Source organism: Nelumbo nucifera, chromosome 4 (genome assembly GCF_055504915.1).
Source record: "Nelumbo nucifera cultivar China Antique chromosome 4, China Antique-T2T, whole genome shotgun sequence".
Lineage (NCBI taxonomy): Eukaryota > Viridiplantae > Streptophyta > Magnoliopsida > Proteales > Nelumbonaceae > Nelumbo > Nelumbo nucifera.
The window spans coordinates 41,265,257-41,337,345 of NC_142652.1; the positions used below are offsets into that span (position 1 = coordinate 41,265,257).

The 72,089-nt window shown below is 38.1% G+C and overlaps 2 protein-coding genes across 2 annotated transcripts in view; one reads left to right on the top strand and one right to left on the bottom strand.

The window, feature by feature from the left end:
* LOC104611061 (eukaryotic translation initiation factor 3 subunit B-like) overlaps positions 1-10,204 on the top strand; it is a 17,232-nt gene extending 7,028 nt beyond the window's left edge. Inside the window, exons 4-12 of the mRNA XM_010277975.2 lie at positions 930-1,076; positions 3,466-3,594; positions 6,488-6,616; positions 6,705-6,788; positions 6,870-6,994; positions 7,095-7,293; positions 7,378-7,910; positions 9,177-9,285; positions 9,625-10,204. Of these exons, the coding sequence (XP_010276277.1) occupies positions 930-1,076; positions 3,466-3,594; positions 6,488-6,616; positions 6,705-6,788; positions 6,870-6,994; positions 7,095-7,293; positions 7,378-7,910; positions 9,177-9,285; positions 9,625-9,975 (1,806 nt within the window). The 3' untranslated portion in view covers positions 9,976-10,204. The remainder of the gene's footprint in view (positions 1-929; positions 1,077-3,465; positions 3,595-6,487; positions 6,617-6,704; positions 6,789-6,869; positions 6,995-7,094; positions 7,294-7,377; positions 7,911-9,176; positions 9,286-9,624) is intronic.
* Positions 10,205-29,616: 19,412 nt separating this feature from the next.
* On the bottom strand, positions 29,617-58,343 carry LOC104611059 (26S rRNA (cytosine-C(5))-methyltransferase NOP2B). The gene is made up of 17 exons (XM_010277973.3): positions 57,957-58,343; positions 57,698-57,864; positions 57,497-57,560; positions 57,276-57,409; positions 57,099-57,182; positions 56,004-56,078; positions 55,855-55,926; positions 55,663-55,736; positions 54,838-54,890; positions 42,667-42,776; positions 42,211-42,279; positions 41,986-42,060; positions 41,369-41,461; positions 41,195-41,274; positions 41,014-41,113; positions 30,318-30,604; positions 29,617-30,159 (listed from the first exon to the last, which is right to left on the bottom strand). Exons 1-17 carry the CDS (start codon positions 58,192-58,194, stop codon positions 30,087-30,089), a joined length of 1,848 nt encoding a protein of 615 aa, XP_010276275.1. The 5' UTR covers positions 58,195-58,343; the 3' UTR covers positions 29,617-30,086.
* Positions 58,344-72,089: the final 13,746 nt, after the last annotated feature.

The following is a 72,089-nucleotide window of genomic DNA, read 5'->3' on the forward strand; positions in this document are numbered from 1 at the left end:
TTATTGATAAAAAAAAAAAGAAAAGAAGGGGTGGAGCGCCTGTTTCAGACACCAATGATGTGGTGTTTTACATCAAGACAACCTAGGGAGCAAACACTAAAATTAAAGAAGAAGATGAAGAAAAGTAGGGGTTGGAGCCTCTGTTCTAGACCAACAAAAGCTGGTGAAGAAATACTAAAATAAAAGAAGAATATGAAGAAGAAAAGAAGGGGTGGAGCCCCTGTTTCAGACACCAATGATGAGGTGTTTTACATCAAGAAAACCTAGGGAGCAAACACTAAAATAAAAGAAGAAGATGAAGAAGAAAAGTAGGGGTTGGAGCTCCTGTTCTAGACCAACAAAAGCTGGTGAAGAAATACTAAAGTAAAAGAAGAATATGAAGAAAAGAAGGGGTGGAACCCCTGTTTCAGACACCAATGATGAGATGGTTTACATCAAGAAAACCTAGGGAGCAAACACTAAAACAAAAGAAGAAGATAAAGAAGAAAAGTAGGGGGTGGAGCCCTTGTTCTAGACCAACAAAAGCTGGTGAAGAAATACTAAAATAAAATTCGTTTATTCATTTGAACAAAATGTGTGGTTAAATGTGTTTTGTTTGTTAAATATTTAAGAAATGCTTCTTTTTTTTGTATCGATAACTGATCAGGCAAGTTCATTAGATTCAACTCAATTTTTACTGTATTATGTTATTTATCTATTTTTTACTGCTATTTTTAGGAAGCTGAACTTGCAAAGGAGATGAAGAAATACTAAAATAAAATGCATTTCTTCATTTGAACAAAATGTGTGGTTAAATGTGTTTTGTTTGTTAAATATTTAAGAAATGCTTCTTTTTTTTTTGTATCGATAACTGATTAGGCAAGTTCATTAGATTCTACTTATTTTTTACTGTATTATGTTATTTATCTAGTTTTGACTGCTATTTTTAGGAAGCTGAGCTTGCAAAGGAGAAGACTCAGGGTTATAAGTTGGACAAGTCACACATATTTTCTGTAAATTTATTTGATGACTTCGACAAGTTCATGAAAGTACCAGATGAATGGGCTCCTCCAGAGACGAAGCCATACACACCTGGGGTAACCCTCTCTGCCTGTTAATGTTCTGTGTGACATAATTTATGCTGGAAATTATCTTAAGTTCCTTTGTGGAATTGAATGGTCTAGTGAGATTGATGCGTGTCTTCCAATTTTAGGATATTATTTCCACTAGATATGGAGATTTGTATTGTTTATTAAACACCAAAGAACCTAATGAGATTGATTTGGATAACACCTTGTGACTCACCTATTTTTGTGGGTGCTTACCTTCTACTGAATTAAATTGATGAAGGAAAGTTGGCAATTATATGTAATCATCCTCAAATCCAAATCACCAATATAGTGTGACAGGTTTTTCCTCTATCATATCTTCTATTTCTTTTATCTGTTTTTAATTCTTTTTGCAACTTGGGAAGTGAAGTGATCTTCATTCACTAGTTAATTATATTTTTAGGGTTTATGATTTTGCATCTGGGAGAAGATTTTGGTTTACAGATTATTTTGCTTTTGGTAACAAAATTCAACATATTATGATTTAGTGAATGCTATGATAGTAGAAACTAGTGATGTATCTGAATCTTATTGAATCCTTGATTGTGTTTGGTATGGATGCTTGATGCTTGAAATAACTGGTTAATAATGTATAAATTATTTAGTTGATTTCTTTTAGTGTTACAATATTCCTGGAGGTCTTTGATGTCATTTGTCTCCATTGTTCTCTCCCTAACATTGGGTGGTCATAATATTGAAAAATTGAAATAAAGAATAAACAAATAGATGTGGACCCATAGAGTGCTGATCATAGGAGTTGGACTTTTTCCCTATATGGCTCCTCTGTTGCTTCATTTTTCAAGGCCTTATCCCAATACCTTCCCATAGCAGGTCCATCTTTTCTGTCAAAGAGATGCCAAGCTATTCCTCCTAGAATAGGGGCTTTCTGTGGGGAGTTTATTTGGAGAAAATCAATATCAATGACTTAATTCAAAGAAAGAGGCAAAATCAGTGCCCGTCTCCTCAATGGTGTGTGTTATGCAAAGCCAATGGTGAGACTTGCCATCACTTATTAATCTCCTGTTCTTTCTCTCCTTGCATTTGGGTTTGGCTTTCTTCCTTGTTTGGGTGCAGGTGGATTCCCCTGGCTAATATGCAAGAGTGTTTTGCTTCTACCTTTGTCAGTTGCCAAATAAGAGGGGTAGGATGTTGTGGAGATGCATAACAGCTGCCACATGCTGGGTATTATTAGAAGAAAAGAATCTCAGTTTTCTTATTTTTTTTCAGAGGAAGAATGAAGCAAAACTGATATTATTGACAACAAAGAGCAATTTCTGTCAATGTTAAAAAGCTGATATTTGAGGGAGACTCAAAGCTGGTGAACTGGTTGCAAAATAAAAGATCCGAGTCATTGGATGTATAATAATGAGAAGGAAAAGTTTAGGAAGTAAACAGAAAACATGGATGTGAGAGTACAGTGGGTAAAGAGAAGTGCAAATTCATTTGCCGATGCTCTTGCTAGACAAGGGACGGGTAGAACTCGATTTGTTTGGGCTCAGTTGTAATTAAGGATTCTGAAAATACTTGTGATCGGAGAGAGATAAGAAGGGTTATCTCTCATTGTTTCACTTAATGTACACACCCTAATGTACCTTTTTGATGTCTTTTAATGAAAAGTTTCAGTATTGATCAAAAAAAGATAAACAAATAGATGATTTGGTGTGCATGTTCAACTATATATATTTCTTATTCTCTACTAACTGAACTGGTTTACTGTCTAAATATTGGACATATATTTTTGTAGTATTCTAGATATCTGAGTTCAGATATCTTGGTAATTGGCATATATTGACATGTAATTTTCAATTCAAACTAATTGTTTGGAGTAGTTTTCATGTGATATATTTGTAAACTAATGGGAGATTTTCATTGTTGGAGAAGCATTGGTCAAATTAAAGTTTTTAGGAGGTTTCATGTTTTTTTAATAAGTAAAAGAGGGGTTCTCATATTTTTTCTCTATATTTGGTTTATTAGAAATATTTGGGGGGGGGCAAGGGCGTACTGTATTTTGTTTCTTGGTGTTAATCTTGCAAATTTCTCATTTTTTTCTTCTTTTTGCAAATATAATCCCATTTTCATTGTTAAAAGTTTTGGGAATTATCCTGGACCATAAATTTATGGGAAGTAATTAAAAAATAATGTGTTAAAGCTTTGGTAATTCTGACTTTATCCACAGTTTGTCTCATTTTTGATGGATCCAAGGCAGAAGAAATTATTATTGTCTGTTTGCATGTCCTGATTGTGTTAGCAATAAGTTTTTTTCTTTTCATTATTTTCCTACTTCTATCCATTTGCACTTCTTTCGAAAGATATTGAATACTCAATGTCATGTTTGCTGGATATTTAATACATAATACAATTCTATATACTATTGCAGGAAAATCTACAGAAGTGGCTAACTGATGAAAAAGCACGTGATCAATTTGTTATTCGTGCTGGTAATGACACTGAGGTTTTATGGAATGATCCTAGACAACTGAAGCCTGAGCTTGTCTATCGCCGCACTGTAAGTGGATTCAGATTCTTCCTTTTCCAGCTTGTATGGCACAACGTTTCACTTGTCAAGATACATGCCTCTTCCCAAAGGAAATCCCTTTGGATTTTTTCTACTTCTTGGCAACAGTAGTTGGTATTTTCAGCAGTGAAAGGCAGTAAGTGGGGAGACTCGAGAGCATTTTTATGAGGGTAACTCTGCCCCCAAGAGAGAGATATCTTGCTTTCCATTTTTCCAACCTCAATTCCACCCTCTATAAGGGGTCTCCACGCGCTTGCTGACCCATATTTGGCCCCTACTGGGAGGCTAAATAGGAAAAGGGAAGCCTCCCTATCTGACATTCTAAAGCTGCTGCTAAAAGTGATATCTCTTCCTGGCTGATCTCTCCAACTCCAATCAGGGTACTTTTCTCCAGATTCACCTTCATACCTGTTAGCAGCTCAAAATTAACTAATAATGCTCCAAGTTCAGAACTTGATCCTCCTCTGCGTTTAGGAAAATGAGAGTATCATCTGCAAACTGTAAACGGGAAATGCTTGGCCCCTTTGACCCTACACTGAATCCTTCTAAGCAGCCCTGCTAAACTCCCCTCCTTAACAACAGATTTAGAATTTCCATTACCAGCACAAACAGTAAAGGGGACAAAGGATCCCCTAGTCTCAGCCCACTAGAAACTTGAAAGAACTTCGAAGAGACCCCATTAAGGATTAATGAAAGGGATACGGAAGAGATGCACCCATACATCCAGCTCCTCCATTTTTCTCCAAATCCCATCAGCCTTTGAATTTCTTCCAAGAATCCCCACTCCACATGATCATAAGCCTTCTCTATAATCTAATTTGCACTAGACCAGGCCTTCCACTTTTCAATCTTGAATATATGCACTCACTTGCCACCACAATGGCCATTTGAATTTCCCCTACTATTTCATGGAGCACTTTTCTCAGCCCATTTGATAAAACTTTGGCCAAGAGCTTATAAGGGCTGCATATTAAGCTTATTGGTCCAAAATCCTTCATGTTCGCAGCCCCGGGAATACCATAGCCAGTTTCATCTCTCATTCTCTCCAAACTCCTGCACAAACTTTGCTTTCTCCATTTCTCCTTGAACCCACCACTGAGATATAAGGCCTCAAGATTTTCTTTTCAAGTAAATAAGGTTGATCAAGAAGAAGCCATACCATTTACAATGTGATAGAGGGATGAAGGTTGAATCCTGCCTAGATGAATCACATGTCAACATGGAGTACCAACTACCAAAATCTTAGATTGTCTATATGTAGGAAGTAATTGTATTTAAATTATCATTTTGAATATGTTTTGCATGTTATGTTTATGTATTTTAGGTTGAGATAATATGTTTTATAAACATTTATTTTAAAATTCAAGTTAATATTTTTAATTGATATTTTGTTTATTTTTTATTTTTTATTTTGTTTTGCATTTTTGCACCTTGCCTTGTGCCTAGGGTATAAAATGCTCCTTGCACTTTTTTGCGCCTTGTACTTTTAAAACACTGATTCCAAGTGGCTAAGCGAAATCATGCATCTTGGACTAGCTTCGTTACATGCCCATGTCGAGAAGGATACGGGAACCCTTGACTATTTAACAACCACAATTGGGCATTGTTGTTGTGGGTCGTCGCTTTGGGGACTGTCCTACCCCCCATCCTTGCCCACTTGACATTACAATGGGGTTAAGTTATAGCCACCATTTCTGGAGAATGCCCTAGCATGATCACGAAAAGAGAAGTTAGGATCCATTATCATGAGAGTTCAGCAAAAAATTTTAGTGCTAGCTGCCAACTTGATGCAACTTTCCTTTATCCTAGTTTGGGACCGGCAGTATTAGACAAGCTCACATTAGCAGAGTTTGTTCTTGCATAAAATTGAAAAATGAAAATTTACATGCTTCACTATTTTACACAATGATGGAGACATGTAATGAAACATCTCCCAATTCAAATTGCTATGTTCATAATAAGTAGAACCAAACAAAGAAAATGCAATCTTGCCAAACACCACATCAATAAGAACCATGGACATTGATCATTTAATCTACTTTTAGTTGGGTTATTTTTATGGGTCATGGAATTTGAGTTGTGAATTGGAATTTGAGGGAACCATCAAATCGGGTAACGATGTGTTAGTATTATCCATCTTAAGTGGTAATGATCAGTGATTTAGTGTTTTTCAAAGGTCTCTCATGGGTTAATTACTATAAAAAAAGTGAGGGTTACAGCTTAAGGCTTATCCTGAAAGCAAGGATCTAGGAAATTGTCCAAGGCTCAATGTTGAAAGTCATGCCTACTGATTAAAAAGGTGGGAGTTCATTCCTTTAAAGTGAAAGTTCTTTCCTTAAAGGTGGAAATATTGTTCCTTACTATTCTTGATCATTTGTTCTATCTACTTGTTGGGATTGGACTGGAACCTGTAGGACTGCAACTTATATATCCTTAAGGTAAATTGCTGACTACTGTTTGGTTTTATACGTAAAATTGTAAATAACTAAATTTTAAATCTTAATTGAGGTACTTTTGTGTCACAAGACTCATAACTTGTTTATGTTATAAATCATTTACATAGTTTATCATCTACAGCAAGTGAGGTATCGTTTATCATTTTAATTTTTCATTTCTTCATTTAAGTTCATGTTTCTTTCTCCAAAAATTGAGGCTTCTCATGATGCTTGATCAGGTCATGCCTAGTGCATCTGAGGTTCTATTGTCTCCTTGCTTTTCTAAAAAACTTATTTTGATTTAATTTTTTGGTAATTTGAGCCAATACTTATCTATTTCTTCCTTTTTGTGTCTAAGTTGCCTTTTTCTCCTTTTTGCGTATTTAATTATTTACCTTTTACCCTTTAAGAAGTTATATAAATGATCAAACTTTTGCCCTGTTTGGCAGTTTTGGACTGAGAGTTTTGTTCAATGGTCCCCACTTGGCACTTACTTGGCCACAGTTCACAGGCAGGGAGCTGCTGTTTGGGGAGGTGCCACTACCTTCAACCGCCTAATGCGTTATGCCCATCCACAGGTTACTTACTGTTCATAATTTCACTTTTTTCTATTTGATTATCTTGCTTTCATTTTTGTTTGTAATTGCTTTAGTGAAATGAATACAGGTTAAACTCATTGATTTTTCTCCTGGGGAGAAATATTTGGTTACATATAGCAGCCACGAACCAAGCAATCCCCGCGACACACATGTGAGTACTTTTATGCCTTGGGAATATTTTTTTATTTTATCCAAATGCTCCATCTCTCGTGCTGACATACTCTTAATTTAGAGGGTTGTATTGAATATTTTTGATGCGAGGACTGGAAAAATTATGAGAGATTTCAAGGGAAGTGCAGATGAGTTTGCAACTGGTGGAGCTGGGGGTGTTTCTGGAGTGTCATGGCCTGTCTTCAGGTGACTTTTCTTGCACATATTTATTAAGGCACCCATTGTTGAGCAACATTGTTTGGTTTCTTTCATTTCATGGATGACTGTCATTTCCTTACATTTTCAGATGGGGTGGTGGAAAAGATGACAAATATTTTGCTAGAATAGGTAAAAATGTTGTATCTGTCTATGAAACTGAAACATTCACCCTCATTGACAAAAAGTCATTGAAGGTTGAGAATGTCTTAGACTTCAGCTGGTCACCTACCGATCCTATCCTTGCATTATTTGTTCCAGAGCTAGGTGGTGGGAACCAACCTGCCAGGGTGAGTAGTAGAAGCTTTCTAAATGAGGAGTCCATTTTAGAATGATAGTATCTATTTATTTTCTCAGTTTTACTCTGTTTACAGGTTAGTCTTGTTCAAATCCCTGGGAAAGAGGAGCTGAGGCAGAAGAATCTCTTCAGTGTAAGTGACTGCAAAATGTACTGGCAAAGCAATGGCGATTACCTTGCTGTTAAGGTTGATAGATACACGAAAACAAAGAAAAGCACATATACTGGCTTTGAGCTCTTCCGCATAAAAGAACGAGACATTCCCATTGAAGTTTTGGAGCTTGAGAATAAGAATGACAAGATTGTTGCTTTTGCTTGGGAGCCAAAAGGTCACCGATTTGCAGTTATCCATGGAGATAGCCCAAAGCCTGACATAAGCTTCTACTCAATGCGGACATCTCACAACACAGGCCGGGTCTCGAAGCTCATAACTCTGAAAGGCAAGCAGGCCAATGCACTTTACTGGTCACCTTCTGGGCGCTTCATTATCCTTGCTGGGTTGAAGAGTTTTAATGGACAATTGGAATTCTACAATGTTGATGAGCTTGAGACTATGGCAACAGGCGAGCATTTCATGGCAACTGACATTGAATGGGATCCTACTGGGAGGTATATTAAATATTTTGGAAACTTCTCTTATGCTTGTTTTTTTCTCTCATTATATATCATTTGTTATGGTATTTGGGATTTGAAAACAATTAAAGTTCAACAATCCTCTGTGATTATGGCATGGACCTTACTCTCGATCTGGGTGCCATAATTATCCATGTCAAAATTGGGTATATGCGTTAATACTCAATTAGGAATTTGTACAAGTCTATGAATTTAAAATTTGTAGGGTATAGATCATAGTTTTCAAGGTGCCAAGGCGAACCTAGGTGACAGGGGAGTGCTTAAAAAGGGGATGAACCCCTATTTTTGCCATTGAAATAGAAATAACAGAAGGGCAGAGCCCCCTATCTTTCTTCCAGAAAAAAGAAACAGACCCCTGTTTTTAGTTCCAGCAGAAGAATATGAAGAAGAAGAAGAGAGGAGGAAAGAAGGGGTGGAGCCCCTGTTTTTGTTCCAAAAAAAGAAAAAGGGGTGGGGCCCCTGTTTTTTGTTCCAGAAGAAAAAGAAGAACGGAAAGCATACCTTCTACATTATGTGATCGATTTCCCTCTCTTCTTCAAAGACATACAACTTGGAACCTTGATGAGGATATCTCTTGAACTTGTCTTCGAATATCATATCTCTTGAACTCATCTTCAAATATTTTATCTATTATAAACCTTAGAAAGATAAAAAAAGTTAATAAAAATTATTATAATATAAAAAAAATAAAAATAATGATTCGGTGCATCATGTCTATGTTTATATTATAGACTTAAAATATAAAAGCATATTAAATATGCAAAACTTACAACAGGTTATAGACTTATCCTATGGCGTTTGGGCAAGGCAAGACCCAAAAAGCGCCTACATGCCTAGGTTTCGCCTTGACCAACTATGGTATAGATGACTATTATCTTTGAAGAATTCTTGGTGTTTTGGCTTGCTCTTTTTATTTATATGATATCTGTTAAAGGTTTTCAAATGCAGTGTATTTATATAATTCTATTCCAAATGGTTGTGTTTTGAGGCGCCTGATAGTGTATGGCTGTGGACAATTTGGTTTTTTGGTTCTGGAAAACCCTATGTTAAAGGTCTGTTATGGGTATTTCTGGACCAGACAGATCCATGGACACCCCCAAATGCAACTTATCTCTTTTTATTGAAAATTGAGTAGGATTAATTTCTTTCAAGATAGATAATACTCCTATGCCTCCCCTTCCCCAGAAACAGTGAAGATTTAAGGATGAATATTTAATTTGTCTGCTTCCTTTGGATTTGTAGATATGTTGCAACTTCTGTTACTTCAGTTCATGAGATGGAAAATGGATTTAATATCTGGTCCTTCAATGGGAAGCTTCTATACAGGATACCGAGAGATCATTTCTGTCAGGTAAATATACAAATACCTTGATAGAAATTTTGTAAACATTTACCCCCTTGTACATTTGTCTCGTGTAATGGTGCACACTGATGATTGATATGTTGCGCATGAACAATTGATTCCTTTCTGTTGATCCTCTATTATTTCTTGTCATACTTTGGATGGCTGGGTCTGGTGACTGGAATCATGTGGTCATATTGATCCTATATGCGGATGTCATCAGGATTCTTTACTATCATTTAGTCATAAGTTGGCATAAGTTGTGTTTCTTGAAAATAGATTTATCAGAACCTCACTCACTATGTTCTAGTGACTTTCATTTTCTTATACTTCCTGTTGCTCTGCCAGTTCTTGTGGCGTCCAAGGCCACCATCTTTCTTGAGTGTGGAGAAAGAGGAAGAGATTGCAAAGAACCTGAAGAAGTATAGCAAAAAGTATGAGGCAGAGGATCAGGATGTATCATTACTCTTGAGTGAGCAGGATCGTGAGAAGAGGAGGATGTTACAGGAGGAATGGGACAGGTGGGTGATGCAATGGAAGCAGTATCATGAAGAAGAGAAGGCCTACAGGCAAATGTTGAGGGATGGGGAAGCAAGTGATGCAGAAGAGGAATACGAGGCCAAAGAAGTGGAGGTCGAGGAAGTATTGGAAGTCACAGAGGAAGTTGTTTCTTACGAATTTGAACAAAGTGAGGGTTAAAAAAGTGATCAGAAGTTGTATCAGTTTGATTTCTTAGCCTGAATTTCAATACAAGCAACCTGAGGGTTTTGACTGAGACTTTTAGGCCATATTGGTTAGATTTTTTTATCTGAATTGTAGTCACTCTGAAAGAAGCCCCAATTTTCTTTCTCAGGAACTAAGAGCTGGGTAATTTGATGTTTTGTCCATGTTCATTTATGTTGTTTAAGTTAAGAGCACATTTCTCAAAGTTCTCACAATTGTTTGAGCGGGCTAAGGTTTTCAGGGCGAATGCGGGATTTTTCTTGTCGACGCTTTCATGTTTGCTTTTTGTTGAATTGGATACCCCCCCCCCCCCCCATGTTTCTTTTTGTGCTAAATAAAAGGAAGCAGCTTTCTTTATTTAAAATCAAACTTTACATGCTATTCGCTGTGATTTGGTCCTTTTTTACATGTACCCAAAAGGTGGAACCAAAGCTGTTTTAGTCTAATACGGCCCACATGTTGCTGTTCAACTTCACAATCCAGTAATATGATTTGTCGCTTTAGTTAGTGACTGGTTCATAAGTTGAAGCGAACCCAGGGTCAGAATTTTTAGGCCCAAAGTACAGTTGGGGTGGGTGCCAGTTTAGAATTGATGCCAATTCACAGGCGGGCATTGGTGTGTAGAGTAGGATTTTTGACATTTTGAATGTTCCTGGTTCTGTAGTGGAAATCAGAAATCTGCATTGGGCCTGTCCGTACTTTCCTGTAAAACTTTTGATAGGTTACCAAGGCTGAAATTTCGGCGTTGTATCGTAGCTTCCTGTTACCCAACATGGTTTTTTCCTTGAGCGATAATGATGTTGCTGCCATTGGGACATTAGATAATGTTCATCCCGCTCGACCTGAAAAGGGATCATGAGAACCATAGATTTGGAATAGAGCATGATCTGTGATATTAATGTTAGGCCCTCTTCGTATTTTAGTTTATCCGGTAAATGCACTTACCCAGGTAATTGTTTTCCAGGAAAGGCTTATCTGAGTAAGTGCATTTATCCATGTTCTTTTATTTCCCATGTAAATAAGGTAATGACCATTTTATCTACAAAAATCCATTATTACAAGGGGCATTTTTGTCCCTTTCAAGTGTTGAAGACTTTCCCCTAATGTGGGAAAGTTATTTATCCACCTAGGAGAGAGACCCAGAAAAATAAACTTACCCATCTTAATATTCATTGTTTGTTGCACAATTTAGCTGTGACTGAGTCCTACTCAATTGTGGATATGGGTGTAACCTGGCCTCATCAAACAGTAATTTATTTCTTCCTTCCCCCATGAAGTAAAGGATGACGCAATCCTTTCCAGAGGAGAACTTGCAGTTCAGTGACGTTTGTTTTGAGGGTGTCTATTTAGAACTGTAGTCATGTGTGTGGTTGTAACTGGCACCAAATAGCCCGGGAAAAGGACAGGCAAAAAGGAGGTGATGAGGATCTTCATTTTGTTTACAGCACAAAATACGCATCTAAACCTTCAGGTTTAAGCCATTTGTCACATTCGTTTTTTTGTTAAGAGACCATCCCATAAAAATTTCCATAGGAATCTTAAGCCTCCAGATAAGATTAGGCTCCATTTCAAGTGAGTAGTGGAAGGGGCTGCTAGGCTGAGCGCAGTGTATATCCTAAGTGGGTTTTCTTCCATACCGTTTTGTCCACCTCCAATTCTGGGTTGGGCTGAATGGCCAATATATGTGGGACGACTGTTGGGTCGAAGGTCTCATTTAGAAGTGTTTAATTCCATATACCATCAGTATTTAGGAGGGAGACTTTGAGATGGGAGACGTGTAGTGTTGAATCGGTTCTCAATTTGGAGCTGAATTAAGTGGGTTCGCAGTTGCAGAGAGGTTACCAATACTGCTATTCCAGCAATATAAAACCTCCAGAGTGACCCCCTACCCCTAGGCCCTAGCTTCTTTTTAAGTTTATGAGAATTGGTTGACAACAACCGTGTTTTGGAGAGGAAGAGGAGGTACTTTCTTACAGAGGCTTTGGAAGTGTCTTATTACTTTGAGATTGTGGTCCACATTTATTGAGATTGTGGTCGAGACCCATTATGAATATTGCAGATATGGGACAATTTGTTCTTCTTGAATATTGGATGTGTTCTAAACAGAGCGCCCCACAGCCCATTGTAGGCTGTTGAGAATGTATCAGGATATTCTTTGGATATATATATGAATATGGACAAAAAATCAAGATATTTATTGAATAAATCATAAAAATTATATTAATGACTATATAAATATAAGTTTTATATGACTATAGTTCAGTTATTTAAACATAAAAATGGTTCATATACATTGTGACACATCGCAACACATTTGATAATCGATGAAAAATGATGGAAGAATTTTAATTTTAATGTATTAGTTTTCATAAAATCAATATAGTTTGTATTATTTTTTTATTATTATATAAATTTTAATAATCAATTTTAGCATTTATTACCAAACATTCTTTAGGAAGAGAAAATTTAAGAATTAAAGTGTGTATATTTATGACAAGCAATTATAATATGGTGCAATGGTAGACTTATGATCATTACAAACTAAGGACTAGGGTTCACATCCTCTTGTTTGCAATTTTTATGGTCAGTTTAAAGTGTGTTTAATGCATATGATAAATTCGAATTTGTAACATTAATTAAAGGAGTTAGTTTAAAGCATATGATAAATTACTCTCTATAACTATAGGGGTTATAGAGAGTAGTTAAAAGAGTTATTAGAGAGAGAGAGAGGGAATAGTGTTGCCATGATAAAAAAATCGAAATGTAGCTGATGGTCTGTATCGGGTCTGTATTGACTGATATGGAATGACTCAATATGGGCTTCTATTGGTCGCTACAGGCCAGTATGTTACAAAATTCAGCTAAGTTGCTCTCAATTGAGATCATTTGGTCATATGCATAGAGACCATCTACAATACTTGTTAAGACAAGTGATTTATTACAAGTCGAAGGGACTAAAGGAGTTATGAGAAAATCGAAAAAGACTTGGGTTGAGGAAATAAGAAATGATTTAAGCACTCATATTAATCATCAAAATGGCACCCATAGATTAACCATGAAAAAACGAGACTCATCTAGCCAACCCAATATGGTTGGGACAAGGCTTAGGTGTAAAATGATGATGATGATATTAATATATAAAGTTAAAGAAAAAAAAATAATATATATAGATAGATAGATAGATAGATAGAGAAAACTAATGTAAAAATATAGAAGAAACATTGGGTTTATTTGCTTCACGGTTAGGGTCAGAATTGGAACCAAAAATTGAAATCACCTAGAATCAGAATCGATTCAGATTTCAATTCCCATCTTGACCAATTTGAAAGAGTTTTGTTCACACCTGCTTGATATGAAAGAGAATTGGAATCGGAAGAGTATCATCACTACCACAAATTAAAACACGATCCTGAATGATTTATGTGGTCCCTACTTGGTAGGAAGAGAATTAAGGTAGGTGAAAAGTAGGGGTGCAAATGGATCGGGATTTGATCCGAGATTCGATCCTATTTGATCATCCTCCTATCTGATCCAAGAAGATCCAATCCGATATATTATATATCTATAAATAAATAAATATATATATATATAATACATATATATGTTATTTATTTATTTATAGATATTTTTATATTATATTTTATAAATTTATTATATAATTTATTTTTTATAAAAAACATGTATATGATGAAAATAATTAAAAAATACTTGTATTTTTTGTTTTTACTTTATTTAAATTAGTATATTTTATTTTTCTTTTATTAATTTATTAATTTTTAAAGAAAATAAGTCGGATAAGATCAGATCAGAACCAAAGATCTGACTTATCGATAGGATTCAAATTCAAATTGAGTCCTATCAGATCCGATCGGATCTTCGGATCATATTGGATCTAACATGAATAGTGTCAGATCAGATTCGGAAATACCCTGATTCAAATCCGACCCGATCTATTTGCATCCCTATATCAATGGACTAGGTTTGGGTCAAAACCGAATAAATTGCTTTAGTTATCTGAATTTTTTATTTTATTTCCTCAGTTTTGTTTGGTTTTTTGTATTTTTGATTTTTTATGTGCACCCTTAGTTTAAACCCTCCCTTTACTTCTTTTTTCTTCTTTCTCATCCAAAGTGGATGAAAAAAAGATAATGTGCTTTGCACTGCCCATTTTTATCATTTTGAAATGTCATCCTTTCACCCATATGAATCTTAAAGGGAATTTTAATAAATTAACTTTTCTATCAATCTAGTTAATGGAGAGGGGCCAAAGTTTTTGGAGTCTTAATTAAAGTTCAAGGGGATATTTGTCACAAGTGAAGTTCAGGGGCTATGTATCACTATTCCCAAAGTACAGGATGGTACTCTATCATTTACTTTTTTTAACATTACATAACACACATTATAAAAGAATTGGATCATTAGTTTGGAAAGATATAGGCATTGTTCTATAGTGTGGATGTGAAATTGGGTGATGTGAATAAGTCCGTTCCATACCAGTCTAGAGTTGTTCTATAGCATAGACAAATTGCAGACTGAACAACACCACACCTATAAAGGTGTTCCATAGGTTGTGGTGTGATTCAACCCACCTAGTGTTTTGATTCTATGCATCTCCCATATAATATTTGAGATGATCTACACCGTTGATCTAGTATAAAAATTATATTTTTCTATAAATAAGTTAAATAGTGGAAAAATAACACAATTAACCATGATTGGATAAATTACAAAGACCCCCTTATACTATGGGGTTAGTGACAAATACCCCTCGAACTTTCATTTGTGACAAAGACCCCTTAAACTTTCACTTTGTACAAATACCCCCTTCATTGGAGTTTCATTAGTTAACTTTGAAAAAGGTTCTCATTCAGATTTTTTTTTCAAATCCCCAAATTACTCTTATTTATTTGAACAATTTATCATTTGATTAGTTTTCTAAATATAACATTGAAGTCTTCTTGGTTGCTCCAATAGATCCTTGTAATTTTCTGGTTGGATTCAATATTCAAATGAAATCATAACGGTTTCTTTTTGATAGATATAAATTTATGATTTTGTTTGTTTTTTCTTGACTTATTGGAGAAAGGAGTAGATAATTTTTATATTTTAAGATGATGAGAGACATTCATGTCAATGAAACAGATGGAGAATTAAAGACTTTTTCTATGCCAATGAAATTATTCTTGTTATTTTAGTTGGTATCCGTTTGGAGAAAATAGAGATATTTTGATCAATTAGGGTTTAAGAGAAATGGGTGAGCAAAGGAAAATAAGGAAGTTCAGGTGGGCATTTTGGTAATTTAGCATATTTTGTCATCTAATTTAACTGTTAGGGGATATTTGTTGTAAAGTAAAAGTTTTGGGAGCCTTTGTTGCAAATGAAAGTTCATTGGGTATTTGTCACTAACTCCTAGGGGTGAGTAAATGGATAGATTCCTACCCGGAACCGAATGGAACCAACCTTACCCAATATGTTATAGGGTAGGGTCTGGTTCCAAGTTCTTGGAACCGATCCCCACCCAAGCAAGTTCTAGGGTGTAGGGGTACCCTACCTGAACTGACCTTGGTTGGCCTTGGTGGAACCTACCTTGGAACCAAACTTGCCTTTAAATAAACCCCAAAATACTTTTGAGGATATGAATATTTAAACCCAAGCACTCATGGTTACAAAGGCCATAGTCTCACATGACCACTGAGCTACTTAAGTTATTTGATCATTTGTTTTCGTTTAAATATTTGAATGCGTACAATAAGTAATGTAAAATGTAATGTTTACAAAATTCAAATTATAATTTTTGAGCCATGTAATGATAATCTACATATTAAGTTACTCAATTTAATCAATAAACATAATATAAGTTTTAAACTATATATTATATTTATTGAGAATTAAGTGTTTTTAAAGAACATTCTTCTTTTTTTTTATTTTGGGGGGGAGTAAAGAAAAAACAGGTTCTACGAGTAGACCTTGGAACCGACCATAGAACCACCAAGGCTAGAACCGACCCTGGAACTTACCTTCACAGGATAGATTTCAGTTCCAAAAACCTGGACTTGACCCCTAAAGGGTAGGTTCCAGGTTCTGCCATGGAACCAAACCGAACCGAACCAACCCATGCTCACCCCTACTAACCCCATGTTACAAGGGGGTCTTTGCAATTTACACTAACATAAAACATAAACATGTATTTACTAATAAATGTAAAAAATAAAAAACAATCTTAATTACAAAATTAATTAATAAAAATAGTGAAATATTAAATAAACTTATCTACCAAAATAACTAATAGAAATTAAAGTAATCAAATATCTAACATTGATAAAATTTAATAAAAAATAAAAGATAAATTAGTTTAAATACTTTTTTTTAAATGATACATTTGAAATTAATGTTTAATTTATAAATTATTTTAAAATAATAAAAATAAAACCATAACTTATAACGTGAGAGAGTGTAACACTGAATCATTTCTTTTTTTGTTATAAAAACCAATCGTCCACATTGCAATGTGGACCAAATCATGATAATATTGATGGAAGATATATTGCGATATGTTGTAATTTTAGGTTGTGTTTGGTACCATTGGGTATCATTGTTGTTTCTTCAGGAAACATCAAATCTAGTGTTTCTACTATAAATGCCAACATCTAATCCAATGCCAATATTTTTTAGTGGAATGTGAAAGTATTTATTTGATATGATGTGATAAGTTTGTTGGTTCGAGTGGTTAGGTGTTGGTGAGATTAGTTTATCTTTTATGTTTTAAGTTCTTTAGTCTGTTATGGACCTTTAGTTATTGGGCCTAAACCTGTTTTATTGTATTCATTATGTCTAGGTGTCCCATCCCTAATCAGGGGCATTTTAGTCTATTTCTGTAATTTCTTATTGTAAATATATATAATAGCTTCTAGGGCCGTCTGAGATAGTATTGCTGCCCATTCTCAAACTTCTTCTCTTCTCTCCTCTTCTCTTCTTATTCCTCTTCTATTACTGCACTTTAGCAAACAAAGACAATTTCTCAAAATTTTTTATTGACCAACACAAAATGTTGCAAGTAGAAGTGACAATGATGTTAAACAGTATATGCCCTTAGCTCCAATCAGAATGATGTACATTATGACATTTAATGTAAATGAATAAAGTACATATTTGATTCATGTTATTGTGGTGTGTTTCTGTGTAATACCCTTAAACTGGACACATATGAGACTCGTGTTAGTTTAGAATCTTCATAGCCGTTGGATAGATCTGGGGAGATATATCTTGCCAATGATGACACTGATGTGCTGCCAAGTTGGTTGGGGTGGCTTGTCTCAGCTGCCAGGGTGAGACCTAAGGTACATGCAGTGTGGGTTTTCTTGAAATCATGAACGGGACCAGAATTCCAGTATTGCCCTAGACCTTGGAGATAGATGGGCAAAACTGGAATGTTACACTTGACCCCTAAACTCGATTATGATACTACACTACGTGTCGGATTGGGCTGTCTTTGATATGCCAATCAATGAGATCCTTAGAGATGGTCAAAACCTGGGTATGTTGGGACAGTCCAAGAATTCATCTTAGTGAGTGATCATAGTAACAAGATCAGCCCCTTTGTTGGACAAAGTGAATGATCGAGAATGCACTCTCTCTGATGGAAACCAAAACTGACGGCAATCGATTTCAACCGTTGAAATTTGTTTGGCAAAATATATTTTTATATAAAGATATATATATATATATATATATATATATATATATATATTATGGTTTCAAAATATTTCCAAAAGGTTTTAATTCCCGGGATCCATGTGAGTAGAGAGTGCAACATTGTACCTTGCAGTCGAGGGAGATGTCCTCTCTTGTCGGGCAGTGTTTGATCATTATGGGCTAAGAGGTTAAGTGTAAGACCATTGAGGGTAATACCTGATGGACTAATCTTGCATCTGCCCACAGTCCTTGGGTTTTTATAAGGTGGCTTGACCCAATGACCATTTAGTGTAAATGTTGGGCCCATTAAGAGCCCATGGTGATGGACTCAGGGGTTCACTGTTTCCTACAATGAATTCAGTCAGGCCTTGTAACAGAGGTTGCGCTGAACTCATGTGGCTGATGTGTAGATCAATATTTGGGTCCCACGCCATACAAGGATAGCCAACTGGGTAGCAGTTTGGAGGTTAAGTGAGCACATAGACTTAATGGGCCTAAAACCCAATTCGAACTGGCTTAATAAGATTAATTAAATAAGGGCGGTTCTGGGATTTAGATCAGCAGATAGGATAAGGGATTATCCCTATCCACTCAGAGAGTCCAGATCCAAATAAAGATTTGGATCAGGAAACTCCTAATTTGATTAGGAAAACTAATCTTTATCTGCAGATAAGATAAGGGATTATCCGTATCTCTTAAAGAGAGTCCAGATTCAAATACAAGATTTGGATTAGAAAGCTCCTAATGGGATTAGGAGATGTTCTCTTTAAAGGCTATAAATAGAGGAGTAGGGCGAACCTCCAATATATAATTCTCAGTTCACAAATTACAAAGAGAGAAGAATCAGCAGTTTGACTGCTCCTATCTTCTGCTCTTTCCTGCTCTTGCCGCCCCTGCCAATTCGATCTCCACCTGTGGGAGTGATCAAGAAAGGTTCTTGATATTACCTTTTGGTAGTAAAGGTAATCTGAAGTCGTGCTCACTAGCCCTCCATCACATTCTTGTTGAAGAATTTGGTTCTTGTTGAAAAGTCATCCTGCTGATTTTGCTCCACCTCACACTGTGTCATCTTCAGTGGGAGCAGTCTCTGGTTTTCTCCTTGGGCATGAACATCTTCGTTGGGAGTTATTGTTACTCTGTATCAGGTATATCCCTCTCCTACCTTTTGGTTTCAGATCTGGTCCAGTTTGGTTTCAAGATTGATCCTTGAAAATGTAGTTTTCTAAAATTGGAAATGTGATTCCCACATTGGAGAGAGAGAAATTTTTTAAATTTTGCCCAACCTTCCTACAGGGTTCGGCCATCCATATGATGAATCTCTCATCCCTTCAAATAATACCAAACACAACCTTAGTCACAAAACACTTATGACATGTTAGTGAAGGAATGGACTAAGTAATCCAATGTAGGCTATATAATGGACAAAATTCAATTTTAATGGTCCCAAGATGAGGAAAACAGTGGTTGTGATATTATTGGGATTTTACAACATTGTTTTTTATTTTTTAGTTTTTATAAGCACTTGCCTTTTTTTTCTTTAAGAATGAACAATGAATTCATTGCACTTTAATCTCAATCACCAATACATCACATAGGAAACCTAGAGGTACATACCAAGTGACATACAAGAATTTTAAAAGAAAAATTGGTTATACAATGGGCGGCGTGATTACAGTTATACAATTGGTTACATCCGAGCTGAGATTAAAGGATTCCAAATCTAGCCTCAACAGCTCCATCCCAAAATCCTTCTCAATAGCTCGAAATGACACCATGTATATTTTAACACGAACAAGCATTATGAGCATGCATAAGTCCATGTCCATCCTGTTAGTTTCTACCCCATTCTTAATACCCAAAAGTCCAAAGCCCTTCCCATTGTGACTTGTTGCTTGAGGTTCATAGGCCAATTGAACTTAGATCGGCAAAACCCTTCTCATGTACATAGTTCTCCTACATGTTTTTCTTTTTATCTTATAATAGATGAGCTTGTCATTACATGTATATAGGAATACAAATCAGCTAAGGAAAATCATCTTGGCTTTTCTCTTATACCAAATTCATTCATGGTATTAGAGCATTTGACCAGCATTGTCTTCTCTGACCCATACCGTCTCATCATGTCGACAACTAGCAATGGTTCCTCCAACTCTTCATCCTTGACAAGTACCTACCTTTTGGGAATCTAGTTTGTTCAACTCATCTCGTTGAAGCTTAATGCTTCAAATTATATCATTTAGAATTTTCAAATAAAATATTCCATGCTTACTCACGATCTCTTCAGATAAATTGGTAATTCAACTCCTTGTCCATTTCTGTTCCCTTTGTCCTCCTTGACATACCCAACCATTGGAACCTAGGTCAAATACGTTCAGTTAGATGATTGCCTCCCTAATAGAGACTACATTGTTGGATGAGTTAGAATCCAGAATATGGACGGCTGAATCAGGTTTAATGGATGCTTGAATTTCAAAAATTTTCTAACCCAACTCGGGAACCAATTTCTTAGAGATTTTGAAATCTGAAATTTTCAGATCGATCTTGCATTGAACCGGACCAGATTTGAAAGAAAATTTAATACTAATTGTATCTAATACAAAGTCCACAAATCAAAGCTCCCAAAGTGGTAGTTCACGCTCAAAATCAATCCCAAAAATCGGCCTCCAACTAAAGATGGTGCAATGAATGAGAAATTAATTCAGCAACACTATTTTCTAGAAAACTGCTACCCAACTGCCTTGGATCATATGGGATTTTGTGAGCCTGATTTCCTCAATGTTTTTCTTGAAAAAACATAGTGGAAAATTGATAAAAATTAGTTCTTTCAATGCCTAGGTCGAACTAGGGTTTCTGGAGAGAAGATAAAAGATGAGAGAGCAAGAGAAGAGGAATACAAGTTCTATTCTCCCTCTTCCTCCTAACCCACTTATATGGAGCATTATCCTAACTAATTAGGAGATTATCCAAATCTAATTTAGATCTGAACTCTTTTAATAGATAAGCATTGTCCCCTTAAGATGATAAGTGCTTTATACCCAAAATCATACCTAGTTTCGACTCAAATCACATGACAACTTAAGTTGTCAAGTGACAGTTTAACTTATCTCATTAGTAATGGACCTTTGGCCCATTTTCTTTAATAGGTCACATCCCTAGGTGTTGCATGGCCACTTTGGGTCTGATATTGTATGTCGTAGTGATAGCTATAAATATATAACCCTAGTAAGTGTACTAGTTATCAAGTACTATAATAATATCATTCCCACGGGGATTTAACAAAATAAGTATTAGAATCACAGTTTTTCCTAATTATTTGGACAATCGAAATTTGGAATTGAGCAAGAACTACTGATAATAAAACTGGAGCAAAGAAAATAAAAGCAAGGATGATCATTAATCGAATATGCAAATGATGAAATCGTTAGGACCTTTGGTCCACCTAACCAATGTAATGAATATTGATGGGTTCGATTAACCAAGATTAACTGTTATTCCCATAAGCTGAAGTTTTTCCCAATTTTATTCAATATTCTTTCCCAAGATATATTAAACATATTTCTATCAAATAACCCCTCGATCCCCCGACTAGAGTTCTCAATAATAGAAATGCATTAAGTGCAAGAAAAACTCAAATATTCAGATGAATCATGTGTATATATCCCTATATACCATTCAATTCACACCATGAATTATATGGTCGAGTATATAAATTCCTCTCCCGATTCATTCATATACATCGAATCAATTAAGAAATGACCACTCCTAATCGCATTAAGCAAATAATTCATAGACTATATAGGAATCACAATCTTGGAAAAATCATAGAGATAAAAACATATTCATTATCATGGTTAGGCTTTCCACAGTCCTAGCAAGAAACAAATCAGTTCATGATGGAAGAATTAAAGTAAACAAAGAGAAAGAAAGAACTCTTGAATTCGCCCATGGTGTTGAGATCTCCTCTTCTTGCCGCCACCTTGTTCTTGGGGATTCTTGAATTTTTGATCTCCTCCTCCACGTTTCTTGAATTCTTGGAAATTTTTGGCTTATTGCTTCTTTTCTTCTTGATTCAAATCAGGAAGTGAGTGATTGAGTCATGCCTCCAACTAGTCCACCCCCCCCCCCCCCCTTTATATAGCTTAAAAGGGAGGGGGTGGCCTCCTACTTCCTCTTGAAGTTTATCTTACAAGAATAGAAAGTCTTATTCTAATCCTACTCTTATCTCTTTATCTAATGAACTCAATCCCTTTATCTTTCTAAGATTATATCAAGAATTTAGATCTGGAAGGACTCCTCTCAGTTTCTTGTTCTTGGATTCGTATTAGACCTCCTCTGCGAATTGGGCTTCAGCCAGGCTTTTCTGCAAGTTGGGTTTCAGTTGCGGATTGAGCCTTCCTATGAAATTGCCGTGACTTTGGGCCCGGATTTGACTTTGATACAGGCCGAATCTGTGAAAGCCCAAAACATGAAAGTTGTGGCTTTTTTTCTTATCTTTCCTGTGGGTCTTGAATCAGCCCAATCGGAATTCGGATACACGAGTTAGGCCCAGATTACTGAATGGTGCCGAAACTATGAAAAATCATCCGATTTGCCTTTCTTTGCTCCGGATGCCTTCTTTCATGCCCTGAACCGAAATACAAGGAATATGAGTCCAATTAAGTGCTAATTAATTATGAAAGACTTAATATTTGGGGATAAAAATGTGATAAATTCTACTCTCATCACATGGGACCCCACAAAGGTCTCATACAAGTCCATGAGGATTCGGCCCCACCTCTAGAAGAGGTTAGGCCAAATTCACTGCTCATGGTAGTGAACCCCTAAGCCAATCATCATCATGAGCTCAATTTGGCCCAACATTTACACCTAAGTGATCCTTAGATTCGACTACCCTATGAAGACCCAAGAATAATGGACTTATGTGAGATAAAGCCCATCAAGTAATCAACCTTGTAATGGTCTCTTACATTTAACCTCTCGGCCCATAATCATCAAAACATTGACCACAAGGAAAGACCTCTCTCTTGACTACAAGATACAATGTTACTCTCTCTGCTCGGATGGATTTCGAGATTAAAGCCTTTTGCATACATTTTTTCATAAAATAGTAGTACAATAATATATAAATATATTTTAAAACACCATATTTCAAACACATATTAGGTTTCTATTAGAGAGAGTGCAAAGCCTGATATTCACTTTACCTGACAAAGGGGTCAATCATATCACTATGATCACCCACTCAAGTAATTTCCCAAATTGCCCCAACATGCCCAAATATTTTGGCCCATGATGGATCTGGCACATCAAAGGCAGCTCGGTCCACTACTTAGTGTAGTATCATAATCAAGCCTGGGGTTATGTGTAACTTTCCAGTTTTGCCCATCTATCCCCAAGGTCCAGGCATAACTAAAAATTGGTCCGGGTTCAGTTTTTCTTCCAAACATCCAATGCATGTTTTTGAGATCTAACCCTAGTAGCTAAAACAAGCTACTCTAACTATTTGGTAGCACACTAGTGTCAGCCTTGTTAGGATAAACTCCCCAAGTCTATCTAATGGCTGAGAACATTCTAAGCTAACACGAGTCTCATAAGTGTCCAGTTTAAGGGGTACACCACAGAAAACATACATTCATTAACATGAAACAATAATGTACTTTATTTATTTACAGATAAATGTTTATGTACATCAATCTAACTAGAGTTAAGGGCATACACTGTCTAACATACATTGGCCCAAGTTGTGGGTTGCAAAACTAGTAAACAAGTATGGGATACACTTGAAAAACTTTACTCACCTCAAGGCATAGCCACTGTCAACTGTTGAAAGGGTTAGAAATTAGATTTCACATGGTCGAACTAGGTTTAGTGGTTGGCCCAATTTTTAAAATATTTTTAACCCAACCTAGGAATTGATTTCTTAGTGATTTTGAAATTTAAAATTTTGGGATCGATCTTGCACTGAACCAGACTAGATTTGAAATCCAAATTAAAACTGATTATACCTTGTATGAAGACCACAATTTACAACTCCTAGAGTGGTAGTTCACGACCAATATCAGTTCCAAAATCGGCCTCCAAGTGAAGATGGTGCAATGTGTATGTGAAGTTGATTCAACAACACTGTTTCAACAAAACCGGTTCCTAACTTGCTTGGATTGATATGGGTGTATAAACCTAATATCCTCTAATGTTTTTCTTACAAAAACATAGTAGAGAATTGGTGGAAATTAGCCCCTAACACAACTGGGTTGAATTAAGGTTTCTAGAAGGTAAGGAGAAGAGAAGAGAGTGAGAGATTGGAGAGAACTGGGTTAAATTGTCACTCCCCTCTTAGTCTCATATATAGAGTACTTTCCTAATCTAATTAAGAGTTGATCCAAATCAAATTTGAATTAGGACTTTATCTTTAATTGATTAGCATTATCTTTTTAAGAGAATGGATGCTCCATACCCTTATCTATACCCATTTTCAAACCAAATCACATGACAAAGTTGTCATATGATCTCTTAACTAATCATATTAGTAATGGGCCTTAGGCCAATGCAATGGCTGGTTTTAGGTTCCAAATTGTTTGTACTTGTGTTTTTAACGTGTGCTGAATAACCTTACATTTTAAAGTGTCTAACACTTAGTTTCTTGCAAGTACAAAGCTCATATGGAGTCTTAGGAACCGAATTGATTAGACCCGGTTAAGCATGTAGGTCATAGCCTCTAATATGTGTCTCCAAAAGGATATGAGTAACTTTGAGTGGACGATGAGTGATCGGGCCATATCTAATAAAGTTTGATTTCTTCTCTCTGATACGCCATGTAATTATAGTGTAGCAAGATGAGACAATTGTGATATAATCCTATTACCTTTGAGTTAGTTACTGAATTCGTTAGAGATATATAACCCTATAGCAAGAGTTGCAACAACAATTGCAGATGTACTCATGTAAAGCACAACTCGTCATTGCTCAACCCTCTGATTTCCTTGAACTCCTATAGAGTATTACATGCATGAGTGGAAGCCCTAGAGTCAATACACCAAGAGGCAGAAGTCATTGACACTTTGCTCCAGCAGTCATTGACACTTCTCCACTATCTACTAACTCTGCACCTATTGTACCATCCACTTGCATGATTGCATGTGCTCAACATGGGATTTTTAAACCAAATCCTAAATATGCCTTACATGCCAATTCCTTGAGCTTGAGCCCACTTTCTATACACAGGCTCAACAAGATGGGTCGTTGCCATGGTTGATGAGTACAAGGCGCTTCTTCAATTCACAATAATACTTGGACTCTAGTTCCTGCTCCTCCTGACAAAAACATCGTCAGAATTTTTTGGGTCTACAAAATTAAGAAATGAGCAAATGGTTTCATTGAGTTCTTCAAAGCATGTCTTTTTATTAAAGGGTATACTTAGGAGGCTAGCATTGATTTTGATGAAACCTTTAGTCCTATTGTGAAACCCACAACTATTCACATCATCTTATCTTTTCTCCACGATAAACTACAAGAGGAGGCTACATGAAATAGCCCATTAGCTTCATTGATCCTCACTTCCTTGATTATGTTTGTTGCCTCAATAAATTTTCGTATGGCCTTAAACAAGCTCCTTGAGCTTGGTTCACTCAATTATGAGATCAATTACTTCTCTTGGGGTTCATTGGATCACATGCAGAATCTTTTTATTCTTTAAGCATGATGGTGACTCTATTTTGTTGATTCTCATTTATGTGGATGACATTTTGATAACTAGAACCTCCCCATATGCTATTGAGGATAAGTAAAACCACATATCAGTAGTTAACCACTATTACCAATAGATACAAGTGATGAGATGACACTGTTGGTGATCTAATTCCCATTCCCATGAGGATGAGGCCCACACACTAATCCAACTTGAAATAATATATGGGAAATCAACAATGTTCAAATTCTCTGGTTTGATTGAGAAAGAATGGGAAGGAAAGGTTGGGTTTGTCGTATGGTTTTTAAAATCGGACCGGACCGGATGGTCGGAACTAGAAAAATCGGGAACTAGTCTGTTTTCCCCCAAAACCGTTGATTTTGGTCAGTAAACCGCTGAACCGTCCAGTTAATCGTTCGAACGGTTTTGACCATTTTCCAATTTTTTTAATTTTTTTTTTGTCAGAACGAGCTAGTCGTTCGGGTCGAACGGTCGGATCGTTCGAACCAATAACCGGACCCCTGACCGGTTCATTTTTAAAAACCATGGTTTGCCGTCATGTGTTGCCGATGAGTTCATTGGAGAATTCATGATGAAACAGTGGAAAGCTTCTCTAAGATAGGGGTTAGGGTTCCTTCAAGTTCTCTTCGAATGGGAAATAATGGAGGAGTTTGGGTATTAGGTTTTGCATGCTCATATGAAATCACTTCTTCTATGCCCTTAGTAGTTAGTACAGGAATTTTTTTTGTATTAGACCAATAGCAATCTGCTACACCATTTAAAAAATTCACTTTAATTTTGAAATGGGAAGAAGAGGCTGGTGTGGCAAATTGTTATTGATATGGTCTAGAAAATTTTCTATACCAAGGTAGAGAATGTGAACTCGTAATGCATACTTGTGTTGATATATACATGGCACTAGACCTATTCATGGGCCAGGCCGGGCCGGGCTTTCATTTGTCACTAATGAAAATATACCAGGCCTGAGCCCAAGCGCGGCCCGACCAACGGGCCTATAACTTGGGCCCGAGCCCGGCCCTGGTAAAAAGCCCGAAACCCGAGCCCGAGCCCGAAGCTCGACCTAATTGAAAAAAAAAAACAATTTTCCCTATTCAAATTAGAATTAAAAAATCAGATAGTATTTTTTTTCTATTTAAATGAACAATGAGCCTCCAAGATGGTATTTTCCCTTTCTTTCATATTTTAAAACAATTTATATTCTTAAATCAAAAAATTTATTCAAATGGACATAATCACATAACTAATTTTAAGTTTAATATTAGGTCGGGTCGGGCCGGGCTCGGGCCGGGCTATTTTGACAAAACCCGAGCCTGACTCAAATTTATTGCGGGCTGGGCTTTTTGGCCCGACTTTAAGCCCGCGGGCCTATAAACATGTTCAAGCCCGTCCAGGGGTCGGGCCGGGCCGGGCCGGCCCGTCGGGCCACCCGGCCCATGAACATGTCTACATGGCACCCTCTCGTGTTGTTAGGATTAGATCCAGATTTACATTGAAGCAAGGTTCTAAATATCGATACGCCCAATACACCGGTAGGGGTGTATCAGGTGATATCGATAGTGTTTTTTTTTATTTTTTTTATTTTTTTTCAAAACCAGTTCAGGGGGACCGGTTTAAGGCTCCTCCACCCTCTGAACCGGTTAAAACCCCATGAGGATGTATCGAGGAGCCCCCGAAATGATACGTATTGACCGATACAAGCCGATACTTTGAACCTTGCATTGAAGGCCCGATAAAACTAGGTGCAATAGTATAGATCTCCCCTCCTTTAAAAAGGACTAACACCAAGTTTTGCACATGCTTCAAGTCAATTACCTAATTATACAAAATCAATTATCTCCTTTTCAAATCGAAGAACATTCATAGTAAATTCCAAAAAAAATATGTAAAAAATTCTTAAAAGATAAAGAATGATTAAGTATTTGGGTGCCCCTATTATTTGATGGTAAAGTCTCAAAGGATCTTTTTAAATCCCTCAATGAGAGAATGACTAAGAACCTGGCTGGGTGGAAGAGAATCACCAAGAGAATCACCCTCTTCCTTGCTGGCAAATTGACATTAGTGAATTCTACAGCTAGTATGGTCCCCCAATTTATTATGCGATCATTTAAAATGCCCAATAATGTTATAAATGATATATGGAGAAAGCTCAGAGAGACTTTATATGGTTAAATTCGAGAAGCAATAACTCGATACATTTAGTTAACTGGAAAAGAGTTTGTACATCCAAATCTATGGGAGAGCCTAGGTCTCAAAAGTCTAAGATGGATCAATAAAGCTTTCTTGGACAAGCTTGGACGGAAAATCATTACAAATAAAGAGAACTTATGGGTGAGGGTTGTGAGCTGTAAGTATTTAAATAAAATTAGTTTTTTTATTTTTTGAGAAATTAATCCAAAAAAAAGGTATTTCATGAACTTTGAGAGGAATCTAACCTCTAGAGAGCTGCTCATTAGAGGTACCATTTGGAAGGTGGGCAATGGGAAATTTATTTTCTGGAAGGATACATAGGCTGACAATACCGCTATTATCGATGAAGTGAATCCGGATGGTATTGAAAATTTGGAGATGTCAGCATGTGATATGATTGACCAAATGGCCAGGAGAGAAACATATGGAAGGAAGATCTCATTAGAGATTTAGAGCAATTGTTCCTAATTCTTCCTGGTCTCGCATCAAACCCATTTTGATCCTGACTATTAAAACAAATGATGAGTTTGTTTAGAAATTTATCTGTAACGCAACCAATGGTAATTTCTCAGTCAAGACACACCAGTACTTAAGCGCTGCAGCACAGTAATGTAACACTGGTGATGGTGAAAACGATGCTGATAAACCAGCGTATCAACACTTTAACCAAAACACTCAAGGCATGAGAGGTTTCTAGAAGTATGTTGTAATTGAGGCGTGAAGTTCTCATGCATTCAGATCATCCCTGTGTGTAAGCTCTGCTGAACTGAATCCTCGGCCTTCTCACAATCTCCATTAAAGCTTTTTGTAACTCTGCCCTTTCATGCCATCTATCATCTTTGACCCCCACTATTGCCTTACCCCCCCCCAGCCCAGAAAAGCTGTGGCGCCAAATCCAATTTTTGGCAAAACATTTTTACTTGCTGATGTGGCATGCAACAAAGCCAAATGGGTTTTCGTGTGACAGAAAATGTTTTTTTTTTTTTTGCCTGTTGGGTGTCTTTTAAGAACCAAATCGCATGTGAAACGCCATGGTGCCAAGCACCATTTAATATATATAAAATTATCCTAAAAACTGGTATGTTTGGTACAAAAAACTTTGTATGTTGTTAAGAACATTCTTGAGAATGCCACGTTACCATAGAGTGGGGTAAAATAGTAACTGCTCCCTATTTTCATTTGACCAAAACGATAGACATGGGCGTGAATGGTTGAATGTTTCGAGCCATTAAAAGCTCTCTAACAGCATAGGCTGTTGGCCCCCAAAAGCCAAAATTATCCCTGTATCGCATCCATATTTGAAGCTTCTATGGCCGCTGTTGGCCACCAAAAGAGGAACTGAATCAGCACAAGCGCACAACCAAAGCCATTGTTACCAGCCTCACTAGTTTCTTTCATTGAATCGATGTTCATTTTCCTACACTCGATTAGGCAGAGTTATTTTATTAGTTTTGGCATGAGCAAGCAGGGTAACGAATTTGGGATCCTCTATAGGACTTCCTAGTTTACAGAGTACAATAATCTTGTAAATGACAACCATGGAATTTGTCTTAAAAGATAACAAGTTGCATAGAAATGCAAGGTGGACGAGACTGAAAATGAGTGGGGCAGTCTGGTTGTAAGGTGCAGATGTGTAGTGGTGGTGCAATGAAGACAAGGGAGAAAATATAAGGAAAATACGAGATTAGGTTGAAAGAATTTTCCTCTTAGGCTCTTACTATTATATTCAATTTTAAAATGCTTCTTAACAAAGGTGTAAAAGTCACACGCTCAAAGGACACGTCCTGATTTCAATGAAGATTGAGCAACGGATCCAGGTGATGAGTAACCAGCAGATCCGGAGTGGCATCTAGGGGCTGTGCATTCTGACGACCTGAAATCTGCTGAAGCCCGGATCTGATTCCTGATCCAGCGAAGGAAATGTCTCACCCAACTTTTCTATAAACTGTAGTCATCCAATAAAAGAATAAAAAAACTTTTCTATAAACTGTAATCGAAACTTCACTAAAGCTTATGGTGGCACTTGGACTTGGTTTCAACTTCAAGAATGAGAATCAGAAAATAGGAATAGCAAAAATATATCTGGACGTTTTAAACACTGATTTTCTAATCCACAAATTTGCCCATTCACTGGGGAACCTTACAGGCTGTATCATAGGTAAACAGAATTCCTACTTCAATCGATCTGTTCCTTTTCAGGGAAATAAACAAATACAAGCATGTTGACATGAATATGTAGAACCCGAATGAAGCAAGAATACCCCTTCCACATCATACGGGAGATACAGAATCTGATAAGGATGCTGTCATGTTTGACTTTTCATTCAAAGGTTGATAAATTTGACACAAATACAAAGACTAGAAGATGCCTAGATAACATAGAAATACCATGTACACTGAGCTCATGTATCTTCATTTGGTGACTTGAAATTCAAATAGCATCCTCATGAATCTGAAGACAATGTGTTCCAACAACCACAAATCATGTTATCATGCAAGTTCACTAGGCCGTCTTTGCCCTCTTATTCCTCTTGCTAGAAGCTTTACTTTCCCTCAAAACTTTTCTTTTTTCTTCTCTGCATGAAGTTCATAAATACAAAATAAGACAAAAGGCATCCATTTTCTTCCAAAAACAGATAAGCTGATAACATCATGGTTTTACAGGAATAAACTGAAATGCAATTATCCTTGTGGGGGAAAAAACGAGGTGGGCATGAATGAAAATGCCTCTTACCTTGCTTTTGAAATTTCTTTTCGAGATGGGAATTTCCTTTTCTGTTTCTTCATCTTAGTTGTGGAATCAGACTCATCCTTTCCATTCTTGGGTATTCTCTTTCCTAAGCCACCATCAGACATTTTGTTCCTATCCTTGAGATCACTAGGAACTCTGAGTTGTTGAGATTTTTCTTCCAGGTTGTTCTTTATATTAGTTCCATTATCGTTAGGCCCAGTTGCCTGCTCTACTGCTTCTTCTGTTTCAGATGGTCTTGTTGTTGGCTTAGAATTGCTCATCTTCTTGAACTGAAGAAACAATATTACCCACGTTATTCTGCTTGTACCAATAAAGCAGTGATCAAATAATCCAAGATTGCACTCATATTTTATACGGAGAAAATTTCCTTTAACATTCACAAAGTGGTTAGACTTGAGACTGACAACACACCCCATAATGTATGGTAGTTCAGCCCATGGTTGTCAAGGTTACGACTGATGACTAGTCAGGCGCTTAGGCAACAAGTTTTTTTTTTTGACGTTAGTGTCTCACCTGGGATTTCCATAATCGCAGGTCTAACAATTTTAGGTATAGTGCAGCTAATGAGGGGGGCATAAAAGAACATCATGAAAGACCAGATTTCAACTTAGAAAAGCAATGGGTTTTCCCCCTCCTTTTGTTCTTTTTTATAAATCCCCTTTAATCACTCTAGTCGTGATCATAACAAGCGCTCTGCCCCTTCTTTTGTTCCCTTTCCTCAGTAACACACATACTGATGTATTTTGTCCTCTATATCTCTTTCAAATTCAAAACAATAATAATTCTGTCCTTTTATATGTTTTTTTTTATTTTATTTTGACACAGACATTCTCTTTGTATATCCCTCTTGAATTAACAAAATATAGATCCATCTCCTAATTTTCCACAGGTTATGTAATATTATTTGAATTCTAATTTCAGTGTTTGATTATACCATTTAGATCACTTGATGTTTTCTATTGCTACACCAACTAGGGGAACAACATAATTCACAAAAATTGGGAAACAAAACGAAGTCAAATCAGATTTTAATCAGATATTACCCAGATTCAAGTTTGTTCCATTGACATTTGGAATTCAAGGAGGAAAGCACAAAGGAATTTTCTAGAAGGGTCAGTCAACCAAATGTTGCATTCAATAGAGGAATTGTTATCCAGAGTAACATGGGTAATACTTGTTTCAGGGGATTTACAATGTGATAGCTAGCTAAGGGCCGAAAAAGTTAATTTGTAATGAATTGCCATTAGAGAACTGAGGAGATGGGAGAGTTTGTGGAGGTAGGCCGCTGGAGAAAAGCCTTGAAGATTGAAACTAAGGAGCTGCTATTTGAGGAGCTGAGATTAAATGGTAAGCTGAGCTTGAAGATGGGAAGCAAAGAGAGGGATGGTGCTGTTAGAAGGGTTCAAGGAGTTTGTAGAAGGTGCAAGTAATAAAGGCAAACAAAGTTGTTGGAAAGAGTTTCTCTCAGAAACTGGAAGAAGATTTGTTGTAGAATGTAAGAGAAACCTTAAAGGTTATTTTATATCTTTGACAGAATTCTTTGGCAAGGGAAGAAAGCAGATGGTCTGCCTATCAGAAGGAAGGAAGAGTCGGGGCTGGAAGGCAGTCCATGGGGTCTTATGTAAACTGCTGCAACACTTGGGTGCTAAAAGAGAAGAAACAGTAAAAAGGAAGATAAGCACTTCTACTAGTCTGGTGAGAAAAAATAAGCAGGAGACTCTATTAGTGACAGCTGGGGCAGGCAAATACAGAATGGGAGTAAACATACAGAGAGGAGATTGGGAAAGTAAGCTGATAGTTAAAGCTTCAGCTCATATACTAGACTGGAGGAAAGTTGCAGATCTATTAATAGCAAGTTTAAAGCTGAAGAGTATGTTTATTTTAACACCCTTTGAGAAGGATAAGGCTGTGTTGGATCTGCTGGAGAATAGAGTAGAAGTTGAGGCATTAAATATCCAAGCTGATCTTGGAAGCTTCACAGTATCAAGATGGTGTCCGGGATCAAACTCCAAAGATTTCTTTGTTGAAGATGGAGTGCTGGTACGTCTCTTAGGCCTTCCCTTTAACTTGTGGAAGCAGGAAGTTGCTGAAGCCATTGCTTTGATGTGTAGAGGATCTTTAGGAGGTGCCTTTTGGGGAGACCTTTGTTCAGCCTCCATTTTATTGAATGGTGTAAAACCTGAGGAGATTCCTTAAAAGATTGAGGTGCTAGTTGAAGGGCTTTTCTGTTCAGTGTGGTTGGCTTCATCCTTTGAATCGGTGCTCTGGAAGGAGGCTCGTAGGGAGGGAGATGAGAAGGTTGAAGAAGTACTGCGTGGCAAGAAGGGATTGGTTGATTCAAACAAGAAAAGAACTTTAACAAAATGGAAAAACCAAGACTGGAGAAACAAAAGGGTAGCATTCAGGGGGTGGGTTTTATGCGTGTGGGAGCAGTCAACAGTCTGGAGGGTGGCAGGTCCTTTGCACATGTTGTAACAGGCGCCAACTTGACCTGTTTGAACAAGGAAAAGGAGCCGGTCCAAGGAAGAATTGGATCTAGACTGGATAAAACCAAACCGAGACTGGGGTCGGGTGCGTGTGACTCTTTTAAAAGTCACGTGAGGTCGTAGTGGCTTAAAAATGGGCCAAAGCCAAAGCCCATTCGAAACGTCTTGGGTGCGATTAAAGGCCCATTTGGGTCAGCGGGCCCGATCCAGTGGTTTAAGAAGGCGTGTGAGCCTTTAGTAACTCACGTGACTGGGGACACGACTAAGATAGACGATGCTAATGGTCTATCATCGTCCCCAATCGCGAGACAGGGGGGGAACGCACGCAGCGCCAGAAAACAGAGAAGAAGCTCGACTTGCAATAGGTTTCCCGACGAAGGCTGAAGGAGTTTAGCCCCATGCGGCGCTCCTCAGAGAAGCCGAAGCCAAGTTACGTTAAGGGAAGACCTGAAGAGAAGGAAGGTAAGGATGAAGGCTGGGCGTAGTGCAGTGAAGGTGATGAAAACTCAGAGGACTGTTCGGTTGATGGTACTAGTGTGGGCAGTGCAAACGACAAAGGCAGTTGCGCTAGAGGTGACATGGATGGGTGGAATATTGTAAGTTTATTTCAGGGTGACGAAGGTAAGCGGTACAACCCGTTCCCAAGACCACAGAGTGTGCAAGGAGGATCAGAAGGGGCAGACCGGGAAAACCGGAAGCAAAGCAGGAACACACCATCAAGGGGTGAACCAGGGGTAGAGTGGAAAGATCACTAGGGTGACCAAAGAATAGAAGTACTTCCCGACCAACTCAGGGAGATAAATATTTACCAACCTCTGGAACAAGAGAGGGAGGTAGGGAGCAGTCCTTTTCCAGCTTATCCATCAGTCCAAGGTAACCAAGTGATTTTGGTTTGTGCTACTAATGTGTCTCCAGTGTCTTTGGTTCCAGATTCCGTTCCTGCTCCATGTCCTGTAGCCCATGAATATGTAGCTGAGCTAGCAGACGGGCTCTCCGAGGAGGGAGAGATCGGAAGGAAGGAAGGTGGGAAGGTGCCGGAAGGAAGGCTTAGGAGTGAAAAAGTATGGGAAATTATTGAAAGAGTGCTTAAAGAAGTGGAAGAAGAGCTGATCTGGAGAGGGGAAGGGGAGGTAGGAAGAGGGGAGGGGTTAGTGGAGAGGAGGGAAAGGAATGAGGGTAGAGATGGAGAGGACTACAGGGAGAGAGCAGGGTTGGAGGGAGGTAATAGGAAAGGGAGGGTGGATGGAGAAGAAAGAATAGAGGTGGGACCAGAGGAGAGGAAGAAGGGGCAGGTGGATAGAGATGGAGAGGATTTTGTAGGAAGGGTAGGGCTGGTGGACTCGGTGAGAGAAGACATGATAGCAGAATTTGTAGGGAAGCTAGGTTGCAGGTTGAAAGATCTGAATGTGCTGAAAGAAAACTTACAGAAGAGGAAGGAGAAGATCAGAATAAAGAAGAGGAGATTGAGTGAAGTAGAGAGATTGAAGAAAGATGTAGAAGGTGATAAGAGGCTCGAGGTAAAGGGAGACAGGAGGAAAGGGGAAAGTAGTGGTAAGTGGCAAGGGGTTTACCAAGAAGCGGAATGAAGATTCTTAGTTGGAATGTGAGGGGGAATTGGGAGTGCAAGGAAGAGGGCGACAATAAAAGAGGTAATAAGACGGTGTGGACCTAGACATTGTGCTGCTACAAGAATCTAAGAGAATGCAATTTAATGATAAATGGGCAAGGAGTGTATGGAAAGCCAGGGGAATTAGCTGGGTGGCTGCTCCCTCGTGGGGTGCTTCCAGGGGGATTGTAACAATGTGAAAGAAGGATGTGGTGGAAGGTCTGGAGGAGTTGATCGGAAAGTACTCGGTGTCTCTGAATTTTAAGCAGCAAGAGGATGACTATACATGGGTGCTCACAAATGTTTACAGACCGAATGACTATAGAGAGACAGAGGAGTTGTGGGAGGAATTGGCTGATGTTAGAGGGTTGTGGGATGGGCCTTGGTGCATGGGTGGGGATTTCAATGTGATCAGATTCTCGGAGGAGTCCAATAAGGTTAACCAGAGGGTGACAAAAAGCATGAGGAAGTTTAATAGTTTTGTGAATGCCTTTGAGCTTAAAGAGATTCCCCTAGCCCATAAGACGTTTACATGGTCAAACCTCCAATCTAGACCCATTTGCTCTAAACTAGATAGATTCATGTTCTCTTTGGATTGGGAAGAACATTGGGGAACCTTGGCTTCTAGAGCTCTCCCAAGGGTGACCTCAGATCACTGGCCCATAGTATTATGTAAGGTGGAAAAAAGGTGTGGAGGTCCTACCCCCTTTAGATTTGAAAATATGTGGTTACTTCATCCAGGGTTTACTAACAAAGTGAGGGAATGGTGGCATGGCTGTAACCCACTGGTGGAATGAGAGGGGATGAGATTTCATAAGAAACTACAATTCATGAAAGCAAGAATCAAGGAGTGGAACTTGATGGAGTTTGGGAGGATAGAAGAAAGGGAGATTTGATGGATAAGATTGAAAGCCTTGACTCTAAAGAGGAAAGGGGAGAATTTGGAGAGGAAGACAATGATCTCAGGAGAGATTTGAGAAGACAGCTAGAGGATTGTCTGCACAAGGAGGAAATTAGTTGGAAGCAAAAATCTCGATGTAAGTGGTTGCAAAAGGGAGACAGAAACACTAGGTATTTCCATTCTCTAGCAGATGGTAGGAGAAGGAAGAACTTTATCTCCAAATTGGTAGTAGATGGAGTCGAGTTAGTACAACAAGAGGAGATTGCCAGGGCCTGTGTGGAGTACTTCAAATCTATTCTAAGAAGGCCTGTGAGTAGAAGGGTATGGGTAGAAGGTTTGGACTGGCCAGATGTAGGGGTGGAGAACGGGAGAAGGCTAGAAAGAAGCTTTACTCTAGAAGAGATCAAGGAGACTGTGTTTTCTATGGATAGAACAAAAGCTCCAGGGCCGGATGGGTTCACAATGGCTTTTTATCAGGACTGTTAGGATATCTTGAAAGATGATCTCTTGCGAGTGTTTGAGGAGTTTTTCAGGAGATGAATTGTCAATCCGGGTGTGAACTCTACATTTATAGCTTTAATTCCAGAAAAGAAAGATGCATCCCACCCGAAGGATTTTAGGCCCATTAGCCTGGTTAATAGCTTGTATAAGATCATTACAAAAGTGTTGTCTATGAGGTTGAAGAAGGTATTGCCCGATATCATTGCACACTATCAAGGAGCCATTGTGAGTGGAAGACATATTACTTATCAGATTTTAATTGCTAATGAGAGTGTGGAGAACTTTAAGAGGGATCAGAAGAAGGAAGTGGTTTGTAAATTGGACTTGGAAAAGGCTTATGACTTGGTGGACTGGGATTTCTTGAGGAGAGTTTTGACTAAATTTGGGTTTGGGGCTAGATAGTGCAAGTGGATCATGGGTTGTGTCAGGAGTTGTCATTATTCAATACTAGTGAATGGGACAGTGGTAGATTTCTTTCCAGCTAGTAGGGGTATAAGACAAGGAGACCCCCTGTCTCCTTTCTTGTTCATTCTAATTGCGGGGGTTTTGGGGAAACTGATTCACAAAGCAGATGCTAAGGGGCTCAATAGAGGCTGGAGAGTTGGGAGGGTGGAAACTGTTAGACAGTTTTGTATGCCCTTAGCTTCAATCAGAATGATGTACTTTATGAGTTTATTGTAAATGAATAAAGATACATATTTGATTCATGTTCCCTTGGTATGTTTCTGTGTAATACCCTTAAACTGGACACTTAATGAGACTCGTGTTAGTTTAGAATGTTCACAGCCAGGTGGGTCGGTCTGGGGAGACCTATCCTGACAAGGCTGACACTATGGTGCCACCAAGTCGGTTGGGGTGGCCTGTCTTAGCTGCCAGGGTGAGACCCTAGGCACATACAGTGTAGGATTAATTGAATCTTTGAACTGGACCAGATTTCCAGTATTGCCCTGGACCTTGGAGATTGATGGGCAAAACTGGAAAGTTACACCCGACCCCTAGACTCGATTATGATACTGCACTAGGTGTCGGATTGGGCTATCTTTGATGTACCAATCAGTGAGATCCTTAGCGGGGGTCAAAACCTGGGTATGTTGGGACAGTCCGAGAATTCATCTGAGTGGGTGATCATAGTGACAGGATCAGCCCCTTTGTCGGACAAAGGTAATGATCGGGGATGCACTCTCACTGATGGAAACCAAGACTGCCAGCAGCCGATTTCAACCGTTGAGATTTGTTTTGCAAAATATATTTTATATAAGATATAAAAGTATATATATATGGTTTCTAAATTGTTTGCAAGAAGGTTTTAATTCCCGGGATCCATATAAGTGGAGAGTGCAACACTGTTCCTTGCAGCCGAGGGAGAGGTCCTCTCTTGTCGGGCAGTGTATGATCATTATGGGCTGAGAGGTTAAGTTTAAGACCATTGAGGTTAATACCTGATGGGCTAATCTTGCATCTGCCCACAGTCCCTGGGTGTTACAAGGTGGCTTGGCCCAGGGACCTCTTAGGGTAAGTGTTGGGCCCGTAGAGCCCATTTGATGGGTTTCAGGGGGTGCACTGCCTTTAACAGTGTATTCGGCCAGGCCTTGTAACAAAGGCTGGGCCAAACCCATGTGGCTGATGTGTAGATCAATGCTTGGGTCCCACGCCATACAAGGAAGCCCAACTGGGCAGCAGTTAAGAGGGTTAAGTGAGCACATAAGCTTAATGGGCCTAAAGCCCATTTCGAACTGGGCTGCTTATTTAGTTAATAAAGGGGCGAAATCTGAAGTGGATCAGCTAATAGGATTGGGCTTAGACCCTATCCACTTAGAGAGTCCAAGATCTAAATAAGATTTAGATCTGGAAACCTCCTAATCAGATTAGGAGATGGCTGATCTGATCTCCAGATAAGATAAGGATTATCCCTTATCACTTAAAGGGACTTCTAAACCAAATATGATTTGGATTAGCAACTCCTAATCTGATTAGGAGCTGATCCCTTTAAGACTATAAAAGAAGAAGGGGGCGGCAGCCTTTAGAGACGCAATACACACAGATCATCAGGTTTCTTTGGTGCTGAAATCTAGAAGAGAGAATTCTGCTCCCTGCAAATACTCTCTTGCCGCCTCCCTGTTCTTGCCGCCCTGCTTTCCAGTTCGATCTCCACTTGTGGGAGAAGTCAAGAGATTGGATCTTGACATCAGTCCTTTGAGAAAGGATTGAAAGGAAGCTGTGCTCACGTGCCATCTTGCTGATTCTTGCGAAGGACGGAGTTCTTGGAGAAGAACACTGTTGATTCTGCTCCACCTGCACTGCGCCATCTTCAGTGGGAGCAGTCTTTGGATCCTTCCTTGGGCGTGAACACCTTCGTTGGGAGATATTACTTCTCCGTATCAGGTATAATCCTTCCCACTTCCTTTTGGTTCAGATCTGGTTCAGTTTATGGTTCAGAATTGATCCTTGAAAATATGATTTTCTAAATGGGGAATACGATTCCCAGTTGAAGGGAGAGAAAAATTTTTGAAATTCGCCCCTTATTCCGCAATCTTTTGGGCGTCCATAGGATGGATCTCTCATCCCTTCAGAAACCCCCCTCACTCACCTACAGTTTGTTGATAACACGATTCTATTTTGTGAAGGCGGTAATGTGAGCTTGATCAGGAACTTGAAGCTGGTGATACAACTGTTTGAGCAAATGTCTAACTTGAAGGTTAACATTGGAAAAAGTTGTATAGTGGGGGTGAACCTAGAGGAGGGAGAGCTCAAGGAGAGTGCTGAAATGTTGGGGTGTGAAGTTTCGGGGTGGCCTTTGAACTACTTAGGGTTTCCATTAGGTGATAATCCCATGCGAAAGAGCTTTTGGAACCTGGTGGTGGAAAGGTTTGAAAAAATATTGGTATTTTGGAAAAAGAACTACCTCTCTCTCGGTAGGAGAATTACACTAATTAAGGCCACGCTTGCTAACTTACTCATCTTTTTCCTATCGGTGTTTAAAATCCCAGTGAAGGTTGCTAACAGATTAGAGAAGTTTATAAGAGATTTCCTATGGGAGCCAGGAGAGGAGAAGAGTGATCACAGAGTTAGCTGGGAGATAGTGTGTAGGAGTAAGTCTTGTGGTGGCATGGGGCTTGGGAGTATCAGGAGAAGGAATATGACTCTGTTGGGGAAGTGGTATATGACTCTGTTGGGGAAGTGGTTGTGGAGGTTCCCTATGGAGAAGGAGAAGCTATGGGCTAAAATAGTGGCAAGTATACATGGGTTGGAGGACAATGGATGGGACGCTGGAATTAGAGCTAGGACCACAAGCAACTCTCCTTGGAAAGCCATTCATGACCTACTACCAGTTTTCTTCCCTAATATCAGGTATGACTTGAATTCCGGTAACTCCATAAAATTTTGGGAACAAACCTGGGTGGGGAGCGCCCCTTTAAAGGATCAATTTCCTTCTTTGTATGCTCTTTTTGATTTGAAAAATGAGCCGATCTCGTCTTTCATCACCCCGTCCTCTTCCACTTCTGGGATTGGGTGGAACTTGGGTTTAAGAAGGGATTTGAGAGACTCAGACCTCGATAGTATTTCGAGCCTTATTGCACTTCTTGATAACGTTGTCTTAGACCCCACTAGGGAGGACTATAGAATTTGGACACCTACCCCCAATGGCTTCTTCTCTTGTGCCTCGTTCTTCAAAGTCTTAAGTCAGTCCACCAGTCCTACCTTTCCCCCTTTCCCTGTTGGTGAGGTTTGGTGCAAAGCAATACCTCCTAGGGTTGGTAGTTTTTGTTAGGAAGCCTATCTGGAAAGAATTAACACTGGTGATCTACTCCAAAAGAAGAGACCCAATACTTGTTTGTCACCTCAATGGTGTGTTCTATGTAAAGCGGATGGGGAGACTGGTTTTCACCTACTGGTGTCTTGCCACTTTGCGAGGTCAATTTGGGATTGGGCTTCCTCCTTATTTGGACGCAGTTGGAATCCCCCATCAGACTTGTAGGGCCTTTTCTCCCCTACCTTTTTCAGGTGGCGGATAAAAAGGGGAAGGATAATGTGGAGAGGACTAAGGGCTGCAGTATGTTGGACATTGTGGGAGGAAAGGAACTCCAAGATATTCTCAGAAACCCAAAGAGGAGGAGCAGATCTGAGGGCTATCATAGATATTAGGGTGGTACAGTGGCTGAAATATTTGGAACTATTCACAGATTACGTTGTGGATGACATGTTGAGGAAGTGGGGTGAAATTACAAATTGCACACAAACCAAGTCAGTAATGAAAGTGGTTTGGACTCCCCTACCTAGTGGATTCTTGAAATTAAACATTAATGGATGTAGTAGGGGAAATCCATGGCAATCGGGGATTGGAGGTGTTTTTAGGGACAAAAATGGGGTCATCTCTGCCATGTTCTCAGGCCCAATTGGAGTGGGTGACTCCCTTAGAGCTGAGATCCTTGCAGTTATGGAAAGAGTCCGGAAAGCTAAGGAGTTGAACATCAAGAAACTCATAATTGAAGGGGATTCAGAGGTGGTGATAGGATGGCTGACTAAAGATCAAAATGGTTTATGGAAGTATAACAATGGGAGGAGGAAATTCATGTGGCTGGTGCGGGAGATGGAAGTTAAGACATGTTGGGTTAAAAGATCGGCTAATTCCCTAGCTGACGGTTTAGCTAAACAAGGGGCAGAAAGGGATTCACTGTTTTGGACTAAGCTGTAACTTTAGTGTATTCTTTTCTCTTTTTCTTCTTTTTTCTTTCTTTTATGAAGCTCTTAGTGACTCTTGGAAGATAAGTGTGTGTCTTCCTCCTGTAAATTTTCTACTGATGATTTAATGAAAGTGTTATTGACCTTCAGTAGTTCAGTGCTTAGGCAACAAGGTACTGTGGTATGATTCAATCGTACTAAATTCCAGCCATGTTTAAATTGATCTTTCTAAACCCAAGAAAAATTCAACAAACAAACTTCAAAGAGCACTAAAGATTACTAGAATTTCCTGCAGATACATTTATGTGAATAATACCTTCCAAAAATAAAAGTGTTTGCATTCAAATATGTTCCAAGGGCTTTTTTCCTTTTTTGGAGAGGGCATTTTATTTAAATGAATCAATATCCAATATGGCAATTTATGCAATGCACACAATGGACATTCATCCAGTATATGATACAGTTCACAATTATTTTGGACACAGAATAAGCATCAAAAGATACCTTTGCTACAAAAAATCCATCCATGTTATGAACATGTGGGTAGAAACGCCTTGTCTTTTCCAATGATGGATGAAACCGGTTCTCCCTAAAGTGGGTAAATCTGAGGAAAGAAATAGGTCAGTGAAAATATAGGAAACCACAAGGTCACTGATAACTAAGGAGCATGAAAAACTTGAGTTACCCAGGACGGCCAAAGTCTAGTCCACATGGCACAAGTTTTACATCACGCTTTTTGAGTGCATAGTCTATAACTGCTTCATTCTGCAAGTCACAAGCACAGAACTCAGATAAATTGACATTACCAATCATCAAAAGAGGAGCCCCCGTTTCTTAACAATAAAAAGAGGCTACATACCTCAGGAACCATTATGGAGCACGTAGAATAAACAATGTACCCCCCAGATTTGGACTTAGCATCAACCATGTCAATTGCTGCAAGAATCAATTGCTATGAAACAGATACAAAAGTAAGTTCTTATTGATAGAAAAATATAAGTTTTGGAGTCACAAACTAACCATTTTCACCTATTGAAGGAAATTAATTGCAAGTATAAACAACAAAGAGAACCAGTAAAATATGTCTACGATCATGATTACATTTTTTCAGGAAAAAACCGTTTCTCCAACAACCTAATCAGAAAGTGCATGCAGTTCAATGTTGGAAGCTTGGCATCAAAAACTTCGACCTTTTATCCGTAGAATTTATTAACAAGAAAGAGGGAAAGGAATTCAAAACACAAGGAAGGTAGATAAAAATAAATAAATAAATAAAAGGACCTTCTAGCCCTCAGTGCCCAAGGATGCCAAGCCCCACCTCATATATATGGATTATGGAAAAGCTCATAACAAGAACAGCCTCCCCCACCCCCCCCACCCCACACACACACACAGGGAAAAGGCAAACAAGAAAGCAAAGATAATGACATGAAATCCCTCTCCGAGAAAAGTTAATTAATTGAAAAAAATAAATACCTTCTGCAGAAAAGCACACTTCTGAATATCTTCTGAACTTTTAGAAACTTTTACAGATTCATCCTTAGATATAACCTGCATTATAAATAAGAATAGCATGGAGTGTGTTGTTTGTCAAGAAACACATCAGAAAGAAAAAAGCGCCACTGAAAAAATGAAGTAAGTATTTATCAAAAAAAAAAGAAAAAATGAAGTAGGTAGTGAGACAAGGTCCAGTCAACTTACCCCAGTCCCACTACAGGGGGCATCTAGTAACACCCTGTCAACAGAATTTAGACCCAAAATCTTGGGCAGCTGAAAAAAAAAACCAAAAATAGAAAAGAAAAATTCATATAATCAGCCATATTACATTTAAAGTGTAGTGAAGCCTTACCACAGTATGCAGATATGCAGAAATGAACATTTATATGCATGCTTGCATATAAATGCACAACATACATATGCATGCACGTGTAAAGTTGGAGGCTTTCAAGAAGACCCTTCATAAGACATGTAGCATGCTTCATATAGTCATATGTGGAAATGACACATGTATCCATTCAATAAACAAAGTAAATACATTGGCTAAAGAATGTTTTGCCAACAAAACATTAAGAAAGTGCATGGCATTCATCAAAACAATAAAATAGTAATAGTCATTATAGAGTAGCAAGTATTGATGGATGTGGAACTTGCACTGACCTCCTTTCCATCATAGTTGGACACTATGGCATTTGTCACACCCATGCGTTGTAAATTTGCAGTAAGTGACTTGAGCCTGGACTCCTTCATCTCATTTGCATAAATTATTCCTGATGAAAGTTGCATTAATGCACCAAATAAATTAAACATAACATAGAGTATTCATAAGACACTAATGAAGTAAAGAAGTGGAAGTACATAAAATGAATGTTAAGGATGACTTCACACTAAAAACATCTCAACAGTAAAAATATACCTAGAATGTAAAATAAAATATCACTGATATGCATTATAAGCCAATTTAGCTTCTCAAACAGGCACAAGTACAAGAATATCCTAAATTGATATTAACCTTGTTTTGACAATTTGATAAAGCGCATCTCATAACATGCTTAGCCTTATGACCTTAAAATCACCTGATGGGGATCTTCTGACAATATGAAAGAAAACTTTTGGAGTTGGATTATGTGGATAAGGAGAAAATATAAGATAAAGATCCTAACCAATAAAATATGGTAACCCTTGTACAATTAAATTCTGTACAAATTTTTATATGGGCAGTGTACTAATTTTAGGTGTAACACAGCAAATCATTTCACTGTATACATAAGGATAAAAGGGTGTAAAGTGCATAAAAGAACACTTTTCTAGTTAGAGAGCAATAAAATGAGTTTGGGCAAACCACAAAAGCAGTGGGACAATAATGTGTTCACTGCTATAGGGTTTCAAGTGGCAGCCTTTATCATGTATTCTTCACAAGAGGCTTCTTCTACTTCTCTCTCAACTTCCATGAGCAAAACAAAGTATCATCTCTCACTATGGCATATTAGGGGCTTATTTCTCTTTTTTTTTAGATAAATGAATGGTAATTTAATTAAGAAAGTGTACAATCACCCTAAGAGGAGGCACAAGATGTTATCTCCCCTTAGAGATTAGAATATGGTCACACTCTTAACAGAAATACAACTATAAGGTATCCCAAAACAATTCACCCCTTGACACCCTTTGTTTAGCCAAAGAATCAGCCATAGCATTGGTCGATCTGCTAACTCGCTTGAATCTGATTGACATGTTCCTTGTAAGCCAATTAACTTTCTTGAGATCTTTGTAGCCCCAGAAAATTGTTTCTGGATCCAACAACCAACCCACTACCACCTTGGAGTCCCCCTCAACTATCAAGTGCTCCACTCCAAGTTGATTTGCAAACTATATTCCTTGTACTAAAGCCAGTATCTCAGCCCTTATAGAGTCACCAACTAACATTGGTCCTGAAAATAAGATATTGCTATCCTTGTCTCTCAGAATCCTTCTTACACCCAAGGGTGCTGGATTACCTTGATTGCTCCCATCAAAGTTCAACTTTACCACTCCCTCTGGAGGATGTCTCCATTCTGCTTGTAATCTATTCTTTTTGGAGACTGTGCAGGCTACTTCTGCCCAACTATTCCAAAAATTGTCAAAGTAATAATTCGCAAAAAGATCTGAAGTTTTCAGCCTAATAATTGCTCTTGTCAGTATGCACTCCTTTACTTCAGCTAGGCTTCTTTCCTTTTCTTGGAATATTTTGGCATTCCTCTCCTCCCAAATGGTATACATAATAGCTGCTTTAACACACTTATGTTTCTCTCTCTTTGTTGGCCACCCAAAAGTAGTGGATCAAAAAGCAGCTATACTTCTGAGGGCAAGTTAGACCTGCACCCGAACAACATAAAAACCTAATTCCAAATATTAGTAGCAAAGGAACAAGATATCAACAAGTGGTGACGGTCCTCACTCTTTACACAAAATACACCAATTTGGGGACAAACACAAATAAGGTCTCTTCTTTTGCAGGTTATCCTTAGCATTGATCTCACCATAATAGGCTTTCCAACAGAAGACAATTATTTTAGGAGGGATAGGCCTTGACTAGATTTTCTTTAACTGGGAACACCCTAGAAGAAGGAATAGAACACAGAGACTTTAACAAAGAGACACAAATGAAGGAGACACGAGGGGTCAAAGACCAAATTCTTTTATTAGGTTTAGGGCGGTCCAAACAAATAGAGTCCAGAAGAAGTAAAAGCTTAGAAACATAAGCAAATCCATCATCCCTAAAACCTCTAGCAAACCCAAAGTTCCAATTTAAAGTCATCGGGAAAGCCAAGAGTGAAGGAACCTTGAAACAAGCTTCTCTTTAAAGAGGGAGATAGAATAAAGAGAGGAGAAGCAGTATTTTAGGGGTTAAGTGCCCAACCAAACATCTTCCCGAAAAAGAACAAAACATCCAAAGTACCTATCATACTTCACAAACCTGATGAATTTAGGGAGGGTGCCAAAAATTGCCTTCCAAGGTGTTGTGAGTAGAGCCCGTCGAGATACCCCAACATCCCAGCCAGTTTTAGAGTAACAATGGATATTAACCACCTTATTCCACAATCTCTTTCTTTACAAAGGCTACCTCCAAAGCCATTTGCTTAGAAGACCTTCATTCTAATTAACTAAATTCCCTAACCCTAAACCCCCTTCTTACTTCAGCTCACCACTTCCCACCTAATCAAGTGATCCTTTTTCTCTTCCCTTGGCTCCCACAAAAAGATTCATCATCAATTTTTCTATCCTCTTAGCTTCCCTATTAGGTATCCTAAAGACTAACAAAAAGTAAATTGGCAAGTTGGCAAGTGTTTCTCTAATTAAAGTTACTCCGCGCCCCAGAGAAATGTAGTTCTTCCATGCCTCCAATCTTTTTTCAAACTTTTTTTTATCAATATCTTTTTTCAAACTTTTCCACAACACAGTTCCAAAATCGACTTTCCTTGGGGTTAGAAGTTAGAACCTAGGGGCAGTCCCAAATAGAACAAAGGCCACTTAGAACAGGTACAATCTAAACAAGAAGCAAATAGATTCCATCTCCTCCCCATCCAGGTTTAACCCCACCACACAACTTTTCTCAAAATTGATTTTCCAATTAGAGGCACCCTCAGAGCTTCTAAAGCATTACCACCCCTAGTTATGAACCGAAACTTTACAAGGTCAAAACAAGGGAAAATGTTCGCATAAATTTGATCTATCCACGAGTAATCTTTGTTGGAGTCATTAAGCTTATCTATAAGCTCTTTGGCATCAGAAAAAAATTGAGATTTGCTTCAATTGTAGATCGCTGGCTTGTTGCAGTCCTCGAATTATAGCTTGAACTTCTGCATTATAGCTGTTGATTGCTTTAATTTGATGGCCTCCTGAAGCAATATAAACATTTGTTGAAGCATGTTGGAGAACATACCCAATTCCGGCTGTACCTGTGTTAGGGTCATATGATCCATTTGTAAATAAATAAAAGTAAGCATTTTTGCTTTTACAAGGAAGATTAGATGTTGTTGATGGACCGTTGAGATGCAAAGTGTTCTACTCATGAGTTCCCATAAACCTCTTGATTTGATTTAAGATGTCGTGGGGTTGAAGTTGGATATTATTATGCAGCTTGTCAAGTCTGAACTGATGGGAAGCCGAAGGGGAGAAGTTTTTCATTTGGTGAATAGATGGAAGTCTGAACTGATTATTGAAGCGAAGAAATTTTTATTTGAGAGCGGAAGGGCCAGAGGAAAGAACCTGTTAAAAATTAGGGAGGATGGAAGGCCACGATACTATTGTTTGAGGAAGCAGTGGCATGGTTAAAGGGCTTTATTGATGGTGTTATACGATCGGTTAGGACAATAGGATGGAAAAATGTCTTTGAACTGGGAAAGAAGAGGTACGAAGTGGAACTGAGATGCAATGGTAAAGGCTGGTTCATCATGGTCACAGAATATTCCGACGCAAGAAGACAACTGCTTTGCTTACCGGAAGGGAAGAAGAAACAAGGTTGGATGGCGTTGCAGCAGTTTCTTGTCTCTGTCGATGTGGTGTTGGAGCAAGAACAAAGTTCAGCACCCATTAAAAGCCTGGAGAAGCCGTTGAAGAAGAGCACATGCAGTGATGGTGAACTTATTTCGAGCTCTAATACAGGGGTGAAGCTGTGGTTTGAGGGTGAGAAAGAAGACTGGGAGCGGAGAATGGTGATCTCAGCAAGCAATGCAATACAAGATTGGAAGAAGGTCCTAAACTCAGTGGTGCACAACTTGAAGCTGGAGTCCGAGGATGCTCTGAAACCATTCTCAGACAGGAAGGCAGTGTTGAGAATTGACGATGAAAAAATCAGGGGATTTACATCTTTTGAATGTGAAGAAGGTTTGATTCAGATTCAAAACTGGAAATCATTGTGTAATGAGATGGAACATGTCTGCGGAAGTTTCCTGCTCAAATTGGTAGGTCTTCCCTTCCATCTCTGGAGTGAAGCAAATCTGGGAAATATTGTGAAGCTGCTGGACAGAGAAATGGAGGAAGTCCATCTGCAAGATTTTCGTGCCACTGTGGTTAGGATGGTCGGGGTGAGACCGGAATCGCTCCCAAGAACAATAGAGGTTCTTGCTGAAGGTACATGGTCTAAAGTATGGTTAGTTTCAGAGGTGGAGGCAGTGTTGTGGGGCCAAAGACCCAAGGTAGAAGACAATGCTGACGTGGAGGGTTGGATTACTAGGGGCCTACAGCTGGAGGGTAAGACTGAACATAGGGGGCAGCTTAGAAAGGAAGCTGAAAAGTCGGTGGGAGAGAACCAAAAGCCACGAAATCTATTAAAAGAAATAAGTTCAAAATTTTTTGAATTAGCTGGTAATTTGAAGGGACAAGACACCTTCGCTGACGTGGTTAAGAAAGGGAGATTTCTGCAGACCGGGTCATCTGAACCAGTGGGTGGACCGATCGGCTCAGCCAGAAGGGGGAATCCCTACCCACGTGATTGTTTAAGTGAGCACGTGGGTCCGGGGAGATGGTTGGGGACTAATCTTCTTCTTCGAAAATTTTGGATGGGGGTGCTGTAGGTGATCTCAGGCAGTCAGAGCGAAGCTCAAGTATTCTCCAGTGGGTGCCTCGTGCAGTTCCTGAAACACCCAGGGAGGGACGAACATCACAAGACAGACCAAACCCCAGGTACAACCGAGCTCATCTCAAGGAAAAGGATGGTTTTGACGAGGGCTGGGTAGACTGCAAAATGGAGGAAGAAGACGTGGAAGAAGTTTCGGATAACCAATCCAGTTTAGGCAGTGTTTTGGGTGAGAAGTTTTCAGAGGAAGAAGCTGCTGCAACTTTTGATCTAGATACATTGTTCTCACAAAGACCAAGTGCGGTAACGTCTCACTGTGCTGAGGAAGAGCCATACATTGTTGTCGCTGAACACATTTCGAACTCTGGGGGTGGAAACTCTAACTCACACTCAGAAGCTTCATCTCAAAATCTCCTTGAAGAACAGGTTTTTTGTAAGGGATCCCTCAAAACTTCTCAAAAGCAATATGGGGACACAGTGGGGAGGCATAAACAGGTTGGTAAGAGATGTGATCTCTGTTTAACAGAGGTGACGGAAAGGCTAACTAATCAGAACCGAGCCTTGGAACCAGATGGAACCCACATTCCTTGTCAAGGCCAGACTGTTTCTGTATCCAACTCCAGCACTCCCAATCTTCCCCACCACAACCCAGGTAACCGTGTCCTTTCGCTTTGTGATACTAACTGTTGTTTTTCGACTTCCGTGCCAAATACAGATCCCAACCCAGAGGCTGCAGCCCTTGAAGGAGGGGATACGGTGAGAGAAAATAGAAGCGACAGGGAGGGTCAGGAGAGAGAAGTAAGGAATGAAGGAGAAACAGAAAAAAAGGAAAAGAATCCTGGAAATCCTAGAGTGTCTGTTAAATGAAGCAGTGGTGGAAAACGGTCAAAAGGAAGGGTCAGAGGGAATTAGAGTAGAGGGTTCTAAGGAGGAAGGAGATAGAAGGGGGGAGACAAAAACAGGGGAGGGAAGTAGAAAGTCAAGTGTAAGAGATGTAATTAGTGAGGATTCTGTGGCAGGTTTTGTACAGAAACTGGGGTGCAAATTGAAAGATCCAAATGCTCTCAAAGTATTTTTGAAAACAAAGAAAGAAGAAGCAAAATCTAAAAGGAGAAGAGTGAGTGAGGCTGAAAGGCTGCTAAAGGAGGTGGGAGGAGATAGAGGTTTGAAGGTTAAAGGAGAAAGAAGGAAGAGGAATAACTGAGGGCAGGAGGATCTAAGGGGAAAGAAGATAGTTAGATGAGGATCTTAAGCTGGAATATCAGAGGTTTGGGAAGTGCTAGGAAGAGAGCAGTAATAAAAGAGGCCATCAAGAAAACAGACCCAGATGTGGTACTTTTGCAGGAGACCAAGAGAGCAGATTTTGACATTAGGTGGGCAAGGAGTGTCTAGAGAGGCAGGGGGATTAGTTGGGCGGCTCTGCCTTCTTGGGGGTCTGCGGGGGGTGTTGTCACAATGTGGAAGAATGAAGTACCCATAGGTCAGGAAAAGTTAATAGGACAATTTTCAATTTCCTTGAAGTTTAAACAAGTGGAGGATGGGTTTGAATGGGTGCTTACCAATGTATATGGTCCAAATGATTACAAAGAGAGAAGGAAGTTGTGGGAAGAACCGGCCGATATAAGGGGACTATGGGAAGGGCCTTGGTGTTTTGGAGGTGACTTTAATGTTATAAGATTCCTGGAAGAGACAAATAGTCCGAGGTGGAGATCGACCTTGAGTATGAAGAAATTCAATCAATTTGTGGATGTTTACAAGCTTAAAGAGATCCCACTATAACCCAACTCTTTTACTTGGTCCAATCTCCAAGTGAACCCGATTTGCTCTAAGCTGGATAGATTTCTATTCTCAAATGATTGGGAAGAACATTGGGGGAATCTAAACTCTAGAGCATATCCAAGGGTGACTTCTAACCATTGGCCTATCGTAATCTGTAGGGAGGAAGTGAGAAGTGCTGGTCCTGCTCCCTTTAGGTTTGAAAACATGTGGCTAGGACACCCGGGGTTCATAAAGAAAGTCAAAGAGTGGTGGCTAGAAAGCAATCCAACAGTGAAATGGAGTGGAATAAGGTTTCATAAGAAGCTCCAATATCTGAAAGGCAAAATCAAGGAGTGGAATATGTTAGAGTTTGGGAGACTAGAGGAAAGAAAGCAAATAGTGACTGCACAAATTGAGGACCTGGATGGCAAGGAAGAAAGGGGTTGTCTTACAGAAGAAGATAAGAAGCTAAGATGGAAATTGCGTAAACAATTAGAGGATTATCTTCTTCAGGAGGAAATAAGTTGGAGACAAAACTCAAGGTGTAAATGGCTAAAGGAGAGGGATAGGAATACCAATTTTTTTCATGTGGTGGCAAGTGGATGAAGAAGAAGGAATTTTGTATCAAGTCTGGAGATTGAAGGGGTTACAATATCCACCCAAAGAGAAATAGCAAGGGCTTTTGCAAATCACTTTAGGTCTATCTTTAGAAAACCCCTAAATAGTAGGGTATGGATTGAGGGTATGGAATGGCCAACTTATAGGGATTGGTTGGAAAGGAAATTTGAAGTGGAAGAGATAAGGGAGGTAGTGTTATCTATGGATAGATCAAAGACACCGGGCCCAGATGGTTTTACGATGGCTTTTTATCAAGATTGCTGGGAGATATTAAAGGAAGATCTATGGACTGTGTTTAATGAATTCCACTCTAGAGGGGTGATCAACCCAGGGCTGAACTCCACTTTTATTACACTGGTTCCTAAGAAGAGGAATGCATGTTACCCAAAGGATTTCGAGCCGATCAGCCTAGTCAACAGCCTTTATAAGATTATCACCAAGGTGTTGTCCATCAGAAAAAGGAAAGTGCTCCCAACAATTATAGCAAATAATCAAGGAGCCTTTGTGAAGGGGAGACAGATAACAGATCAGATTCTAATAGCAAATGAGAACTTGGAGGAGTTTAAGATATCCAAGAAAAAAGGGGTGATTTGTAAACTGGATTTGGAAAAGGCTTATGATTTGGTGGATTGGTCTTTCTTGATGGAGGTGATGACCAATTTTGGTTTTGGGGATAATTGGTGCAGATGGGTCTTGGGTTATCAGGAACTGCCATTACTCCATACTGGTAAATGAGACAATGGTCGATTTCTTCCCAGCCTTGAGAGGGATTAGGCAAGGAGACCCCGTCTCTCTCTTTTTATTTACTTTGGTAGCTGAAGTTCTGGGGAGACTAATTTATAGAGCAGATTCCAGGGGCTTAATCAGAGGTTGGAGAGTTGGGAGGGAGCTTGTGCCACTCACACATTTGCAATTTGCATATGACACCATACTCTTTTGTGAAGCAGGGGACCCTAACAAGATTAGAAATTTGAAGCTCACTATACGACTTTTTGAGCAAATGTCAAACCTTAAGGTGAATTTTGAGAAGAGTTGTATAGTTGGGGTAAATATGGGCGAGGGGGAGATCTCTGACATTGCAAACATCTTAGAATGTGCAATAGCAAACTGGCCCCTTAATTACCTTGGTTTGCCATTGGGTGATAACCCTCAGAAAGGTGAGTTTTGGGTTCCGGTTGTGGAGAGGTTTGAAAAGAAATTAGCAACTTGGAAGAAAAACTATTTGTCTCTTGGAGGGAGAACCACTCTAATCAAGTCTACTTTAGCTAACCTTCCTATTTACTCTTTGTCAATCTTCAAGATTCCAACAAAGGTGGCTAGTAGATTAGAAAAACTAATGAGAGACTTTCTCTGGGAGCCAGGGGAGGAGAAGAAGGACCATAGGGTGGGATGGGAGATGGTTTGTAGGAGTAAGAGGGAGGGAGGTTTGGGTATCGGGAATTTAAGGAATAGGAACTTGGCTCTTCTGGGGAAACGGCTTTGGAGGTTCTTATTGGAGAAGGACAAACTTTGGGTGAAGATGGTGGAAAGTATTCATGGGGTTGCAGCATGGATGGGACTCTGGGATTCTGGCAAGGAATACAAGAGCATCTCCTTGGAAATCTATTCAAGCTATTCTACCTTTGTTCTCTCCATGGATCAGGTATGACATGCACTCAATCAATCTCATTAATTTTTTGGAACATGTTTGGATTGGGGCCTCCTCCCTAAAAGACCAATTCCAAAGCCTTTTTGCCCTTTCCACTTTTAAAAATGAACCGGTGTCTTCATTCATTGTTCCTTCTAATTCTATTTCTGGGGTCGGCTAGAACTTGGGCCTGCGAAGAGAGATATCAGGGACACGGAGCTTGATGGTATCTCATCACTGTTATCCATTCTTGAAGGGGTGTTCCTAGAACCAACAAATGCAGATAGTAGAATTTGGACTCTCACCCCCTCTGGTTCTTTCACTTGTGCCTCTTTCTTTAGTGCTCTCACACATTCTTCTTCTCTGGGCTTGTCTTTCCCTGTTAAAGAGGTGTGGTGTCATCCTATACCTCCTAAGGTTGGGAGCTTCTATTGGAAAGCCTTTCTGGAAAGAGTTAACACAGCAGATTTACTTCAAAGAAAAAGACCCAATAGTTGTTTTTGTCCTCACTAGTGTATCCTCTATAAAGCTGATGGTGAGTCTAGATATCACTTACTAATCTCCTGTCGGTTCACTAACATCATTTGGGAGTGGTGTACTTCTTTGTTTGGGTGCAAGTGGACCCCCCCCCTTCGGATGTGCAAAGCCTATTCACATATATGCCATTTCGGCCAACAAAAAGGGCCGGCTGCAGTCTGTTGGACTATTTGGGAGGAGAGAAATTCACGAATATTTACAGATAAGGAGAGAAGTTTGGAAGCAATGCTGGAGGTCATCCACATTAGGGTTATACACTAGCTGAAAACCTTGGCTCTGTTCGCAGAATTCTCAGTTGATGAGCTGCAAAGAAAGTGGAAGGAGATAGCAGAACTTGTTCCAATGAGGAAGGCCTCAAATGTTTGTTGGATCCCCCCACCCTATGACTTTGTTAAACTGAACTTTGATGGCAGCAGCTTGGGCAATCCAGGGCCATCTGGAATAGGAGGAGTAATAAGAGATGAACAAGGGAAGCTGTTAGCTATGTATTCTGGACCAGTTGGGGTGGGAGATTCTTTGAGAGCTGAGATTCTTGCAACTCTTGAAGGGGTACAAAGAATCAAAGATATACATATTAACAAGTTGATCATAGAAGGAGATTCTGAAAGTCATAGACTTTGGAATTACAGTAATGGAAAGAGGAAATTCAAGTGGCTGACTAAGGACATGGAAATCCAATACAAATGGGTAAAAAGAAGTGTGAACTCTTTGGCATATGGTCTAGCTAGACAAGGGGTAAACAGACATTCTATTTTTTGGGCTGTCTTGTAATTTTTGTTCTTTTGATGCTTAATGGTTGTTCTTGGGAGCTAAGATTGTTTAGCCCCCTTGCCCTGTAATTTTCTCATATTTTTAATATTAATTCAATCCACAGTTATTGATCAAAAATAAATAAATTAAAGGCACCCTCACAAAAAAATTATAATGTCATCTGTAAACTAAAGGTGAGTTACCAAAACTCTACCTCTTCCTATTCTCCACCCTCTTACTAACCTAGCCCAATCCGCTTCTGATAGTAGTCCACTAAAGTATCAGCAACTAGTGTCAATAAAAAAGGGGGGACAATGGATCACCTTCTCTTAGGCCCCTATATGCTGGGAAAAAACCATTGACTAGAATAGAGTAATAGCAGGGTGTAAGGCAACCACTAATCCATTTACATCATCTATCCCCAAACCCACACTTCCTTAGCACCTCTAACAAGAATCTCTTAATCCTCTCCTATTTTTAACTAGATCGGAGGATCTGCCTCCCCATTTTTCTCTTTTCCATGCAATTAAGACATTATATGCATTGTCTTTTAACTAGATCGGGGATCTGTTTCATAGCAATTGATTCTTTGATTTAACAACTTGTTTTGCCTCCCCTAGTTCTTTGAACAAGCTAATTCATAAAGAAAGGAAACAAGCTAAAACTACCCAGATTCTAGGCAGGTGCAGAATAACTCAAGTCACAAGGTGCTCCCAAGTCCCATCACCTGGCCTCAAATTAACACCTAACATTTATGGTATGAAGAAATATTGATGAGTCCCTCATAGCACTGTACATGCATTGCATACACTTAACACCCCAGTGAACCAAATAAAGGTAGTGGAAGTGGGCCAATATTGTGGCAAGGGTTTATATAAGTAAGTATTTTTGCTCTCATGTACAAGTCTCATTGAAGAACTAGAAGGCCTGTGAAGGCCCTTCTTTAGGCCCAAGCATGACAGATGATATGGTTTGAACTTTTTGAAGGACCTAATCTAAAATAAGAATAAATAGGTGTAGATTAAATATAAAATAGGAAGAGGTGATAGAATCAAATTCTGGCAGGAAGTTTACCATCTAGTTTTCTTCTTAATGATTAGATTGAATTATCTGATTAGCATTTGAGTCACTATTTTTTTTTTTTTGCCATTTTTCCCTTATATTGCTCAGGTTAGATTTAAACAGCACATGTATTGGTTGTAGTCAGTGTTGCATGGACAGACACAGAAATTGGAATCTAACATGTGTCCAAAAGATGGGATTAGTTGACACATCTCAAATATATAATTATTCTTAAAATCCATAGAACTATTAAGTACAACTTAAATAGTTAAATTACAATTTGTAATTAACAAGTTAAACTTATAATCTTTGCCTATTTGCCACATGGTTGCATTAGTTGTTTTTCATTGTTTTCCTAATTTCAAGGGTAACTGAAAAGATCTAATAAACAATGGGTCGCCATTTATGTGTGATTCAAGAAAAGACAATACAAGAATCTCCTATTGGACAGTTTGAATGGTTGTACCCCTGTAACATAGAGATTTTTAAAGTGGAGATTTTTAATTTTGGAGATTCAATATGGTGGCAATTTGGTAAATCCAACTGATTCGCACTGTAGCTGAGCTCAACTCATATTTTAGAGTATGACAAAAGTAAATTCGTGGACACACATTGATTGACTCGCAAGTCCCCACCATGCAACACTGGTTTTAGCTTATTTTCCCCAGACAGCATTATTAGAACTGATGAGTGATGACTAAGAGACTTGGCAGTGCAGCAATTAAGAATTAGAAAATGTGTCCAGAAGTAATATAGTGGTAAAACTTGTAATCTATGAAAAAGTTGAAAACAGAGGGTGATAAAGTAACAATCAGATCCATCAAGAACATCCATATACAAAAAAGAAGCAAGGCCATGCATACAAGAATAATTAAACCTATTTCAGATAATACTGGAATCATCTGAAACAAAAGTAAACACATACCACTATTCTTCATAAGAGCTGCAATATATGTAGTTTTACCACCAGGTGCTGCCCTGCAACAAACATAGGCAAAAGAACACAGTCAAAAAGATAATATAGTTTAGTATGTTAATGTGCTACAACATATTGAATTTGTGGTAAAATTGTTGTGCAACTTTTTTTACAACAAAATTGATTATTAAAACAAGTGGAAAATTGGCAGGTATAGTTATCTTATCTCTCTGAAAGCAGATGATAACTAAAAATGCAAAAATTAAGACCCCTCAGGTTCAGGGGGTGTTTTCAGGAACAAAGGAGGAATTGTTGTGACTTTGTTTTCAGGTACAGAGGGTGTGGGGATTTCAGTTAAATCTGAACTCCTACTGGTTATTCATGGAGTACAGCTGGTAAGACAGATGAACGTTGATAAGTTAATTATAGAATGAGACGGTAACTTGGGTTTACATGGAGGATATTAGAGATTTAAATCGATTACTAGTAACATGACATGAAGAATTCAATGGGGAAGAAGACCGGCAACTGGAATGGTAGATACTCTAGCTAAACAAGGGATCACCAGGGAGCATTTGTTTTCGAATTTGGGCTCAATTGTAATTAGCACTTGATGTTTGAGAAAGTTTGCACCTTGCGGCACTCCTCTTTCTTTGTTATACTTCTGACTTAACCTTAATAAATTCTTCTTTTATCTATCCAAAAAAAAATTCTTATGCCAACAAAAATTTCCAAAAATTATAAAGAAGTTTTTGTGCTTGGTAATAAATAATGTTCAGAAAACAATAGTTCCATCAAAAGCATTGTTTTCTTTCCTGTAAACAAAGCACTTACGCCATATCCACAATTCTTTCCTTGTCCTGCGGAGCAAGGGCCATGACTGGCAAAAAGGAGCTTGCACTTTGCAGCTGGGAACAAATTAAACGAAAGGAACTCTCATCATTATAATAGAAGTATAAAAAACTAGAAGCATACATCTACATAGAACAATAACAAGTATATCAAGTGCATGAAAGCAAGAAGTACCATGTAGTAACCAGCCATATATTCTGGTGTTGCTCCTATAGGTACTTGAGAATCATACACAACCAACCCAACCTGTCAATTTATATCATTACTTAAAATTGACAACATAAGAATACCTTAAAGACTGCAGAACATAAAATAAGCTTTACCTTTGACCATTTGCTTAATGGATCCAAGTTCACACCTCTGTTTATTAAAACATCAGCAAGATCTCGTCTGCGAGTCTATTTGCAACAAGAAACCAATTATCAATATGCAGAATACTAATAACGGTGATGTTAAAAAAGGAGAAGAAAAGGTGCTGGAGACAAGAAACCAATTTAGGTCCAAGGTGCAGCACTTTCAAAAGGTGTGTGCCTGCTGTGCCTAGGTGTGCGCCTAGTGCACCTTGCACTTCAGCCCAGCCATGCACCTTTTGAAAATTTGCACATTTTTTCTGTTTTTTATGCCTAGCAGCTGAGCCAGGGGCTCTGCTCCCAAAAACCCCATATTTTCTGACATTACTCTTACTCGTTCATTTATCCTAATAAAAGGTATTTTTAAAAGAGAATTAAAGTTATAAAACCTTTTTCATAGGAATTAAGATTTTAACACCCTGATATGGACTTGTTTGGGTTTGCCTCTAGGGGCTTGTTACTAAGGCAGCTTGTAGAATCAAGAACACATGATGTCTAACATCACATTAGCTATTTGAAGTAATACAATTGGGAAAAAAATAAAGAATTGAGAGCTTTACATGTTTGACTACGTTTTATATGTTATGCTTGATTTTATTTTTAAAATTTTCATTTTAAATATATTTTTTGATAGGTTCATTTTAAATATATTTTACATGTAATGTTTATGCATTTTAATTTGAGATGATAGGTTTATATTTTACATTTACTTTAAATTTTAAGTTTATATTTTTAATTAATATTATGTTTGATTTTTTAATATTTTGCTTCGAAAAGGCGCATGCCTCACCTTGTGCCTCACAAGTCAGGTGCAAAATGCCCCTTGCGCTTTTAAACACTTGATACTACAAAAAAAAAAGTGCAATTTTGAGGAATCCAGATTTCCTCCTCACAGATTGCTCCTCACACCCACCTCAGCACTTGCAGCCATGCACTGGGAACATCTCCCACGAGTAAAAAACATTCAGGTACGGGAGATATTCCCAATGTGCAGCTGTAACATGCTGAGGTGGGTGAGAGGACCACTCTGTGAGGAGGAAATCCGAACTCTATTGAGTGTCATTTCACCTTTAGAGTGTTTGTCCGCAGGCAAATTGGTCGGGGCTTTTCAAAAGCTTCGATAAGCTCAACAAGCTCAACTACTGGAAACATCTGTATATACAGCCAAAACAAAAATATGAATATGGGAATGCAAGCAAGGATCTCCACTGTTGCTTTCTGGGGTAGCAGTTAGATCCAAATTACCTCCACCAAAACACCAATCAAGAAGTCATTGTAACCATAGTAAGAACTCAAGTCCAACTTAAGTTGCTCAATATAATCCTTTCTTGCAGCTCCCTCTTGCCTTAAAATTTTGAAATTTGATAGCACTCTAACAACTAAAAGTATGAAAAAATAACAAAACCAATTATTTGTCATAAGCAAAAGGAAATCAATGCAGAAACTTTAAAGGGTCTATTGCTCACTCTCTTTTATTCTCCGTTGCAGATTGGGAAGATCAGGAGGTCGAAGTGCCTCTTCTTCAAGCTCCTAAATGTGTTAAAAACTAAAAGTAAGCTCAAAATGGAACATGGGGTTTAACGAACAGCAAGTTCCTTGAAAATTTAACTAAGAAAACTGTAAGAAAAAAAAAACGTAATTAAGGGCGGAAATTAAAAATGAAAAACCTTCTTAGTGGGCAAGCGGAACTCATCGGATTCTTCTTTGATGTTGAGCTGCAACTCGGCCCCTGCTTCTTCTTCCTCCCTCGCTCTTTCTTCATCAATAGCCCTTGACTTCTCCTCTATGTCGGACTCGTCCGATTCAGATTCTAAGTCCGAACCTGATTCCTTCCCTGCAATACGTGAGCAAAACAGAATGTAACCCACCACCCAATACCAACGAGAACCTAAAATAAAGTATATATGGCAGAGAGAGAGAGAGCACCTGCTTCATCGCTTCCTTGGAGGAAGTTATCAGCGAAAGGGTCATCTTCATCAGAATAAATTTCAGAACCAAAGTCATTTCCTTCTTCTTCTTCTTCTCCTTCTTCTTCTTCACTTGGGCTATCAGAATCTTCAAGTTCTTTCGGAGGCTTTTCCGAGAAGAATTCCTTCTTTTGCTTCTTCTTAGGGGAAGGCTTACGAGCCTTCCCTCCTTTTCCCTTTGCCGAAGCTGCCGCCATTGATTCTATAGAGAGCTCAGAGAAGATGGGAAGCAGGGTTCTGACTGAAGTTTTTGCTCCAACAGAAAAACGAATAAAAAGTCTAAACCCTATGCTTGAGGTTTTTGCTCCAAAATCTGAATCCGGTCCGGTTATGGAAAACTTGCATCTCGGATATCGGTTTAGACTCTTTTTTGGGTTAATTACAAAGACCCGTTGTACTATTAAGACCCTTGTACAATGTCGTCCATGAGACAAAAACCCCCTTCCGCTAGACTTCCGTTAAAATCCGTCATTACAATTTTTTAATCCCTATACTACCCTTGTAACGTTGTTCATCTTCCTCGACCTCACGAACAGCATTAGAGGTAGTTGTTGTAGTGGTGGCGAACTTCGGAACCTCCCTCTCTCTCCCTTGATGAGGAAGCGCGAGTCCGAGCAATCGCGGAAAGTGAATGGCATGGCGGAGTGCTCGTATAGAGGAGAGAACATGAATTACACAAATTGATGTAAGGACTGTTGGCCCCAAAAAATATCCATTGAGTATTAACGAGTCCATGCCAAGACTTAGTTCTCTAAGTAACAGTCAACACATTTAGAAGTTGGAGAGTGGAGGCTAGCAAAATCTATTCATTGTGTTTCTACAATAAGCAATGAATCATACACGGCATGCAATGCTATAACAGTTCAAACAGCTCCCCACAGAAGAGAGATCACATGCTAGAAACAGTTCGAATTCCAAATGCCCTCCTATAGACTTGATCACTTGAACTCCAAACGTTTACTCTCCTGGGAAAGCATACATGGAACTCCGAGATCACAAAACTTTGGTAGCTCTAGTGGGATGGCACACCATATTAATGCCCAGTTCAGGCCCTCAAAGAATGGATGTTGCTTAATCTCTGGATCCTTTACCAACAGCCCTCTGATCAGACCTTTTGCCTGAAAATAGACCATTGGGCTTTCAGGAACTTGAGGCTCTATATCACCACATTCGCTAAGGTCTCCTCACTTCCCAGGCCCTTCAAAGGTGTTTTACCAAATAAGAACTCATAAAGAAAGATCCCAAATGTCCACTAATCCATAGCACTTCCATGACCCTCTCCTTTGATGTTCTCAGGAGCTAAGTACTCATGGGTGAGTGGTCCCAACAAAGGAGTTGGACCGGGTAGTGGTTGGCTCTGCCACAAGCAACCTTGGTGAAAAGCATGAAACCTATGCCTATGATGGCTAGAAACAGAAAGGATCTATACAAGGGGATTCTGCACAATCTCCACGATTGCCCGAACTCACACTTCCTCATCGAGGGAGAGAGAGAGGGAGATTTCGAAGTCCATCGCCGCTGCAACAGTTACCATCGTTGCTATTCGTGAGGTCGGGGAAGATGAACTGTGTTACAAAGGTAGTATGGGGATTAAAAAATATTGCAACAACGGATTATAATGGAACTCTAACAGAAGGGGGTCTTTGTCTCACGGACATAATACAAAGAGGGTCTTTGTCTCACAGACATAGTACAAGGAGGGTCTTTGTCACAAAACAAAGTAAAGGGGGTCTTTGTCACAAACCCCATAGTACAAGGGGTCTTTATAATTTACCTTTTTTTCTATTGGAGCAAAAACCTCATTCAAACACAGCTCTCCATCTTCTCTTTCTCTTTGTAGAATCAACGGGATAGCTTCTCCAAACAAGAGAAAAAAGAGGGAAGACTCGTAAGCCTTTCCCTAAGGTCTTGTTTGTTTGTTTATTGGTATATATGTATGGGAAATTTGATTAATATGTATCTTTTTCCCATTAACCAACTTCTCCATGTTTTCCATGATAAAATCACCTTTACTTTCTTAGTTAAAATTTACCCATATCTCAGGTGAGTAAGTAACTTTCCCACATGGGAGAAACCTTTATAAAATATAATGGGAACATTTTGCCCATTTTAATACTAATTTCTTATGGGTAAAAATGAATCCTAGAAATAGAAAAAAAAAACATGGGTAACTTAATTTACCCATGAAACATTTACCTATGTAAGTGCATTTACCCAGGTAACTTGTAAAGTCGTAAACGAATAGGGCCTAAGAAGAAGCAAAAATAGTTTAGGACTGTAAATGGATCAGAATCAACAAAATCCAAATCTGGCCCGATTATGGAAAACTTGCATCCAAATTCTATTTACTATCTAATTGAATTTGGATACCTTGGATTCGAATTCAAAACTTTAAAGGATTTAATTGGATTAAAATGCTAATTATTTTTAAATTTTATATATAATAATAAATTAATTAAATAAAACATATTGAATTTATTTTGTATATAATTTCATATTGTAAGGCCCGAAGCCCAGCTCGTGAACAGGTCTAATCTAAACCCTAAAATTTGGGGGATTGACTAGGTGGCTTAACTAGAAAAAAGGGGGGAGAAGAGGAGGAGAAGATAGCTAGACTCCCAAAGGGATTGCTAACATACCTTTCGGCTCTAGGATTGGGTTAGAATTAGGTTCAATTCTTACACTAAACTTGAACAGATTTGAAACAAAAAGTTTGACCTGAAAATTGTTTGTTATGAGAATTTGGTTCTTAGTTTGAGCTAATGACTTGAATAATTTATCTTTTTATTTTCTGTCATTACTTAGAATAATTTAATGGCATAATCTTGAATTTCTGGGTTAGAGTGTTGGGGGAGATCGAATTCTTTAATCCTAGCACCAGTCATTAACTAGTCATTAAGTGAAATGGGAAACATAAATGCCCTTTAGGTGTCATCAAATTTTTTTTATCAATCATCCAAATGCCCAAATCTAGCGATGGAGACAATATTCTCTTGAACACAAAGCACCATTTTACCAACTTGAAGAGGAAGTTGGGAAGAGTTATGCTATTCCAACGGACAAAATACAAATCTATATATCAATTAACCATGAGGCTGCGGTTGGAAGCAATGCAAATAAGTAGAGTGTAAAACGGACCATATAAATCGCAAAATTGGGTTAGTTTTGCACTGACAAATTTATCTACTTACCAAATAGGCTTTTAGCTGTAATTGATGCAAACACTAATTCCAATAAAGCATATGCCTTTTTTTATCAAAAGCCCATTTGAATGCAAATTTACTTCTTTTATATTGATGTACTTTTACATCTCATTATCAATGTAAGTAAGCATTGGAAAATGTTTTCTTTCATTTGTAAATGCACAAATGTAATTAATATTGTCAAAAACAAGTAAAAGTGAACCAAAGTGCAAATTTACCCTGAACCAGGATTTACACTCCATTTACATCGTTTTCAAACACAGCCTAACGAAATCGTGATATTAACAATCCACACGAAGATTATCGAGGGGAGAAAAGAAAAGCTGTCAAGAAGAAATCAAGAACTTGATTTCGCACCTCACCTAATCTCTCATTTTGTTTCCTATCAAAGCAAATCCAAAAGTCTCAAACCGCCTCAACTTTCTCTTTCTTCCAACTTGTATTTTCTAGGTAGTCTGCTGGCATGGTAGAATTTAGAATCTGTACGTCGTTAAAAAGTATGAAGAATTTAATTACCAAAAAAAAGTATAGTCCCTAATCAATTGTTATTCTTGATTTGGAATTTGAACTTCGTTCTACTTAAAAGTTTTCAATCCTGTTTTCTTTCATCGAGAAATTCTCAGTACCAGAATACAACTTTCATGGTGAAACACATTTACTAAAAAATCAACAACAAACTGAAAGAAAGAAAAACTAATTAAATTATTAACAAACTAAACGGACAAAGCTAGAAAAGAAAGAAAAATGAATAAAGCCAAGTCTAATAAGATCAAGGACATATGGTACTTCACCTGTGTAACCTCAACGGAAGTAACCCAAATGAAAACGATGGCACCAATTAAGCATAAACCAGCTCTGTACCTCTAACTTGGAGAATCATGGCACCAATTTTTCAGTGTTTTGCACCCTTATTTTATCATCTTGAGGAAGATGACGAACAATGTTTTATTTTGAAGGTAATTTTGATATTTTCAAAAGTTTTAAGTTGTACATGATGTCACGTGATACATATAACTGATGATCTGTTAATAGCAGATACTGGATTGACACATTTTGAAAATTCAAGAACTGAATTAATTATTGCGTTTTAAAGTTCATGAACCAAAGTGACACTAGACCCAAAATACAGGATACTAATTAGGAATTTTTCCATCTTTTATTTCTGAAATTTAAAAAGGTAAAATCCATATAAATAAAAAATATTACATCCTAGTTGAGATTAAATGAGCCTAGATCTAGTTATAAACCTTATTCCATTCACAGCCTCCACTTCCATTTGGGATTTTTTACTCACTTTTCCTACCCACTCTCTATCCGTCGTGAATTAAAGCCACACATCTCTATTATAATTTGAGAGATGTATAACTGCAATTCACACGGGTAAAGAATGAATAGAAAAAGTGAGTAGGAAATCTGGGCTCTCTTGATGGTCGGATTTTCATTCACTATTGACCCAAAAATGGGCAGGTGTTCTTTTTCAAATATTTCCATCTTATATAGGTAAGGCATAATACTTTCCCTGATGTCATTTGCATATTAAGGCCTATACTCTCGTCAAAGTACAAATTCTATATTTTGTGCATGGGGATTTAAAATTTTTAATCCACTTTACAAAGTACTTCCCAGCATCATGATAATTGGGAACAATCAAATAAGTAACAATATTGGGCAACCACATATCAGTAGTTAACCACTATTATCAATGTGGCTATCCGAATCGGAGGGAGATGGAATGGAGTCGTAACCTAAATTTTAGTAAAATGGAAATTTAAAAAAAAATTGGGATTTTGCAAGAAAAAATATTTTTTTTTGGTGATTCATTGCCCAATGGGATAAAGATTCTTTGAGTTTTGGGACCAAGGTATGGTGTGGGAATGTATTAATTACCCTATACATGCCCAGTTGAACTAGTCTCTTTTTCACCAATGTTTCAAGGCAAATTTAATAATTTGGGCATTTAAAAAAATATATACCGAACAAACACACTATTAATTTATTGAAAGAGAAAAACTCTAGATATTTAAAAGTATTATATATAAATTGAAATTGTGAGATCAAACAAGTGATCGAATAACTAAGCAATTAATTAATGAAGCAATTTGATAAGAAATCGACTATAAAGAGAGAATTAAATGAGAAAATTAATCTTGATGGGATTAGCCATGTGATTACCAGCAAAAATATGAAGTGAATGACAAGGGAGGAGTTGATTAGTGGCATTTGGGGAACAAAAAGAAACATATTGATAATGTGTGATTGATAGGATTGTAAACAAAAAAAAAAAAAGATTAACACAAACAGAAAACTAGATGCAACACATCTATCCTAGTAAAGTTGCAAGGGGCGATATCTTATACAGGGAAATGGGGGTAATGGAAAAATAAAATGAGAAATATTGAAAGAGATGATTCTATAAAAAAAAAAAATCAAACGTGTATGTGTACACTAGCAATTAGATGGACTGATGAACTGACGAGGTAATGGTCTAATGCTAAAAGAAGATGCTGTATACCTTAGGATGTTATGAAACACTAATGAAAATGCCAAGGGATGACTGTTTTTTAGGATGAAAAAACAAAAATGAGAGGTAAGATGATTGCCAAATAAAAGAAGGATGAGACAATTTATTTACAAAGGAAACAAACGATTATGCTTACTTAGCTAATTATATCAAAATTCTTTCAAAGAAAATGAAATCTGAGAAGCAACAAGGATGTGCAACTAATCTATCTATTGAATGAGTGGACTTATTATACTAGGATGGATTAAGACAACGTAGACTAAAGAGAACAATTCATGCAACTCTAAATGCCTAGAATGAGGGGAATGCTCAAATACAAGTTAAGAGAGTTAATATAGCAATGTTCATCTTCGGACGACTAAAAGGTCAATGTTACTTGATTACTTAAACGAAAATTAAGAAAGAAGAGGTGGGAATTAATTATCAATGAAAAGTAATAATAATAAGAAAAAGAAAGAAATTAGCTACATTACTAACATACAATATAATTAGAAGAAAAACTAGAAACCATCATGCATGATTGTATGTGTAAAAAAACACTATTTCTTGACATAGATGATCCTATAATCAATTGAAAATAACTAAGGGTCGTGTACATGCTTATTAATGCAACCAGAAATATAGGAGATGTTGTAAAAATAATAAAAAAGGCAGAATGAAATTTATCGGTAATCGCTTTCTAAAACGAAATTACAGAGATGTGATGTTATAGAAACTCAAAACTTGGAATTACAGGTAGAAGGAGGGCTGAGTCGTGTCACTTGGTCACTCTCCTTAAAATCGCATTTGCCCCTTACGGTGCAGTCGGATGATCGCAAATTGGTCGCCAAGATAAAATAGCCCATAGGTCACTGGTAAGCGTGCACTCACTTACCAGACCTCCGTGAACCACAGAAGGATGATGCCCAGATTTCACAGAGAAGACAGAGAAGAAGACTATCGAAAAATGTTGTGTGAAAGCAAAAGCGATTCGGTGTATCGTGCATGCGTACACGTATACGTACATGCACATGCACACGTATAAAGTGCGAAGGGATGGGTATTTATAGAGTTTTTGGGATGACTCTAGAAGGGAATGGAGGACTAAGATTTGAGATTGGGGTGATCAATGGATGAAATTTAAAATGCTTTTGAGGGAGATTGAATGTGAGAAAGGGCTGGCATTACAACTTTATGAGAGATCTTTTCAACCAATCAAGAAAATAATTGGAATGTTTCACAAATTTGCCTAAATTGAACATTTCAAGTTTGGGTAGTTGGCTTGATTGATTGAAGACTCCTTATTCGATTAAATTTTAAATTTACAAATAGTTTTAGAGGATTTGGGTGATCTTGGTGTCGTTGGAATTTTGGGCTCTACGTACTTATGGTGTTTGACTTATGATTTGATGTCAGATGAGGTTTAGGATCAAAATGATCCCGATTGGATAATCAGAATCGGTTATGGCTTTGTGTCTTAAGATGAAGGGGTAAATGGTGTCGGATTTGGGTGGTCTTGGTGTTGTTAGATTTGGAATTTTGGGATCTCTGTGACTATGGTGTTTGATTTGTAATTTAATGTGAATTCAGGTTCATGATCAAAATGACTCTAATTGGATTATCAAAAACCGGTTCTACCTTTGGGCCTTAAGATGAAGGGGTAAATGTAGTCGGACTTGGGTGATCTTGGTGTCGTCAGATTTGGAATTTTGGACTCTACATACCTATGGTGTTTGATTTCTAATTTAATATAAGATGAGGTTCAGGATCAAAATGATTCCGATTGGACGATCGGAATCGGTTCTGACTTCAGGTCTTAACATAAAGGGGTAAATTCGAATTTTGGGCTCTATGTACCTATAGTCTTAGATTTGTGACTTGATGTGAAATGAGGTTTTAGCATCGAAATGACCACAATCAAACGATCAGAATCAGTTCCAGCTTTGGGTCTTAAGATATAGGGGTAAATGATGTCGAATTTGGGTGATCTTGATATTGCTAGATTTGGAATTTAAGGCTCTATGTACCTATAGTATTCGATTTCTAACTTGATGTGAGATAAAGTTTAGTATCAAAATGATTCCGATCGGATGATCATAATAAATTATAGCTTCAGGTTTTAAGACGAATGGGTAAATGGTGTTGTATTTAGGTGATTTTAGTGTTGTTGGATTTGGAATTTTGAGATCTCCATGATTATGGTGTTTGATTTGTAATTTGATATGAATTCAGGTTCAGGATCAAAATGATTCTAATCGGATTATCAGAAATCGGTTCTAGCTTTGGGTCTTAAGATGAAGGGGTAAATTTAGTTAGACTTGGGTGATATTGGTGTTGTCAGATTTGGAATTTTAGACTCTACATACCAATGGTGTTCGATTTCTAACTTAATATAAGATGAGGTTCGGGATCAAAATGATCCTGATTAGATGATCAAAATCAGTTCCGTCTTTGGGTCTTAACATAAAGGGGTAAATTAGAATTTTGGGCTCTATGTACCTATAGTCTTAGATTTGTGACTTGATGTGAAACGAGCTTTTAGGATCAAAATGACCACAATTAGACGATTGGAATCGGTTCCAGCTTTGGGTCTTAAGATATAGGGGTAAACGATGTCGAATTTGGGTGATCTTAATATCATTGGATTTGGAATTTTGGTCTCTACGTACCTATAGTGTTTGATTTCTAACTTGGTATGAGATAAAGTTTAGCATCAAAATGATTTCGATCGGACGATCAAAATAAATTCGGGCTTCAGGTTTTAAGACGAATGGGTAAATGATGTCGTATTTGGATGAGCTTGGTGTTGTTGGATTTGGAAATTTGGGATCTCTGTGACTATGGTGTTTGATTCGTAATTTGATGTGAATTCAGGTTTAGGATCAAAATGACTCCAATAAGATTATTAGAAATCGGTTCTAGCTTTGGATCTTAAGATGAAGGGGTAAATGTAGTCAAACTTAGGTGATCTTGGTGTCGTTGGATTTGGAATTCTGGATTCTACATATCTATGGTGTTCGATTTCTAATTTAATATAAGATGAGGTTTAAGATCAAAATGATCCCGATTAGATGATCGGAATCAGTTCCGGCTTCGAGTCTTAACATAAAGGGGTAAATTAGAATTTTGGGCTCTATGTACCTATGGTCTTAGATTTGTGACTTGATGTGAAGCGAGGTTTTAGGATTGAAATGACCACAATCAGATGATCGGAATTGGTTCCAGTTTTGGATCTTAAGATATAGGGGTAAAAGGTGTTGAATTTGGGTGATCTTGATATCGTTGGATTTGGAATTTTGGGCTCTACGTATCTATAGTGTTCGATTTCTAACTTGATGTGAGATAAAGTTTAGCGTCAAAACGATTCTGATCGGATGATCAGAATCAATTCTGGCTTCAGGTTTTAAGATGAATGGGTAAATGGTGTTGGATTTGGGTGATATTGGTGTCATTGAATTTGGAATTTTGAGCTCTATGTACCTATTGGTATCAAATTCTAGAGGTCCAAACTTTTATAAAATAAAAAAATGCCCCCTAATCGATTGAGAGGTTAATTGAAGCATACTTGAAGCTTAAAGCACTACAAAGAGAATGAAGAGTGCAAAAATGGGATGTTGACAGCCAACACAAGATACAAGTGATGAGATGACAATGTCGGTGATCTAATTGCTATGAGGATGAAGGCCCACACACTAATCCAACATGAAATAATATATGGGAAAGCAACAACGTTCAAATTCTCTTGTTTGAATGAGAAAGAATGGGAAGGAAAGGTTGTGTTTGCCATCGCATTCCACCGATGAATTCATGGTGAAATAGTGGAAAACTTCTCTTTGATAGGGGTTAGGGTTCTTCAAGTTCTCTTTAAAATGGGAAAGAGTGGAAAAGTTGGGATTTGGGTGTTAGATTTTGCATGCTCATAATGTTTTATGAAATCACTTCTTCTATGTCCTTGGTATGGAAAATTTTCTATACTAGACCAATAGCAACCTACTTCTAGGGCTGTTCATAAGAATGCCCAACCCAACCAAACCGACTAACCCAAACCGACCCAATCCGAGTTGGCCGGGTTTTCATCAGTACCGGTCGGTTTCGGGTTGGGCAAATATATAAACCAATATATCGAGTCGGTTTCGGTTTTCTTGTGTGAAAACCGAAATCAACCCGACCCAAACCGAACTAGTCTTCTACTAGTTCGGTAGTTCCTAGTTTGAGTAGTTTCCTACTTAATTATAACTAGTCTTCTACTAGAACTAGAAGGCCCATTAGGCAATTACAATTAAAATAGGCAACCTATCCTATTTTCTAACTTTCTATAGTCTTTTACACCAAATAGGCAACCCATTAGGCAATTACAATTAGGTGTCCTTTTGTACAGGAGCAAAATCAAAACCGACCGAAACCGACCCAACCCAACTCAAACCGACCAGATCGGTTTGGCCTATCAGTGGGTCGGTTTTGGTTTCCACCTCAGGTAACCCGACCAGGTCGGGTCGATTGGGAAAACCCCAATAAACCGACCCAACCCGACCCATGAACACCCCTACCTGCTACACCATTTAAAGAAAATCACTTTAATTTTGAAATGGGAAGAACAAGCTGGTGTAACAAATTACTATTGATATGGTGAAGAAAATTTTCTATACCAAGGGTATAATGGATGCAAACTTGTAATGTATGCTTGTTTAAATATATACCTAGCACCATCTCATGTTGTTGGAACTAGACCCCGACTCAGATTGAAGGCCCAATAAAACCGGGTGCAATAGTATAGACCTTCCCTCCTTTAAAAAGACTAAAACCTTCATAAGACTAGAACTGGTCCCAACACAAGGTCCCAACAACGGGTCCCAACAGCCATTATAGTTGTATGAGGTCGTTGGGATCTTGAGTTGGGACCTAATCCGAACTCCACCTTCATTGGGTGTTGTTATTGAACAATGACCACCCCTCTCTTAGCAATCCATTAAGATCCATTTGCATTGACACTAGATGTGGTTGAATTCTTTTAAATACCAAATTTTGCCCCTTTATGGTTCCTTTGGCAAACAAGAAATGTGGTTAGTGAAGAATTGATGATCGATCGAGGAACAACAACACTTTTTGACAAAGTAAACAAAGTCTAGTATTTTTATCTCACTCTAGTACAAGTAGAAATAATTATATACAATGTGAGAGAGAGAGAGAGACGAAAAGAAACATTTGAAAATAAAAATTTGAGTTTCCACTATTTTTGAAAATATGAAGAATTAACAAGGGTAAAATAGAGACAAAACATTGATGAAAGAGTCGATATTAGGGGTGTCCATAAAAAACCAAAAAACCGAACCAAACCGCAAAATGTGGTTAACCGAACCGTTCGGTTTGGAATTTTTGAAAAACCGAAGGATCGGCTTGGTTTTTGGTTAACCTACAGAAAACTGACGGTTAACTGAACCAACCGGTATATATATTTTTATGTATATTTTTAATATATATCACATATTTTCTATGTATTATATATAAATATATATATTCATTATATATATAAATATATACTTATATTATATTTATAATGATCTATTTATAAATATATTATATATAATATATTTTTCAAATATTTGTAATATACTATATATCATTTATTATTTATTATATAATATTATACATATATTTGTATAATATATATTATAAATATAAAATACCAAAAAATTGAAGAACCGAATAGGTAAAAAACCGAAACTGACGGACCGGTTAACCGGTGGTACCGGTTTGATTTTGGTTTGGAGAATTGGAAAAACCGGTACCACTGGTTCGATTTACAAAAAAGTGCCATGGTTCGATTAACTAAACCATGGACACCCCTACTTGATATCTTAATCCTCATTGAGAAGGGAAGTTTTAATTTATCAATAAGGGAGATTTATGTCTTTTTCCCTAAAAAGGATAATATGGAGTTAGGCACATGTTGTAGAAAAGTTTCTACTTTCTACACATTTTGGCCAAGAACACAGGAGGGACAGAAGAAACTGCCTCTCTCAATTTTTAAGACCTCTACTTTTTTGTTACAGTTTGCAATTTTGAACGAAAGAAAGGCACTTATGAACTGTTGAAGCATATTGGTCTCTTCAACCCTCTTCATATTTCATCAAAATCCCACATTCCCACTTGCACGTGTTTTACCCGGATTACACTCTGTGCTTTCCTCCTATGTTTATATGTTTTTGTTATATGAACCTAAAGTTGGATGACCATGTTTGTTGTGAATGTCTGAAGCAAGTCTTGTGCAGCTACACCACCTTTGCAAATATTTCCTTTCACCAATCGCCATCGTGTCACATGTTTAGATCACTACAGCTCGAGCTTGACAAAACCTAGAGAAAGCTTCAATATTAACTCCACGACTGACAATAGTGGTGTAGCTATTGGAAGTGTTAGAAACCAGATTAGATATGGTAGAACCATGTTTAGTGGCTAGCCAAATTTTTAAAATTTTTTTAGTCCTACTCGGGAATCGATTTCTCGATAACTTTGAAATCTAAAATTTCGGGACCGATTTTGCACTGAACCATACTAGATTTGAAAATAATTAAAAACTAATTGTACTTGATATGGAGACAACAATATGCATCTCTCACAGTGGTAGTTCATGTCCAATATTATCAGTCCCAAAATCGGCCTCCAATTGAATATGGCACAATGTGTACATTAAGCCAATTTAGCAACACTGTTTCAACAAAATCGGTCTCCAACTTGCTTGGATCGATGTGGGTATGTGAACTTGATATCCTCTGATGTTTTTCTTGCAAAAACATAGTAGAGGACTAATGAAAATCAACCCCTATCACAACTAAGTCGAAATAGGGTTTCTAGGATGCAAGGGAGAAGAGAAGAGAGCAAGAGAGTGGAGAGAATTGGTGAATTCACCCATCCCCTCTTAGTCCCTTATATAGAGCATTATCCTAACCTAATCAGGAACTAATCCAAATCAAATTTGGATCAAGACTTTATCTTTACTTGATAATAATTATCTTCTTAAAGAATGGATAATCCATACCTAGATCTATGCCCATTTTCAACCCAAATTACATGACAACTTAAGTTGTCATGTGATCACTTAACTAATCATATTAGTAATGGGCCTTAGGCTCCACCTTTAGTACAGGGTATGGCAAATTCATTGCTCAAGGGCAATGAGCCAATGAACCCCTGACCCCGATCAACTTTGGTTCAATTTAAACCCAACATTTATACATAAATGGTCCTTAGATTTAGTTATCGTATGAAGACCCAAGGACAATAGACTTACTTAAAACGAAGTCCATCAGGTAATTAGCTTTGTAATGGTCTCTTGCACGTGACTTCTCAGTCCTAACTACAAAATGTAGTGTCACACTCTCCACTCAGTTTGATCCCAGGATTAAAATTTCTGCAAACCTTTTTCATAAAATAGTAATATAACATATAAATATATTTTGCAAATCAAATTTCAAATACAATTGAGATTTATTGCTGACAATTTAGGTTTCCATCAGAGAGAGTGTAAACACTGATATTCACTTTGTCTAACAAAGGGGTCAATCTTTTCACTTTGATTACCCACTCAAGTAATTTCCTAAACTGCCCCAACATGCCATATATTTGACCCTTGATGGATTTCACTGGCTGGCACATCAAAGATAGTTTACTCGAAAACCTAGTGCAATATCATAAACAAATCTTGAGTTAAGTGCAACTTTCAGCTTTGCACTTTTGCCCATCTCTAAGGTTTATGCATAACTGGAAATTGGTTCGGGTTCAGTGTTTCTTCTCAACACCCATTGGCCGTGCTTAAGGCCTAACCCTAGCAGCTAAGATAATTTGCTCCACTAATTTGGCAGCACACCAATGTCAACTGTGTCAGGATCATAAACTCCCTAAGTCTATCTAATGACAGAGCATTCTAAGCACACCAATTTAAGCATAAAATAATAATGTATTTATTCATTTACTGATAAATGTTTGTATACATCAATCTAATTAGAGCTAAGGACATACACTACCTAACAACAATGGTAGAAGAAAACTCTCGTTGAATCCCAAAGAGTCACGATCATACTTATTCAAGATGATTCTTCAATGGTAACTAGAAACCCACTAAATCTAGGTTCCAACCATTTGAATAGTTTCTTTCATTTTTCCCCTATCCTTTTTTAATGAATATGAAACTTGTACATGAATAAATAATAAATAAGTTGTAATATTAGTTCAGGAACTAAAAGGGGGTTGATGAGCTGCGGATGGATGAACAAAAGAAGAATCAACATGTTGTATCTTCTTCAAGAAATAACAAAGAGCTCTGAATGCCTCTTTTAAAATTCCCATGAGAATTCAGCCTCTCTTTGGAACAAAACGAGGAGCAGTACTCCCC

What these genes read in the sequence shown, in the direction of transcription:
- LOC104611059 (XM_010277973.3), bottom strand. Translation starts at nt 58,194, where the DNA reads ATGGCGGCAGCTTCGGCAAAGGGAAAAGGAGGGAAGGCTCGTAAGCCT. An exon ending in TCCGCTTGCCCACTAAGAAG is followed by an intron (nt 57,561 to 57,697) that starts GTTTTTCATTTT and finishes TAACACATTTAG; the next exon opens with GAGCTTGAAGAAGAGGCACT. An exon ending in GCTCCATAATGGTTCCTGAG is followed by an intron (nt 41,275 to 41,368) that starts GTATGTAGCCTC and finishes TGTGACTTGCAG; the next exon opens with AATGAAGCAGTTATAGACTA.